The 70,614-nt window shown below is 42.9% G+C and overlaps 4 protein-coding genes and 1 long non-coding RNA gene across 7 annotated transcripts in view; 3 read left to right on the forward strand and 2 right to left on the reverse strand.

Annotated features, from left to right (window-relative positions):
• Positions 1-4,737: 4,737 nt before the first annotated feature.
• On the reverse strand, positions 4,738-32,105 carry HNRNPLL (heterogeneous nuclear ribonucleoprotein L like). Its single transcript, XM_064446596.1, has 13 exons — positions 31,758-32,105; positions 23,261-23,379; positions 21,764-22,001; positions 17,420-17,505; positions 15,061-15,157; positions 14,900-14,972; positions 10,894-10,965; positions 9,044-9,261; positions 8,770-8,891; positions 8,180-8,381; positions 7,398-7,455; positions 7,182-7,280; positions 4,738-5,556 (listed from the first exon to the last, which is right to left on the reverse strand). The coding sequence occupies exons 1-13, from the start codon at positions 31,950-31,952 to the stop codon at positions 5,501-5,503; spliced, it is 1,635 nt and encodes a 544-aa protein (XP_064302666.1). The 5' UTR covers positions 31,953-32,105; the 3' UTR covers positions 4,738-5,500.
• Positions 32,106-32,443: 338 nt separating this feature from the next.
• Positions 32,444-44,421, forward strand: LOC135312520 (uncharacterized). 2 transcript variants are annotated; one of them, XR_010372087.1, is made up of 7 exons: positions 32,444-34,077; positions 36,337-38,147; positions 38,262-38,311; positions 38,716-38,822; positions 40,176-40,250; positions 40,633-40,877; positions 42,376-44,421. It is a non-coding gene; the product is annotated as an uncharacterized LOC135312520 (long non-coding RNA). The 2 variants fall into 2 exon arrangements; XR_010372088.1 differs by lacking the exon at positions 40,633-40,877 and having other exon boundaries at positions 36,337-38,822.
• Positions 44,422-49,006: 4,585 nt separating this feature from the next.
• Positions 49,007-66,535, forward strand: GALM (galactose mutarotase). Of its 2 annotated transcripts, none has more exons than XM_064446599.1 (8): positions 49,007-49,327; positions 49,803-49,957; positions 52,830-53,036; positions 54,475-54,556; positions 57,911-58,052; positions 58,141-58,315; positions 58,800-58,911; positions 65,972-66,535. In XM_064446599.1, exons 1-7 carry the CDS (start codon positions 49,132-49,134, stop codon positions 58,875-58,877), a joined length of 1,035 nt encoding a protein of 344 aa, XP_064302669.1. In that variant the 5' UTR covers positions 49,007-49,131; the 3' UTR covers positions 58,878-58,911; positions 65,972-66,535. The 2 variants fall into 2 exon arrangements, with proteins under 2 accessions (XP_064302669.1, XP_009507900.1); XM_009509605.2 differs by lacking the exon at positions 65,972-66,535 and adding an exon at positions 62,719-63,242 and having other exon boundaries at positions 49,008-49,327.
• Positions 62,443-69,295, reverse strand: LOC104049009 (serine/arginine-rich splicing factor 7). Its single transcript, XM_064446600.1, has 9 exons — positions 69,171-69,295; positions 68,645-68,825; positions 68,324-68,500; positions 67,366-67,440; positions 67,176-67,277; positions 66,746-66,799; positions 64,548-64,592; positions 63,918-63,953; positions 62,443-62,756 (listed from the first exon to the last, which is right to left on the reverse strand). Exons 1-9 carry the CDS (start codon positions 69,196-69,198, stop codon positions 62,702-62,704), a joined length of 753 nt encoding a protein of 250 aa, XP_064302670.1. The 5' UTR covers positions 69,199-69,295; the 3' UTR covers positions 62,443-62,701.
• The window catches only part of GEMIN6 (gem nuclear organelle associated protein 6), a 5,600-nt gene continuing 3,920 nt past the window's right edge, over positions 68,935-70,614 (forward strand). The window contains exon 1 of the mRNA XM_064446601.1: positions 68,935-69,091. Coding sequence (XP_064302671.1) covers positions 69,008-69,091 — 84 coding nt within the window. The 5' untranslated portion in view covers positions 68,935-69,007. The remainder of the gene's footprint in view (positions 69,092-70,614) is intronic.

The following is a 70,614-nucleotide window of genomic DNA, read 5'->3' on the forward strand; positions in this document are numbered from 1 at the left end:
TTTCTTACTAGCTTGAAGAAGGATGAGACCACACTTGGAAAGAAGGTGGCAAGAGAAAATAAACGAACAGGTAATGTCTTATATGAAATTGAATAATTACATCCTGTATTCTGCAGCAACTGCCAACCTCAGCCATCCTGCATCCTCAAGCCCATTTCAGTGTTTTGTTCTGAATACTGCTACACTGCCCCTGCCAGGACTAATTTGTATTCCTGGATCCCGGATGCTTTGGAAAAGAAGGTTAATTATCTTGCCTTTTTAATAGCTCATGGCTCCCTGGCACATTCCTGCAGGAGTACTCATTCCCTTGCATGAAGACCCACTCAGTCTACAGCTCCTCCATGAACACCAGTGAAGGAAAAATTAAACAAATCATGCCAGAAATTAAGACCTCGCATCAGCAGCTGCAACAGCGAAGAGGAAGAGCAGAGAACCTATCTGAATTAATGTGTGGCTCTAGCCCAGGGAGCTGCCTGTCAAAAGCCAGCACAGGAAGGCCTGGCACAGGACAGATACCAAAGCTTTCTGAACACAAGAAAAGGGACTGAGGTTATTTCCTTTAGAGGGACATGGCCAGAGCACAGCACAAGTAATCTGGCTGCATTAGGTTCCTCCACATCCTGTGGGAATTACAATCCTTGGAGAAAGAAATCTTCTATTTTTAACAGTGAAAGAGTATTAAGCATTAGGAGACTTAATGGAACACAAATATTTTGTTCTTTTAACCTGACGATAACAACTGTCTAGAAATGGAAGCTCTTTACCCTTTATCAAATCAGATGCTTTAGCAGTAGAACTTGGGGGCCTCAAAAGCTTTTTGTTTCAGCTTATTTTCATCTCGGACTATGCCCCTGCCAGCTTTTGTAATGAACGTGAATGGCATTCTAGAAACACCACATTACCACATCTAATCACCCCCCTCCACAAGGGTAAATTTTAATGGTGCTAATGAGAAGATACTGTCTTACTACTCACTTAGCATGCATAAGGTTTAAGAGGTGAGGAAAAAAAAAAAAGAAAGGAAATTTGTTGTTTTACAGGTAAAGAATGACACCAAGTATTTCTCAACTCAGAATTCCCCCATGAATACTATTTTTCACATTCCAGCCCACTCCCAGACCATTCCTTATGGAAACAAAGGTAGGCTGGAAAGAGCCTAGATCAATTTAAAACGTGTGGTCCTAACAATTAAGAATAAAAATAGCACAAGCTAGAAGAAATGAAGGAAGTGAAAAAACACCTGACTTATAAGGTAGGCCTTAGGTGAGATCCCACATATCAGACCACTTCATCCAGCTGCAGTTTAATGTCTACCTCTCACTCTTGTCAGCCCCACAGTCCAGGGGAGAAATTGCAGGTCTAGTGAACTGTGCTCACCCTTGTTCTTTAGAGCCTTCCTTCTGGAGGTCTTCCAGCACCACTTGTCCCTTTCTTAGATAGGATTCTCCATTTACTCTTGAATTTCACAATAAATCAGGTCACACAACATACTTCTCTCATGCTGTTATTCAGTGAGGCCTGTCTCACCGGTCTTAGAACAACACAACCTATGATGTAGGACAGCACCACAGGATCAGCAGCTAACCAACACATGGGAAACACTCTGTGGAGCACCAGACTGGTTCTCCCTTTACACTTTTCCCTTTCTTCAGGACTGTTGCTAACAGAGGACCCAAATCAACAAGGTTTGTTTCCTTAAAGCTGACACATTTTTGCCACATATTCAGCTCTTCTATGACAACATGCCAGAGCATTGCTTGGTCACAGCATCAAACATGCAAGCACTACAAGGCAAGTTTTACAGCAGGACTCTTAAGTTACCTTTTATAGATCAGATACAAGAAGGCGGAAGGCTCTCAACCGCAGCACAGCTGCATCTAGTTTAAGGTCAAAATCAGAACAATATTATTTCGTACTTCCAGAATTCTTCACAGGAAGCTTAGCCCATAACTAGTGTTTTATTTTCCATGCCTTCTTGCACACTATTCCTGGCGAAAGCCACGCCAAAGCAAACAAGATTATTTTTGAGACTATTACCACCTCTACAATTGCCAGAAAGGAATAAACCAATAGACTGGGTAGGCATAAAAACCTGGAATGGCTAAAAAACCCACTAGTAACTACAGACGTGAGAATACAAGGTATTTTCAAAAGAGGGCACAAAAAAATCCCAACAATGTTTAAACGTTTAAACATATTCCAGAAGTGGGAAGAAAAAATTGAGGAAGCATGTTCATGTTCCCAGACTTTGATGTATTATTTAACAGAAGAGACTGTCTCCTGCTAAGCCATCATAATATTCAAGCACTGTTCACAAGAAAACACACAGCAGGAAAAGGAGCAAGTTGCATTTAATTACAACAAAGAGAGTTTCAGCCAGTTACAAGCCAGCTTAGCCCAAACATCCCTTACTAGAAGACAGACTTAGTGACACCATATTAAGTTGTATCATTCCTTTCATAAAGCAGGACACCCAAACACTTCCTGAACAGTTTCTTCTAAATCTTTTCTTATATCACCCTAGCGATACACTCTATCTTGCTGTGATGTTCTAGAAAGTCAAAAAGCAACTATTCCCACTTCTTGGATATAAGCAAAAACAAATATAAACAAGGATTAGAGTATCATGAGAGAAGATGAACAGATCTCCACCTCTATATCATTTACCTCCAATGAAAGGTGATCAATTAGGAAAAATAGACTAAAAAAACCAAACCCAAAATATCCCCCAAAAAACAAACCAAACCCAAAACACCAAAACCAGTGGAACAGATATGAAGATATTACAGCGGGAATGTCAGCTGCTTACAAGCAGGGGATGTGCATAGCAATGTTCACTATTTTGCTTGTACGGCTTATGCAAAAGCAACAGAAAAAAACTGCATTGAGACACCTTTAATCTAACAAGCATAGTAATACCACTGCCAAATGATAGACAAACTTCACTCCCCTTGGAGCAACTAACTATTCACCTGCCCCACTGTTTTGGCTTTGTTCTAAAGAGGAAGATTATAGGTGAACACAGACCTCGTTTGTGAAAGGAGGAGACTAACCTCATTCCTCCCTGAGGACAAGCATCCATCCTTGTAGGAACAAGACAAGACATTATTTTCTTTTTACAGCAGAACACCAAGGAATCTTTCCTATTCTCAACTCTGCATGAATAGGTGATTATTTTAAGGAAAGAGAAGCTTGGACAATTTTTCAGTCTCCTCTCTTTTCTTCCCCACGTTGCACAGGCTACTCATTTTGCACTTCAGACTTCCAGGTGGTATCAAGTCCTCTCAAATACACCTGGAAACCAGTCTGTCTTCTGTTTTATCTGGGTAGCCACCAGGAAAGATGCCTTTCACCTGAACCTGAACATCTTAGGCACTGAATGCTGTGATACACTGATGACACTGAACCATTAAAGTGCTTTTTTTTTTTTTTTTTGGTAAAACCTGAATGCTTTAAGGGTCACTCACTTTTAATGCTCAACTACATACAGCTGGACTTTTGAAACTACATGAATACAAACAGCAATGCAAGTTATGACAGAACAAGTTTCCACAGAACATTCAAGTTGATGGAAGAGAATGAATGACTAGGAGAGACCTTTTACAGTTAAACACTAGGCAGCACAGAACGTTTCACTAGTACCCAGCATTTCTGTTGGCAAGCAGCAAGATATGGCACATAGCTTGCTACGCTAGAGCTCTCTGGAAGCAATTTCTGCGGGGAAAAGCACTGGGGCTGAGAAGAATATTAGCAGTGCCCCTAAAATACAAGTGAGTTTGCCACCTGCTAGACAGGAGGCTAGTATTCTTTCAAACCCTATGCAGAAAGAGCTGCCAAAGAGCAGCTGTCCTTCAGTTCCCAGTTAGAAGCCTGGCTTGAATACCTGAAATACTCATTACCTGAAGCATGAACAAAATGGAGGTAGACAGGGCAAAAATGAATCATTGTTGATGAGAAAACCAGAAGGACAGCTGACACACTTTTCCTTGTATGATAGGGTGGATTTGCCTTGAAATTAAGAAAGGGGAAAATCCAGTCTGTATTTAAAGACATGTGCAATGCCCACGGTCTGTAAACATACTGCAGCATAATCTCTCAAGGACAAGCATACCGCACAAGGATGGACATGGATAAAATCCATAAAGACAGCACAAAGAACTTGTATGATAAAACATGAAGTATCTGACAAAATAACTTCTCTCTGATCACTAAGAACAGAACTAGAAGAAGCCCTAAACACTTTGCTGCAAATTCAGAAAGGGAACAAACACAGAGCCTAGGATGACAGCTCCCAGACTTCCCTGCTTGGATTCTCATTTCTGGGGGTTCAGCCCAAGTAAGACACAACTCCAGTTTCAGAAGACAGAACAGAGTTTTCAAATTCCTGGGACAAAACAAATCATCTTCCCCAAAGTGAAAGATTTCCTCACCTCATTAATTTCACATCATGTAATTAGTTACATTATCTGACTCCCACCTAAATTACCTCAGTTTAAGTGAGAGGCTAGCCAAGTCTATTCACCCTATGAATTATTCCATGGTTATAAACAGATGTGTATCAGACAAAAGAAAACATTGAATTAACTGTCCAAGTATGAGAGAGTATGGTGGAGCTTGTTTTTTGTTCTGTTTTTACTGCCTTGGTTTCTATTGCGATCAATCTTCTCACATATCCAACTTTTACCATTTAGTATGCCATAACCATTATTAAAAAAAAAAAAAGAAAGAAGTCGAGGATATGTTAAACACCAAAGATTTTAAGTTTAAATTATGGAAAATGAGGATGAACACATTGATACAGGCTTGCAATTTTAATTTTTAAAAGGCCCCTATGGTGGGACTAGCTATAGATGGCATCATGCTAATGCAAATGGAAAATAGGTTTTTTTAAAAAACAAACCACTTTAAATAAGTATGAATTCACACCATACACATGTACATACTTAAATTTCTACATTAGCTTTGTTTGAACTGTAAATCATGTCTATACTACTAAAAATGCGGTATGTGCAACATTAACCTGATTAAAGCATTTTATAAATACAAGCTTTTTAGTATTGCAACATACTTCACTACTTAACATACTGAAAAACAAATTCTACATTTAAAATTCTGATGTAATAGTTCTATCTGCCAATTAAGACTATAAATGGAAAAATACTAATCTTTAACATTATCGAAAATGCAAATATATTTCATTTTTGGAAGAAAACATTCTTGTTTATACTACTGGTGCTTCTTTAGACATTTGAAGATACTACACTAACAAAATACAAACTTTGTAGTAAGCTTACAACACGTACTTCTCAGAGGCAAAAAGAAAAAATCTGTTTTGCATTTATGAAGGAACATCCATTTATTATAAAACAAGATAAAAGATATTAGAATTAAGTTGAAACAAGGCAACATTAGAACCACCACTTTAGAGGTCTGTGAACGAGGTGTAGTTTTAAACTTGCAAATCAAGGTGAACGTAGCTCTTAACATGCTGTCCTCTTCTCTATAAATGGGATGAAGTAGAGAAACAAAGCTTCAAGGTATAAGGGTTGGAGCCATCTGTCAGGAGACAATATGTAACACACTCAGGGTGTTTTACTGAGCATAGCTCTCCTGCTGATCAATATCACCTTGCCTAATCTGGCAAGTTTACCAATTCTGTAGATTAATGCTCACACCTCCCTGCCTATCCCCACCGCAGACACCAGATGACCAGCATTTTTAGACATAAAAACAAAGTGATGGATCTGGTTACAAGGAAACATAGAATTCCAAATGTACTATACACAAGAAAGGCTTTACCATTATTACTGCTGCCCTTCCTAGCTGGGCTATTTAGTATTTAACAGGCAATTTTAAAGACAAAATGCATAAGTATTTAAGGAAGCCAAGACTTAGAATGTGGCATTTCTATCAGAGGCAGAGTGGCACTGGACAATATTTACATGTGTTTGAGAAAAGAACAGCAGGATGTCCAGCACACTCTTCAGGCCTCTCCAGAAAGCAAAGCACTGAACAACCCCCCTCTGTTTGGAAAGGCTGCGAAGACCCATGGATGGCAGCACACATTTGCCTCTCGGGTAATGGGAGATAAGTCCTGGTTCAGGCAGCCTCAGACAATCTTATTACAGCAAACCTTAACCAGCAGTCCTTGTTTTAAAATACTGTCTTCCTGTGATAGCTGTATTTGATTACACATTAGGGTTTGTCTTTTTCATGTTGAAATAGGAAGTTCTTCTGCTATTATCACCTCTCCAAAATGAGATAAATCTGAAGTTGTGAACAGTAGGTTATCAAAATATCTTTAAAAAATTCTACCCATTAAGTAATCTTAGTCCATTATTGAGGAGGTGGACAAAAGGGGTTGGGGGTGGAGGACAGGAAAGATTTAAACTGTTAACACTTGACAGGGAGAAAAATTCGTAAGTTTGGAGAAGGTAGTTTAAAATAACTGAGGTACTTTAAAGACACTGAGCTGGATTCAAAGTTATGTCTGTGAACACCTGGAAAGATTCCATTTAATCTAGTAAGCCATCTTAATTGTTCAGTGCAGATCTCACCTATTATGTACTTGTTTAGCAGGTAAACTCCCCCTCCATTCTTACTAGTTTGGAGCTTGGCCTCACAATTTCCCATTTGAAAGAGAACCCACTACAGGAGCAGTTAGAGCAGTAAACTGCGTAACTTAAAGAACTTTCTGCCCAAAGATATTGCAGATTTCTCTGCACTTATTGTGAAAGATATAAAAAGCTTCAGTAAGACATTATCCATTAGGTTTTATTCTGATGACAGTGGATATTAATGCTTTTCCTACCTGCCTTCTTTTCATCCCAAACCAATTCCACCCCCTCCCCCATCTTTCCGTAACTTCAATGTTGCAGAGCATATTTTGAATTCTACAGGTTGACTCAAAAACTAAGGAGAAAAAATGTTATTTAGATAGAAACTAATGGAACCTAAACTATATATTACAGTACTTAATCTCTAAAGTATTTGTATACTGTAATATATATAGCACAGTATCTCTGTGTATGTATATACACATATAAAATATAGCATATATACATATAACAAGAATAACAGAGTTTTTAGCTGCAGAAGCCTCACCTTTTACAAAGGCAGTATCAATATGAAAGAAAACAAGAAAAACATTTAGAGCAGTAAGATCAGTAAAATTTACTTACTTGGGACTCTTATCTGGTAGTGATTAAGTACAGTGAGGGCTTCCACTGCATCTGTCTTACATTCCCATTCCAACAGGCCAGACAGTGTTTTGGCAGAAGCTGTCAAAATGAGAAATAAAAAAGGGAAGGAGGGGATCAGTAACGTCTCCTGACAGTGTGTGCTCTTATCAGAACTGGAATTCAAATAACTCCCCAAAAATGTCGAAGTTTACTTACGTTTTGGATCAAACACTTTGTATTTAATAAAGCTGAGAACTTCATGATCCTCACATAACTGTCACAAAAATAAAATAAGAGGTAAAACTCCAGTAAAAATGCACATAAACACACTAGCAAAAATTCCAAGATCCTGGAAGAGACACACAAAAAGGAAAACACCGACTCTTTAAGAAAGCTTCCAAGAATTTATGGCAAATTATTTTAAAACTGTTTAGATTGGTAAATCTTTATAATACCATTCTATACTATGCAAAACAAGGCTCCTATATCTATGCTGTCCCATGATAAATAAACAAATTCTTCCTTTTGACATTCCCACTTCAATACAGTAGGTCAGAAGTTGTACATACAAGCACACCACTCATGAACCAGAGTTAAATTTCAGACAGAGCTGGGAAAAAAAAAAAGTATTTCTGACACATCCTAGCAGTCATTAGAATAACCATCTCAGGGAGTCAGTAAACCTTTTGTGAATTGTATTCCTAATTCTCCTGTTATTTCACCTTATACGAGTCTTTTCCCCTTCCTCCAAAACACATTACGCTCCTCAACTTTATTTTTAAGATCTTGTTTCTCACATTAAAAAAATAAGAGAGTAATGCCAGAATTGTGACAATATAGCAGCTTCTATACAGAGACACTACAAGCCTGTTTTAGAAACCAGTTCTCTTCCAGTCACTATGCTGTAACTACCCCAGTTATTTCTTTTTAGAAGTAGCACAGTGTAAAGCTAGAATAGAACCCCTAAGCACTATATGTCAGTCATTTCAACTGCCTACCTTTACAAATGTTTCTTCAGTTACACACAGGGGAACATTATAATAATGCAGCACACAAGAGGGTGGTTGGATGATGTTCTTAGATGCTTGGCCAGCACTGGTGAAGCGATTATTCTTACTCATTGCAAAATCCTTGTAACTACTCGTGCCATCCTCCAGTTCAAATATCTGGCTTGGAACTACTGAATGCTGCTTGGACACACTGGGATTTAAGGATATACATATACAGATAAATATAGTTAAAGTTTCTTGAATAATTAATATTTGCATACTTTGCACGCAGATTATTGATATTTCTTTACAAAACTTTGAAATAGGAGAACAAAATGGCTTGGATTTGACACCTGCCTTGAAAAACAAACATCGAAAGGATGGATAAGACACATTAGGGAATACAGTTTATTAATAGCCAATCCATGTAATGCCCATATGCTTTATTAATAAAATTATAAATAGTAATAAATAAATAATAGATGCAAATTGGAAATCGTTAACTCCAACAATGATAATAGAACAATGGGATATTGACTGTTTGCAGCCTCATTCCATCTGCCCACTGGTAGACTATTAATCTGATAAAACGTATTTACCAGACATTAAGTCTCTTTCCAAATAATTTGACATTGTTGAGATGTGTGACAGCTCTTTCCACAGCATACTCATCACCCATTTCAACCAGTGCTGTGCCTGGAATAGTCTTCATAAATTTCACCTAAGATAGGCAAGGGAAAAAATTACAATGCAACAAACAGCCCAAGAGTTTTGTAAGTTATTAGGAAATATTTTTAGACCATCTCAGCCAGGCTTTTTCCAAAACAATTAATACTACAGTAGCTTCCAAGTTTCTAATAAATTATGCCTTACCTTCTCAATGTTTCCATACAAGCAGAACAGGTTGAAGACCCTTGAACAGTTCATCTTTAGCTGGTGCAACCCACTAACCATGACGACTGACCCAGAAGGATTTCCACCATGCATGTAAGAGGAGGATGCCTGGGGCAATGGATAAGCAACAAGTTCTGGAGTGTCCCGAGATCCCATTCGGTACCGGCTTGGCAAGGGCAGCAAAGGACCATGTGACCCTAAGGAGATTAAAGACTATTTCATATTGTTTGAAACAAGTTTCATTACTTAATCATGCACTAAAGCTCACAAACATAATGCATATTTAAATGAGGGGGGAAAACAATGTTACAGAAGATTCCATTAGTTCTTTTTCCAATAAAAAACACCACTCCAACAAAAACCCCTATTAATGTTCCAAGTCTCTTCTTACATTACCAGACAAGTAAAAAGCTGTTTCATAGTATTGTATTGTTACTACACAAGTGAAAAAAGTATTTCAGTAATTATAAAAATAGTATCTTTCCTGCACAATACAAAATATTTGAATACAAACCTATCAGAAGAAATATTTAAAATAAACCTTCAGCAATATTGCTATGTCTACTTACAGAGCTACATGACACCAAGAAAGAATATTCCTAAGTAGGGAAAACAAGCCAAAAGCCTCTTTTAGCCAGAGGTCAGGAGAGGACACAGCTCTTTTCCAGAGACAAGAGAAGACTGCCTTAGACTGCCTTTCTACAAACAGCTCATTTGGAAGAAACAGGAATACTTAAACCCCTGCATCAATGCAAAATGAAGCTGTCCTATTTTCCACTACAGGTAAAATGACAAGTTTAATTGAAATAAACATTGTTGTTTTAAATGAAGAGATGATAATAATATGCAGTACTTCTGCTGGTAGAGAACATCAGTATTACAGACCAAGGAAAGGATCCCTGTTCTTCTGAGACAAAAACTAATGTGAAATTCACAAATGCAAAGTATAAAAGAAACTTTTTGTCTTTTTTACCCCAGCAAAAAGCAGTAATGAGAGGGAGACAGTGGTATAGGAGGAGACAGCCACATTACTTAAGGTAGAAGGGTATATCAGAAGAATGAAAAAAGAACATCATTGGATACAGGGTGGAACTTGGAAATTCTGGAGTTTTGAGGAACCTTTGGAAAGAGCAGGTAGAAGGTCAACCTACATTGCAAAATACCATAAATACATTTGCAAAAAAGGAGGTAAGGCAAATCACATTGCATCTTACAGTTAGGCGTGTAAATAACCAGAGAAGTCACATCTAACTGGGGACATTAGTTTCTCAACCCTGAGGTCTTGGTCCAACATATGTAAGTCACAGCAGATCTTCATTTACAGATAGCACTGGTAACAATTTTATCACTTTATAGCACTAATTCCAAAACATCATTCTTATACAGTCACATAGCTATACCATCTCAGAATTAGCTAAATTAGAAGAAATGCAAAGCCCACTATTCACAGCTTTGCATGCAAGAACATCAAAGAGCTCTGTGTTGCATCAAACCATTAAGTTATGTTGCCATTTTCTGGAAGAATACTGCTTTCCCAGTACAGAAGTCATTTTCTATCCATTGCTAGGGTGATGGCAACCAAAAGAAAACCTGCTTCCAAAGAATAAATTTGTAGAGCTCTCCATGAAAGGAAGAGGTACAGCAATAAATGCACTTGGATTTCAGTGAATCACTGGCATTTTCAGAACATGGACCGACAGCACCACACATACAGCACAATAGTGAACTACTCATGCTGTAGGGGTCCACAGTTAAGCATTGATTGAATATTTAGAATTCCACATAACATGTAAAGAAATCATAACCACCTGTCATCCTGTGTTACTTACCGTAACCATCATGTCTAAATGATGATGGGTGCTCTCCCAAAATAGCTTGCCTCTGGCGGCCCTTCCCTCTGTCTAACATGCGGGAAGGGAAAGAAAACAGTTTAGTAAGCACAACTATTCACTTGATTTCTCCAGTTAAGACACAAAGCTTCTAGTTAAGAAGCAAAAAAGTAATTTGAGTCCTTGTTAATTTTATAAACGATTTCTCATTCATTATACATTTAAAACCACAAGCTGTAGCCCTGGGACACCAAAATTAAAAGACTGCCATCTATATAACAAATTGCACTTAAGTTGATTGGGGGCAGTGGCCAATGAGGAGATGAAGACATTTAAAGTTTATGGAAATACCCAACAGTTTTCCTAAACAGACACCACACATTAGTATAGATAACACCATACAGCAGGATTTACCTATGTGTCTCTTAAAACAAATTTGAAATGCAGTACTTTTGAAAGACAGTACCTGAATCATAATATTAGCTTCAACAGCAACACATTTTCAAAGTGGGCTTCTTTCAAGAAGTTTCAGCATAAGCCAACAACAACCTGTATTACATGGTTTCATAATCAGTAAACAGAGAGCATTACATATGTGTACATATATATTTACAGAACACCTACTGATTTATGGGCGTGCTGAAAGGATTGTACATTATTGCATTATCAGCAGCACATAGGACTTCAACTGAAGAAAAACATCACTGAATAATGCACTTAAACAACAGTCAATCCTTTAAGAAAACCCAGTTCTCTAGGATATAAAGTTAAGCAAGGGGTCTACATTACTGGAGGAAAGCAGTGCATCACAGCCAAAGCTGTATTTTCTAATCAGATCCAGGCTGTGTGACAAAGAAAATCTAAACAACTTCCAGATTTCTTTGTGGTAAGCAACAATTGATTTCTCACAATTAAAAAAAAAAACATGTTGAAAAGACAGGGCAAGACATTTATCAGTTTACAACAGTTCCCAGGAAATTTAAGTATGACTGCTGAAAATGGCAACTCTGGCCCAATGCAGCTGGAGGTTATTTCCCCTGAAAAACAGGAACTATTTGCATTAGACAACACAACAGTGGGAGATGAAAACACATGCCCTTTCTGCTCAGGATTCTGAGGACAGGTTCCAAGTCAGATATTTACTTTGGCAATAAAAAAAGAACAGTGCCGAATGCCTTCAAATACATAGAAGAAAGACTACTTTTGTAAAGTTTTTTTTTTCCTATTCCCATTCCAGGGTAACAGCTCTGGTTCTTGGCTCTAGAAAGCAATGGGCAGTCATATCAAATATTTTGAGTGTTTAAACTGTATGCAGTAATCATCTTTTAGAAAAATCAAGTTTATAATTCCAGTATGTGGAGCTAAATCCTTTGAAACTGCACACAGTAGTAAAGGACTATATTCTTTAAATAAAGAATTCTGGCAGAACAGTTTGACAAATACTTCCTCCTCATGATGGTGTAGTCCACTGCTCTCTCCTTGCCCCATACTTGTTCCTTCCTTGAACAAAGTCCCTCAATTGTGCCAGTACAAATACTTGTGCAAACAGGCATTAAAACATGAGAATTGATCTGTGTTAAAAATAATTCTGAAAGGAAAGATTCTTTACAATCTAGTTTAAGCTTGGAGTTTGTTGTTTTTAAATCAGGTCCTTGAGTCACTGTGTATGCTGGTATTGCCACCAAATTAAATCCTAAAAAAAAAACCCGAGCTACAGTTTGAACTTTATGTATAAAAAAAAAAACAAAACACCAAACTTTCTACTAAAAGTCAGGTTGTTTTTTTCACTTTATTCTAATGCAATAAGGGTTTATAGCAGCAGGAAGTTTACTTAAGTGAAGAAATACTATCAGGAGGTCTGTAATTTGTTACCATAAAGAACTAAAAGCAGTTCTTTTAACAAAATAATCATTAGCAAAATGCATTTCCTTCCTAAGATTTGAGGGAGGGTGTGAAATTCTGAAAGGATGTATTAGCATGCCTGGCCTCAGAATTAAATTCCTTTGGGCTAAAATCTTGTTTGTTGCAGCCAGATCCCTACTGCTCAGGTCACATTAAGTTCAAAAGCCAGACAACACTCCTGCAGAGGTAAGTTGAAGAACAAATGAAAATTCTCTCTCCAAAAAAAAAGTTCTGGATTACTTTACCGGCAAAATTGCTCTAGATGCCTGCTTTCTCAAGCACATTCCAGTGTTCATTCAATAATTTATATTCCCGTTTTCTAGATAAATGGATGTGGACCACAGCAAATAAAAAAAATCATGCGATACACAATATAGCATGATATATAGATACATAAAATATAAGTCTAATTCTTTTCCTCTTATGTGTAGTATAGCGATGTACAGAAAACAGAGACAGGCTGTCAAACTAATGAAAACAAAAGAGTAGTGTGAGAGTTCTTGAGAAAGAGCAAGCAGTACCTATCCTAAGTTTTTCATTTTCCACTGTTTTCTCTAGCTTGGGGAATGTGTAGTTCATACAGCCATATCTATCTGCAGACCAATTACATAATGTAATTAGATGCACAATGTTACAAGTCAGCCTCCAAACACTGCAATGATCAAAAGATATGAGGGTCAAATTAATCCTTCAGATTTTTCAAATTCAAATCTTCAGATTTTCTTGCCCTTGAGTTTCTCCAGAAGTCCTTTTTTAACTCAGGAATCTGAGAAAAAAATTTGAATCCTGATACAAATAGTCATGATCTACAAGCTACAACCAATATTGTAGCTCCCCTGTTAACTTTTTACAAGAACTTCATTTTGAAAAATCAAGCCCTAAGTTTTTAGTTGTACAACAGTTTTACAAGCCCAGCGTCTCTGCAGAATTACTTTGAAAGTGCATATCACTTGAGACAGCCAAAGCCCTTGTTCTCATATAGCCTTTGATAAATAGATACTCTAGCTTGGACACATTGTCTTCACTTTTCTAACTTTACATTGCACACATGATTGTACATAAGTTACTGAACACTGCACTCAGTAGTTACAGATTTTTTTAAAAATAAACACTTTACAGGAGTTAGACTACACAGCAGTTTGTCTTTACATATATAGTCATAGTTTCCACTGACATGAGTTAAGCTCTGGTCATTTTTACAGCTGAATACTTAAGAGACAGTATGCCTGTACCAATTATGAATCTCCCTATTTTAATACTTAAATATAACTGAGGGACCTATCTGATATTGCACTGCTCAGTTCCAACTATCTACAGATAAGAATTAAATTTCCCTACTACTAGACAATATTTACACTGTTAAGACTGAATGCAACTCTCATACAGCAAGTAATGAAGAGATTACAATGTCAATGATATCAACAAGAGACGTTCTTAATTTTGGAGGTTCTCAATCTTTCAGTTGTAATTTTAAGGGAAATAAGACCAGCATACATACAAACTTGAACAGAATGGGTACAGTCTATCATGTTATTCATCCCATACAAATCTGAAGTACTGAAAGTGTCCTCCTTTAAAAAACTTGTGGTGGTGGTGCATGCAGTATGCAGACAAGGTGAATTGCAAGTCTGAGTTTTTTCAGAGGGTTTTTTTGTTTGTTTGTTTGGGTTTTTTGCTGATGCCGATGTGGTGCATGATGAAGTGTAGAGTCAGCCTGCTGAAGTCCTCTATCCTTCTTAATGCCTTGTCCAACATAGGGGAAAAAGAGTCCTTTCGAAGGAGAAGCAGTGTGCAAGTTTGTAGTTTGTAAGGAATAGTCTGTACCAGGTTTCCTCTCCTCCAAAGAGAGAGAGCTGCTTGGAGAAATGCAAGTCCTTGAGAACTGCGAACGTGCTTGCAGGTGTGGGCTCCTTGTTGAACTAAGTGGCTCAAGCACACGGCAGTAGGGGGCACTAGGGCTCAGGGTTAATTTCCTGGCTTGTGAACACAGCCTTCAGCAGCACTGGCTTGCTTTGAAATGACTACTGCAATACAGCCTGACCACATATAAAGGATTGTCATTAGTACAGTCAAACATCTACAGCGATAACATATGAAAACCTACCTCGTCTGCCCAGATATGGTTTAGTGTAGTCCCAACTATCGTTGTCGTTTCTAATGACATTAAGTCGAGTTGGCTGTTCAAATAAAGTAAAAGTGAAAAAGGTTAAGTCTTGATTATATATATGTTTCTAGTAAAATTAAAAGAGAAGGTCCAAGCATTACCCTTGCATATTCAATTTTTAGTGTGCAGCATCCTGCATAGATATCTGCTCCATTCAGTGCAGCCTTCGCCTTCTGGGCGCAAAACACTGATTCAAACGTAGAAATCACGTTAAGGATTTTTTTCCCCAGGTATCTCATTCATGTCCTTTTCTTCTGATATGACTTTATTTTTGTAGCCTGCAGATATTTCACTGTTGTATACCTTACAAGAACTCTATACAGACTTTAATATAAAATGACCAACAAGTACATACGGGTTCAACTTGTGTAAAATACCCGGTTTTGAGATGTAAGCAGGACATGAAGAGACTACTCATAAATTAGTAAATTCTTCAGTGCAAGTGCAAGTTTTGTTTATGTTCTGAGCTTACACTGTTTGGAAAGGGATATTCTTGTGGATTTAGTAATTTTCATTAGAGGACACAGAAAGTTACCAGCAAGCCTAGAGAATATTTGAAGGGAAACTTCAAGCTGCATCATTTGGGAAGGGGTCAGAGCTCAGGGGTGAGAAGGCATGACTTAAGACAATGTATCCCTTCTCACAGCTAGTATTAACTAGGGACTTGTGGGTAAGGAAAACATGAACTCATTAGTTACTTTACAGTGAAAAGAACTAAGAAAATTACACCCTTTTCAGCTTGTTAGCCAAATAAAACCACAGAACTAAGAGAGATACTTTGAATACACAAATAATCATCTTGCACCAAAAAATACAAGCAGCAGTTTGCTTTAAATGCACTGCTCAAGGCAGATGGAGGTACCAGGCTCCAACACGTAGGGTTTTTTTTTTTTATATCCTCTACAGACGCCAAGATTAGTTCTATGACTAGCAGGAAAACATACCTGAGCCTTGGCACATAGCAATCAACGATCTCAAACATACTCAATAACATATGGTGTCAGAAAGCCTGAACCTTGCAGCAGGCCAGACATTTTGCACCATCCTTTGATATAATTTAGTGAAATTTTGGAAGTAGTCTGTATCAGTAGCATATCCCTTCTGTTCTACCACATTCCTGAAGCCAAATTTCTTCTAAGGTAATGTGCAATTTAAGAGTGAGAAAAGTTAAGCTTCCCAGACCTCTAAGAAATTGTTTGACACTGGCTAGAGCTGTGGGACCACATCTGCAAAAGTAACAGGTACTGCAGTTAGCATTGAAATTTGAGTAAAATTTTGAACTTTTCAGACAAGGCTTGTTTTGAAGCTCACTTTTTTCCCCTCCCCCCCAAACTGTTTACCTATGCTGCTGCATTACTTTGCTCACATTTGTGAGTTTTCTTTCAACGGCTGGTTGTTTTTCTGTTTAATAAAAGGAATGTTGCAGAATTTATTTCAAACAACAGAAGTACGGTAGTTTCAGAGTATGTGCAGGATCCTCCCCACAACTTCCCTAATCTTTCACAAGATGTGTAATAACCCCCAACTGTATAAGTCATCTGATCCAGACAACACTGCTTACCACAAACTTGACACACTATCATAGTAAGTCAGACTACTGTCTGTTAGGACACACAGTTGAAGCCTTCTACACAGATAAACAGCAATTAGTTTGCTTTTATGGAAGCTAGAATAACTCTTTTTGCCTGGCAAATCATCAGTGCAGCCATATGTTTAAGTGACCCACTAATGAAACCTGCCACATTGTAGCATCTGAAATCACAACACCATTTCTGAGATTTTGGTACAATTTTGTCCAAATAACAGCTCAGAAATGCAGGGTAATCACTCTCTAGTAAGAGGGCTATCAGTGTGTTATAAACTAAGGAATAATCATATCAGGCTTCAGACTTTGCAAACCACAGTAACACATTAACAACTCTAAACATTCATCCCATGAACAACTTAATGCTACAAGGACAGTAAACAGTAGGATAACAGAGCAGGGAAATCTCAACACATGATTAACAGGTCAAGAAGGCCTAAGTTTGTCTCGTGCTTTATTAAAGTCACAATAGTAAGACAAGCAGTATATATTAGAACTATTTTAGAAGAGTCTGAAGAAGTCGAACTGCACCTCTGCAATCCCTTACCCATTTCTTGAGTATCAACATGGGCAGAAGCTAAGAAACTTTTGTGTATAATGTGTTCTAAAAACTATGACATATTTAATGTCTGCAATTATTAGCCTTAGGGCCACCTATAAACATGGTTATCAAGACCATCATTGACAACGTCATTTTCCTATAAAGATGAAATGTGTTAGTGCTATTTTCTCTTACAGACATAAAAATTACATCTTAGAGAAATTAAAATATAACTTGGTCTCAAAATGACACAGTATTTTTCTGACATTCTCACGTTAAATCCCATCTGCAGTCAAGAGCCTACAGCAAAAAAAATTGCACTCAAAAAGGATATTCAACCATAGCTTGTATTCCATTTCTTTTGAATATAACAATGCGCTGAACTTTTCCAACAGGGTTGCATACAGTATACAAGACATCCTAAGGAAGAAGAAAAAAAAAATATTTTAGTCAGATATGAAATTTCAAACACTTTAGGTCCACAGAGCATTTTCTTGCATTGGCACTTAAATGCCAAAGAGCAAAGAAAAGGCTTGTTAGCTTTTCATTTTAATTTTACAATTTCTACATTCATGATTAGCACTTTTATTCATTATTATAGTACCAGGCAGTGAAATCTGAAAAACAGGGAAAAAATTCTATAAGAAGTACTCATGCAAACATTAGTTCAACAAGTATCTTCAACTGTGTTAAAACCCAGTAATTGCATCTGTGTCTCAAGCTGTGCTCCCTTTCAAGCATGCACTGCAGTTTACCAGTTTTGGTTTTACCAAATCAAAGAGAGACAAAGTGACACTGTAGTTGCAGCACATTTCATAAGAATCTAGCAGCTGAGGATTTTTTTAATTGTTCATGTTCATTTTCAGAAGAGTAACTGATGGTAGTCCATTATGTAAGCTTAGGTTGCTTATTAAAAGGAGAATTTTAATCGTATTCACCTCAATCAGACACTGCAAGTGGTTCTTGTGCTTCTCCGCTTAAGGCAGAGAAAACTGACAGGAAACACTGGATCCATGCAAACTCATTGTTAACACTCAGCTTTCACCAGAATTTGTCTATATTACAGGGAACCAATTAAATTCAAGACTGTCTTCAGTGCTGCAGGGGGACCAAACAGTAAGCACAAAAGCTCGCCTTACTGCATGTCAGGCTTATGGCATGGTGCTAGAGTATCTCAAACAACAGTCAATTACACATAACAATTCAGACACGGTACCAGAAACTAGTCTCCAGCATGAATTTGGCCAAGAAAAATAAGTTTATTTTAGAATTATTATATACCCATACTCAGAATCCCCAAGACTCAGGCTTGAGAACCTGAACAAACAGGAACTGTGATTTCTTGAAACAATTCACCTGTTAGATCATACTCAAACAGCTGAAAGCACATAAGCTTTACTAGACAGCCAGTTTCAAAGCTAAACCTAGCAGGCAAAGGCACTGACATCTCGGTGAAACACACTACCACAATCTATTTTTCCCTTCCTTTCTTTATATCTAAACCCAATACTTCCAAAGTGTTCGTTCCAAGATTTCAGTGTACATCCTCATGTTTATTTGGGGGACAAGAGGGAGAAGGAAAGAAGTATTTATTATGTTCTGCAGAATAGAAGAGCAACTGGGAGGCAAAGGGGTGAGGAGCATGCTGGATTTCTTAAAAGCAGAACAGGCCCACTCCCACATCCTCCCCCCTACAACAAGAAACTAGGAAAAGACAATATTTATTGCTGGCTGCAGTGATATAACTCCAGTATTAATATATGGGCATATTACACTGAAACTCAAACTACCCACCCCCCAAAAAAAAAAACCAAACAAACCCCACCCAAAAACATTGTCCATTGTCAGGATGCCTTGCTCCAGACACTCCAGAGTGTTCTGCGTAGCTAAATGAAGCAAGCAGAGGAGACCTAATGATTTTCAGAAGATGGACAGACATTTTTAGAAAGGATTCAGGCAGCCTGAACCCCTAAAAAATAAGATTTATGAGATTAGTTATAGGTATGTTTTCTATGCACACTCAACAGCAGAAACAGCTGCCTTCAATCTCCTCTTGTTCAGGAGAAGAGTCCTGAAAACTTTCCAGCTCTAGGTGGCATTAATTTTCAGGCATATGACTTTCATTCACAATTTGTCTCTCAGAAGATCTCTTCACAGACACTTAATTAAAAAATAAAGTTGTCTTTCAAAATGTAAGCTCTACTCAAAATGCTATCAGTGTCATTAGCCAGCAGGCACACACACAGAGGTTTTTTTTGTTTGTTTGTTTGTTTAAATTCAGCTACTTTAGATTACCAAATCAATCAAATGATTCACCAGATACAGTAATATGGGATTTTTAAATAAAAAATTTAACACTAGCATTATATACATACTAGAATATCACAAAAAAGGAGGTGCAGCAACCTAATTTCAGAATTTGCTGATAGTTAAGTTTAACACATTTCAATTGCCAAGGCATACCACATCTTCCTCATGCATGTACAGAAGGTTTAGAAGGTAAGCGAGAACTAAGAGGCAACAGCAGATGTATAGCTGGACAGACAGTAACAACTGTTATTACAGACAAATCCCTGACAAAGTTCTGCTCACAAATAAGAAAACTGGGAAACAGAACTTCAAAGACCCAGATACGACACCTTAGGCAAAACCTTTTCAGGACACCAAACTCCCATTACAAAGGGGAGGAAAGCAATTAGGAACTAAATACAGTTGGCTTACCCTTCTTGTCCTTCACTGCCACACCCCTCAAAAAATTCTGCTAGTGAAGAAGCAGGTCACAATTGTAATGGAGGAAATAAGCTGCAGCAAAATTTCATAACAATTTAGCTTCCTCCACAAGATGCCCTTGACCAGACCAATTTCTGTGCAAAAACTTTATCTTGTTTTGAAAGAAAAGCTCTTAAGAACTATGGAACAGTTTATTGCAGTTATTCAGACTTGCTATTTAAAACTAGTTGTAATTTTTCATTTATTTCATCTAAATGTAAGTCAAACTTAAGGAGAAAAAAAGCGTTGAAGAGGAAGAGGTGGTGTTGGGCTTTGTGGGTTTTTGTTGGGTTTTTTGTTTTGGTTTGGTTTTATTTTTTAGATAATGCAGACTTTGCCTGAGGCAGTCTTAAGTTAACGGCTTCTTTAACCCGTTGGCCAAGTGCAAAACTTATTTTCCTCATCACATTCCCAGCTGTTATTGGTACAACTGCTCTTCCCAGTTGCCATGACTCTACTAGTCTACACTATCTTCAACAAGCTCTGATGCTTGCAAGCAGTTTTGGAAATGTTTCTAGTGCTCATTGGCATACTCTAGACAAACAGTTGGGGGCAGGGGTAAGGAAAAGGTTGGGGGGTGTGTGGGGTGTGTGTGTGTTTTCAAAAAGGCGCTACTACGCTAGAGTCTTCATCCTCAGAATTTCCATGAAACTCTCCTAGCCCAGAACGATGCTTCTGCTACCAGTTTCCTCAAGCATCTACATTCAATAGCCAAATTTAAAATGCATGAATGAAACATAGTTTCCAAAATTTGTATTACAGTCACATGCAAAGAATACTTCAACTTAGTGGATTTGTTCACACAGCTCAAAGCAGCTATATTTTTAAACATTGATGAAAAAGCAACTCATACCTTGCCATGCTTTTCTATAAAGAAAACTGACAGGAGAAAGAAAATTCATCATCCACGAAATTAATTAGCAGGCAAAAGCCTATCAATATGCACAATATTGTGAAGTAAAAAGCATGATATGGAACTAACTGCTTGAAGTAATTTCAGGAATACTAAGTTTCAATCAATTTGCTAACATAGTATATGGCATATTAAACAAACCTTAATATTTGCATTAAGTTATATGGTTCCACACAACCCAAACACCTTGATTGAGTCATACTATCCCCTATATTTCCCTAAGAACAAATAATTTATGCTCATATCACAGTATTACAAGTCTATTTAAAGCAGACTTTTTGAATTTTTCCTGAAGTATTTCTGTGCAATTCAATGTGCACTATAAAATCTCTGGGAAAAATATAAGCATTCAATGCATGAGAAAACATGCATTCTTAAATACTGGCAAAAAATATCTGTATCATTTAAAAAAAACCACGCACGTGTGCCATAAGTAGGTTGGAATAAATTAGGATGCAACTGTATATATGGTATGACTCGAAATACTGATGAGTAAAACGTATCAGCCCAAATGAAAGTGAGGAAGATTCCATCAAACTGGAGTTATCATCAACAGATGAAGGTTTCAACTTTCCACAAAGGAAATACTTAAGAATGAAGGACTGCAATAAAATAAACCCTCCTACTGGAAAAATTACTTTCTATTTAAGCATACACCATCAGAACCTAAAACCTAAATAACATTCCTGATATTGTGGCAACACATTTGGAAATATTTCAGAAGCATGTAGCAACTTAAGCATTTCAAAATCCTGACCACAGAAGTCTTCAAATGTATTGCAAAGTATCTGTACAAGACGACTGAATCATCTCAAAAAACCTTTTACTAGAACAAGTATATTACTTATGTGAAGATGGTGGAAAGCTTTGGTAGGTGAATTTAATTCCTGATTCAAATTAAGTGTAAAATTTAACATATAGTACACAATGGAAATAATGTAACAGAGATTGCTGCTTTTATTATTTTACTAAAAAAAAAAAAAAGAAGAAACATACCACCGTAATTGGGTAGAGAGGATTCTGAATTGACAACAGGAGAACTTTATTTCCACCCGATGGGTCATCAGTGTTCCCTGGCCGAGTAATCCTCTTACTTGTTGAGTAGTTGAAGAAGGCTTGCTGTCCAGCAATGTATACAGGTTCGTCTGCTGCAAACGTTACGCATTTCTTCGCACTTTCTACGTTTTCAAACTCCACCAGAGCCTGGCGCTTAAATGGCATCATCATGACATAGCTGATGAGAGAAACATTACAGTAAGTTTTCCTACATGCTTACTCAAAACAACTCCCAAGTCCCATAACTGTCATATATGATATGTTTTTTTTCTAAACAATTTCTAAGGAGGACATAAAAGGAAAGTAGGTCTCCCTGCTCACAATTCCCAAACCTGGTGAACACATTTCTAAAGCATTGGCACAAAACAAAGAAATGCAGCGATAAGATAAATAAGCAGTTGTTTTCCTGAAAAAGTTTAATGCGTAAAAACATTCAACCAATACATAAAACAGTTAATAATTTACTAGCTTACCAAAACTACAATTAATATTAAGAAAAAGCCCAACTTGCTAAAGCAACTTAGGAGATGAAGGATCAAAGTAAATGCAAATTATAAAACACATTAAACATCTCTGCTGTTGCTAGGAATTTTAAAATACTATTTTTGGCACAAAACTACCTTAGAGGAAAAAAAAAGAAGTATTCTAGTTAACCAAATTCAGACACAAACTCAAGAAGCTTTGTCAGCTAATTAAGTTTTTGAAAAATAAACCTTCCAGGCTAAAAAGTACCTATTTGTATTCCTGAACAAGTTTGTGCTCTCTTCATTTCATTTATTTATTTTAAGATACTGGTACAAGTGTTATTCAATTATTTGAATATTAAGGCAGTGAAAAAACCTATTACACCATTTACAAAACCCTATTTGACTTCAGTAGATGCATTTACTTTAAAAGAAATGCATGTTTCCAAAAAGAAGCACTGAAAACTTAGAATAAGCTGACTCTACCCATTCACCTTTATTATTTTGTTGACAGGTGAGGAATCTTTAGGCTATATGACCTTTGAAGGGCCTTTCTCTGAATAAACATCTCATTCTGAAGGCCCTACCATATAACAAGCACTCCTCCCATACGAAACCATAGGAAGAAGCATCATCTGCCCTGTGGCCCATCCTTATTTTTGGTATATTCATTTATATCAAAGGCAACCACCCTTGTGCTGTTCTGCAATTCAGTTTAACTACAGCTCAGGACTAGCTGTGCTACTGAAGTCTGAGAGCAGACACTGGGGCATGCAGGCAGTGTAACTCTGCTTGACCAGACTTGCCATGTACAGAAACACAGAACCTTCACACAGCGAGAAAATCTTTATGCTTTACTATTAACTAATTTCTGGATTTCAAATAGCTATCGTAACGTATTTAAAGAGGTCCAAGAGACTTAAGTAACTCTCCCAACTTGTCCAGAGACATGACTTTATACTGCTTGACTTACCATATGGTTCCAAACTTTTCAAGAGCTTCCACAAGATCTGCTTCCACAACTGATTCACACAGTCCTCTGACATGGACGACAGGAGAAACAGAGACTTTGTGATGACTTCCCCCGGCATCCTAGCAACAAAACAACATTTTAAATTCAACACAGAACACAGAATCCTGCTATCATTAACTAAAGTTAAATATTTGGCAGGCACTACACTGGGTCCAGAAGCAGCCATCTAAATGTACAATCCAAGCATATTTTAAATAATTTAACTTTTCTTTCTAAATAGATTGCCAAGTTCAGTTGCTAAAGTCTACTTAAAATAAAATGCTTTGCAGTTTTAATTAATGTGTTTGCACATGCAAGATTTTTCTAGTGTTAAAAAAAGCCTATTTAACACTTCTTTGAATTGCAGGAGGTCTTCCACCCTACTCATTAAAAGCATACGAAAAAGTACTTGGACATGCACAATAGCTAAAATATTTCTGACACTCTTCCTGATTGTTTATACCAATATTTGTTTGAGACAGGCTGGGGGGATAAAAAAGCAAGGACAAACAAGGGCCATCAGTAAACTAAATGAAAATTGATTGTTTTTCTAATGTATGCAGAGCTGTGCCCCACCACGCAAGAAAATGCCAGCTTTTTACAATAATAAACAACCCAACCTCCCTTCTAATTCTGAACACTCTTCATACATGATTTAAAAACTCACAATTTCTATACATATGGGCATGTTCTCTCTTTTCACCCCAAGGTTGACTACCATTAACAGATTCAGCCATCATACATTAGCACACAGAATTCCCACTATGAATTTTTTTCAGAGCTACTGCTATGACTTCAGACAGTCTCGGTTCTGTGTGACTGAAGAATTTGGACTGGAATCAGCTCATCTTTCCATGCAGAGCCTGAAATAGGGCTGAAATTTACCTTGTATATTCGAAGAAATGGGGGTAAGAAAATAAAGAATTAAATTAGGTAAGCCAATAATGAGATAATCAAAGAAAGATTAGAGATAATAAAGGGTCCACAAAAATATACTGTAATTAACAGCACCCAAGTTTCATACAGGTAGCAGCAGTGTAAAGTTGATGTATTCAAATTTAGCAACTCTGTCAATGTGTTAGATCAAACAGATCAAGTCTTGTTGATTTTTCACCTTTTTGTAAGCAGTAGGATAGCATATTCTGGAACTAGAGATTCTCATTTGTAGCACAAAGGAGCTTTCAGCTCCTGTAATTAAGTAACCGCAATGATGGCTACTACAGCTACAGACATTCCTCTCTTCCCTCTTTGAACTACAGTTTCAAGGGAAAAACACATTCTAGGTAACTACAAATTTGGTCTAGTGTGTTTAATTACTGTGTTCCATACACCACTCTCCCAAAACAATTACGTATTTTTTCTTTAAAGCAAGGATTTGACCATTCTGTTTGAACCAAAAGCCAGCACTACAGACTTTGTCAGACATCAGAACAATCTGCTTAGCTTACATTTTATTCATCTGCAGTATGAAAGTATTTTAAGTGGCAACACATTTCTTTGAATAAGAGCTGTGACAATTGTGGGAAAACACCACTAGTGATATTTGCATAAGATAACATATATCCTGAATTAATCAGCCAAGGTCTACAGTGATCAAAGTAGCCATAAAAGGTTAATACTTTGAACTGCAAATATTTGGGCAACTACAGAAGGAACAGAGCTACAGATTTTTTTTCAGCTTGTACGTTCCTTACCCACATACGTACACACTCTTCAAAGCTGAAAGAAGCGCCTAAGGAGACCTTCAAAAGAAAACTAACAATTACCAGTTTTTCCTGCAAAGTCTAGTACTCTAAGGTGTTAAGATAGCAGGCACCTCTACTTTACAGTCTACAGAACAATCAAAAGCTAAATCAATTATTCATTGCCCTGCGTACTTGCTACTATATTAAGATCCCAGTTAATGCCAGGGATATGCATTGCATTCTCTTTTGTTTTCTTTTCTTTAATGCATTCAAGAAATCTCACCTAAAAATATTTCTGTCTAATCAGATGGCAAACATATAAGCAATGATTTTCTCACTGAAGCAAATACTCACTACAAGTACACCTTACTTAATTAGCACCCCCATACATCAAGTCAAGCTTTTCAGAGAGTGGATCATAACTGAATGGTATTTCTCCCCCTCCCCTTCCCAGCTGAATCTTCTGTTATAGTTTCAGTTCATGTTTCTTTGACATGCACATATCCCTTTGTATTTTTATTTATTAGCAGTCCATTTAAGCTTACCTACTGAAGACACAAATCTTTCTAATAGTACAAACTCTCAAGAACTAAGACTTTTATACTTGCATCTTCAAATCCATTATGCATAAGTTACACACCTATAGAGGTGTCCGCACTTCTGCAGCTGGAATTATTCTCAGAACCATCAGCAAATACAAATTCCACTTTCTTTGGTAGTTAAAGCAACACTTGGCTTTCCAAGCCAAATTTCCTTCTCCCATAACACCATATAGAAAGCATCCTTTAGTAGGATGTCATATAGTAGATTTTAGCAAGAACTGAAAGTCATTACACTGCTGCTATTGTAGTAACTTATACTGAAGCTCAAGAAGCATGATTAAAAAAAAAAAACACCAAAAATCCTCCACAAAACAGTGAAATCTCAGTCACTTCCCATGAAATTAAGGCCCAATCTACATAACATTGCAGGAACTAATTTATATAGATAAAACCACTGAGGTTATAAATGGCCAAATCAGAGGGCCTCTGCTTTACTCAAAATAGTTTCCAACCAGCAGTGGTAAACAGCAGCACAAAAACCAAGCACAAGTCAGTCCTGAGCCAGGAAGCCGCAAAGTAACATTCACAGAGTGTATTGGTGAAAGACGTGGAAATGTGACACAGGCATATGTTTGAGTGCAAAAAAGTCTTCACGAAGTGCAGACATGCATATTATCAAACAACTGTTGCAGCTACTGAGCTGCAGTATCAAGCAAATCTAGAATGATTCTTGATTTCCTCTAAACGAGGGAGAAATAAAACCACTAGATTTGAAAAAATCAAACGTGTCTTTAAGCATAAAGCATCTTCACAGCAAAGGTCAGAATGTGTACAACTCATTCAACTGCTGCCATAATTTCTTCCCAGAGATGAAAAACATCAGATTTTGACCAAAATTTCACGGTCACTGCATCTTGAACACTACACGTGCTACAGTTGGCACACAGACAAAGGCTACATCAAAGCATCTGTTCATGTACAGATTAACCATCACCAGTATTCCTCCACTTACAAAGGAGTCTTTCAGCAACTCCAACTCCCAGCATGGCACAAAAGCTCTGTGCAAAACTCCAACACAACACTTGCACTCCACCAAAGCGAAGAGAACAGATCAGATAATGTTACTGCTGTACCTATATATATGGCTTAAGGGTTTTTGAAGCTCAATAACCATTTCTTGAAGAATCATTAGCTGGACAGAAAATGCAATTATTAAATAAATAATGGAAACAGACTTCCTTTCTAAGTGCTCAAGACAGTAACAAGGACAGAAAAAGTTTCCCACTAGAAAGAAGCTAGGAACATAAAAATGCTTAACATTGAAATATAGCTTCTGTAAAGAGCTGAGGCACAAAGGGAAGTGCTGGCATAATCAAGCAGATGAAGCACAAACAAGTTACTTCACATACGTAAGACTGCAACAGAAGCAGCTTTAAAGAACGGCTGTAGCATTTTAACATCCGTTCTTTGGTGACCTACATAGTTGTAGACAACATTTTAAATATATCGCTGGTTTCTTGCTAACAAATTGTGATCTGCCATTCCAAAAAGGAAGAAAGTCATCATGGGCTCTAGGATGATGTCTCTCTTGCTCACCAATTCCAGTTTAGAGATTTTTTCACCAACTGTTTGCACACAAATGTGTGCTTTATCCCTTCTCCAGACACTTTCTAGTAGTATATTCACCCTAGTTCTATTAGTTTGTTCTAACTTTTTTGGACCATGGGCTCCTTTACCACTTCTCTGCTTACCTTCTCCATCTCTGTTGTCCTCCTCACTGCAAAAGGATGGTACTCCTCCCTCACATTCTCTCCCCAGGTACCTAAATATACTGTTATTTTATTCCCTCACCATTCAGATTCTTATTCACTCTCAACTCTTTCCTCTCACTGCATCGCTCTTAAATGCTCTGAAATTGCTTTTATAAATATGACAGAACTGGGGGGGAAAGCCCCAGAAGGTTGCTTATTAAGTAGGTAATTGCCCAAAACTTCATTAATGCCCAAGTATAGACTGATGTGCATCCCACTGCCTTGTAGGATGTCAAGGGTAGCTAAAACTACTACACTTTAAAGGCCAGGTGAAGGTATACAACACACTCCCCATTGATCTCGGCTCTGCCTACTGGGGATGGTCTGATGAGGAAAGGCTTTCGTAAGCAGATAAACAGCATTTCATGCACACTCTTCAGCTGCTACTTGTACTACATGACGATGGCACTACTTAACGCTGTTTGCCCTGCCATACTTCATCCCTGCTGATCACACCTGCCTGACTTGAGGAGTTCTGTCTCTTCCCTACAGAGGTAGAGAAGACACCTCTCTCCATGAGACCTACAATTCCTGTAGCTTTGCAGTGACAACAGTATTTCTAGTACACAGTGAAGTAAGACAGTATCTTAGAAGAACCAAGCAAACAAGACAAAGTCAAGGTTCCATGGCTTTATTTTTTGGTGGTGGTGGTTGCTTGGTTCGGGGGCAGGGGAGACAGGACAACTAGGCAGGAGAAGGGGGTTAAGGTTAATCACACCCCATGTTCTGGAAGGCTACCTGCCAATTTAGTTTTGTTTTGGATGTGGAGTTTGGAGTATAATGTTTAATGTATACCTCTTCCTAGCACACTCTATCACTGTGTGCTTTCAATGATTACAACTGCTACAGAACAGAATCCAATTTGGCCTGTCCCTTCTGCTAATTCTGAATCTGCCCTGAAGAGGTCAGGCAGTTGGACTAGATGATCATTTTAACTCCCTTCCAACTGAAATACTCCATTCTACTTTCCTCTCTGCTCACTGCAATCCGAATATCCCTTAAAAAGCAAACAAACACACACCAAAGAAACAAACAACACTGAAAAACAAAATCCCATACAATATACAGCATCATCAGGAGGTTCAGCCTGAGGTACTAGAAGAACCATCCTGAAGGTAACAGTTACTTTTTTTTCCATGGAGGACGATTTACACTTACTCCAAAACCAATTTCTAGGATGTACTTCATTTAAGAAATTGATATATGAACAAGTTGCTGCAAAATAGGTGAAGATCTGAACTCACCGCCATCTAGCAACTGCGACCACAGCTACCTGTGACAGACATGATGCAAGTGAGTTGCAAAGTGAGCTGTTTTCCATTTACCACACAGCAAGAACATTTCACATAGGAAGTTACAGCAGAGTAGCTGAGAAGCTGAAAGTTCACATCCCTATCTTACCTTGTGGTAGCTTGTAGTTAGGTTTGTGTACTTTGACACCACATCTCACTTCCCCAGCTGTAAGAACGGGTATAATAGATCTTCCTCATTTCATAGAAATATGTAAGAATAGGCATGTCAGAAACAGCAAGGCAGGCGAATGCTACAGAAAATACAGGTTGTATAAATACAACATTTATCAATGAAACTGAAATTTAAGGAAGGGAGAGGCGATGGAGCTTAAAGGCCCTCCAAACACCAACTTGCAACCCACATTCTCCCAGTGTGCTGACCTCCGCTACACCACAATTCTGAGTGCTCTGCCTACTCTTCACCACCACTCAACATTGCCTCTGTAAATGTCGTTCTTCCAAATCATACTCTCCCCCACAGGATACTTCTGCAAGATCACTTTCTACTCCTCCCCCAGTCAAGATTCTAGTCTGTTCCTGGCTCTCCATGCTCCTCAGCCTTGAGACGAGCCATGAGGGAGAGGGTACACCTCTGGCCTACGAGTGTTCACATAAGTGGGAAACAGAGGAGAAGGAAGAGCAAAATACATATTGGTTTTCCCCATCTGGATCTCATATGCAGACTTCTAAGCACCCATTTAAAAAAAACAATGAAACTTAGAGGTATGAAGGGCTTATTCAACCCAATGAAACCATCCCAGAGGAACAGCAAAATGCCACAATAATAAATATACCCCAGCAGGGAGACTCCACCAACCTGCTAGCAGGTATATAAAACAGCTTTTATTCAAAGAGCATATAATCCATATGAGTGTACAGTTCACTGATATTCTAGGACACAATTGGGGGAAAAAACCCCACACCAAAAAAAACCCTAAAAAACAGTGATGCTACCAGACTCCTACCACTATTTTTACCCTGCTTATCCATCTTCCCATTTCTCCTTGTAATTCCCCATTCCTTATAGTTCCTCCTACTTCATCTTCACTTATTCTTTTCCTGCCCTCTTCTGAGCAACCCAAGATACTTACACTTCTTCCCTTCTCTCAGCCTACCTTCATCTTATATGTCTTTGCCCTGAACCGCATACAACTTTTATAAGCTAAGAACATTTCCCTGGAGCAAAACTGGTAAGATATGTCACAGAACAAATAAGTTTTTCAATCTATTAGAGGAAAAAAAACTAAAATTCACATTAACTACATCCAATTAATAGATGTGGGCATTTTGCTATTAAAAGCCCCACACAACGTTACTAACAAAAGCACTCAGTCATTCATTTTTCACATGTCCACTTGATGTTATAGCTTATTCTGAAGAAACTATTTCTATCTCAGTTATCAAGACAACTTCTGCCTCTCCATTATTGGACCTGCGAATACAGCTTTGCCAATAAATGATCAGTCAGTGACTACACACCTCCTTGAGGCACGCTACAACTGACACAAGTGGCTGCCTAAAAGATCCTCATGTTCTTGACTTGCTACACATTTGTTTCAGTTTCTTTACTCACCAGACTCAGCACATGCCATTTTTGAAATCCAAAATGTAAAGTTACAGACATACTCCATGCTCTCACTACCTAAAGGGCAGGGCAGTGTGTCCTGCACATTAACTGGGATAAATCGAGATACTGAGGTCAACATGAAGACAGTCAGAGCCCAAACCCAGAATGAAGGGAAAAAAAGAAAAAAGTAAAAACTAGCTGATTTCATAAAATACTGCAGAAAAGAGGAAAGGCAAGAGCAGTACCTTGTTCCTACTTGAAAGGCCACACAATATCTAGCTCTCTTACATGACAAAATTTTTATATCATTTAAGCAAGCATATGGATTTCCTTCAGAACCAGCCTTTAAGACAGAGCACATTGCTAAGCCTTGACTGCAACAGAGAAAATGCTCTGTCACAAGCAATTACAGAATTAAAATAGTTCTCTCCAGAGACATGTATTTGTTGCAGTTTATCAGGGAACTTTTGAACTAATTTAGCCAGTACCCTCTCCATCAAGAGGTTTAACTGACAGAGAGTTGGTAACAGCAAATACTTTCTCATTAACTTATCCCAGTGTTAAACAAGCTCGTTTTAGCAAATTATGAAACAGCGGTTTTCTGAATTTCAAGGTCTGCCGTTAAACCACTGTTTTCTTGATCTTGCTTTCTCAAGTAAGGAACAGCAAGAGCCGTCAATAAGAAAAATGGTTACAATCAGCCTGACTTAGCTAGCTAAGAAATCAAACGGTAGACACAAAAGTATTGCTAGCCCAAATTTATGGGTCAAGGACTATCATGATATTTAGATACAAATTCATGAAGAATAAAAGGTACGTAGCAAAAAATTTAGTGAACCTGCATGATTATTACCATTGCTCGTGGGGGATGGAGAAAGTAGAAATACAAGAGAATTTAAAAAGGAGGCAGTCATTTATGATCAGCCTTATCGTCATATGCTGCCAGACACAAAGGTAAAACAGAAGGATGAGCGAAATCTCGCTTTCCTCCCCCGCTTTACGTTTCTATAGTTACACTCAGCAACAGGGCAAGCATAAAACTTGCAACGGCAATATCCCAAAAGGCAACGAGCTGCCCACGGCGCGGAGACAATCTCAGAACTGCAAAATCCAAATCACGTGTATCGAGCAGACTGCAAGTTCAGTCCCTTTCCCCAGGCAACTACGGTGAGAAACAATCAGCCGCGCACCCCGCGCCCGCCCGCCGCGGGAAGAGGGGCGAGGAGAGGACCCAGCCCTGTTCCCTCCCGCCTTTCCCGGCCCCCGACCACGCGGGAGGGGGGGGGGGGAGGGAAGGGGAAGGGGGAAGCGCACCCACACCGGAAGCACCTCCATGCCCGGGGGAGAGGGCCAGCGGGCTCCCGCCGCGGGAAGGCCGCGGGGCCGGGATGCGACCCCCCCTCCGCGGGAAGCGCACACACACCGCCCCCCGCCGGGCACACCGAGGAGGGGGAGCGTCGCGAGCCTCGCCCCGCGCGAGGGGAGGTGGGATGGGGCGGCTGGCGGGTCTCCTCTCCCCGCCGGCAGGCGCCCCCGCCCCGGCGGCCGCCGCCTCCCTCACCCCGCCGGAGAATCCCCCTCCGCGCGGCGCGGGGGGCTTGTCCCGCCGGCTCTCGCTCTCCTCCGCGCCGCTGTACTCGATCTCGCCTTCCTCGGCAGCGGCGCTGGGCTTCAGCCGCTTGGCCTGGCTCTCGTAGGCGCCGTCCTCCTCCTCCTCCTCCTCCTCGTACCGCTCTCCAGACGACGGCGACGACATGGCCACAAGAAGGAAAGGAAGGGAAGGAACAGAACGGCTCGACTACCGGCGGGGGAGGTGTGTGTGTGACGAGGGAGCAGGGACGGAGCCTGGCGAAGGCGAGCCCCAAAGATGCTCTGCGCTTCGTCCCCCCGCACACACCCCTCCCCGCGCCGGGATCGGGTCACGCCTCCCCGCCGGTCACCTGCGCCTCGATTGGCTCCGATTCGAGGAGGGGGCGAAGTCGCCGAGACGATGGGCCAGCAGGCATGCCCATCGGGCGCCGCCGGCGCAGCGACTGGCCGGCGACCGCGTCCATCACCGCGCCGCTAGGCTGCCTCGGCACCGCCCCCTCCGTCCTCTCCCTGCCTCTTTGATGTCTGTGGTCTCGGGAAGGGGGAGGTGGCGGGTGCGCGGCGCGGGGCTCCCTGGACGGCATAACAGCGGGCAGGGGCGCGCGCCTGTGGGAGGCCGCGCTGAGAGTGCGGGGGGCCCGGCCCGGCCCGGCCCGGCCCGGCCCAGCCCAGCTCCCCGGCCGGCAGCCCTTTCCTCGCCGACCGCCTCCCCTCGCACCCCCACCGCCTTTGTCTCCTTCTCGGCGCTGCCGGCTGGTGAAGGCGGCGGGGAGCGGCCGGGCCGGCGGTGAAGGCGGCGGTGTGTCCCGTCTCCCGTGAGCGCCCCGGCGCGCCACGGTGCAGCCATGAGCGGCCAAGGTCACACAGCCCTCGGGGAGCCCCGAGGCGGCCCCCGAGGCACCACCTCACCCACAGCCGTTAGCTCCACATCTAGCCCTCAGCCCCCGGCCCGCAAGGAGGAAGCTCGTGTGCTGGTTCAAGTGGGCCGGCGGGGTCTGGTTTTCCTCGGGTGAGAAACAGCTTCCCACAAGCTCGGTGAGCATGGAGAGCTGCCTGGACAGCTGACCGTGTCCCATCAGGGCACTACCGTTTGTAACAGTGCCAATGTGCGCCCGTTGGACTGTGCTGCATTGCATACAGGTCTCTTTGCTGGCAATGCAAGCAGTACGCAGGCCTGCTCAGGCTTCCTTTTTTAGGGAGATGTTGCTGAAAGTGGCTCTTGGAGCCCGTGCCTGTCTGCATAGAATCATGGAACCATCAGACAGCCCAGGCTGGAAGGGAGCTGGAAAGATCATCTGGTCCAGCCTTTTGTGGGACAGAGCCTAGATGAGATTATCTATCACCCTGTCCAGACACATCTTGAAAACCACGCTTTTTGTAGCCACTCTTTCGGTACTGGAATATTGTGATGAGGAGCCGACTCTCCCCCTGCCTCCCCACTCCCCTGCCATCTCTCCTCAAGGGAGATAAGACCTAAGTCAGTCCTTCCTCACAGGGCAGGTTGTGCTGACCTTTGATCATATTTGTGGCCCTCCTGTCTGTCCATGTTTTTATTGAAACATGGGGACCAGAACTGGGGACAGTACTCCAGGTACAGTCTGACAATCGTGGGATGATTGTGCCTCTCTTCCTGTAATAGTAATACCACTGTGGATGCAGCCCAGGATCTGATTTGCCTTTGTTGCTGCAGCAGCGCACTGCTGATTCATGTTCAGCTTGTCTACCAGGACCCCCAGGTCCCTTTGAGCAAGGCTGCTCCCCAGCCACACAGGTCCCAGCCTGTACTGGGCTCTGTTTATGTTGTCCCACGTGCTGGACTTTGTACTTGCCTTTGTTAAACTTTATGCTGTTCTTCCTTCTCCAATCTTCCAGCCTGTCCAGGTCTCCCTTTAGGACAGCTCTCCCTTCTCATGTGTCCACCTCACCACCCCATTCAGTGTCATCGGCAAACTTGGTGAAGGTGCTTTCAATCCCATCATTCAGGTCATTTGTGAAGATGAACAGCATGTCAATCCCTGGGGACCCCACTTGTGACAGGCTGCCAGCCCGAGTACGAAACATTGATCACCACCATCTGAGTGCAGCCTTTTAGCAAATTTTCCATCCATCTTGCAGACCACCTATCCAAACTGTATCATGCTACTTTGTCCAGGCGAAGACTTCCTCATGGATGGAGGCACAGAAAGACGACTTTCAATGTTATAAGTGACTTACAGGACTTTCTAGCTGAATTAGTTTCTGCTGCTGTGGCTGCCAAACCAAGGTGGATGTGGAGTGGAACCCTGCTGAAAGTAGGTCAATGGAGAATGGATATATGATTGTGCGAGTAATTGCTTTTTCAGTTGAGCAGCCAAATAAGAGGGAGGGAAGTAATTCAGAAGACAGCCAAAATAAATGTTGTTATTCTTGTTTTGGTGAGGGGAAAAAAAAAACTCAAAACCCCACTCTTGTGTCAAACAAAACATGTTGTTCAACCTGAAATGGTACTTGTAAGCTAGAAAAGAAAGCAAATGATTTGCTGTTTAAACATTTTCTGTTATCCTGAAACCCACTGGTAAAGGCACTCCTCCAAGAAGTGGGAGGAGGTTCAGTTGATCATGTTGCCATACTGCCTGACATGATTTGATTCTGCATCTCTCAGGTAGCTCGTCTAATCATCTTGTCTACAAACACAGACATTTGATTTAACTCAACTTGCTGTGTTTCTCACTTTCTTGTTTTCCCTTTGTTTCTTAATTTATGTTTTTCTGTCCGTATTTCTTATACTTGTACCTATTTTTGATTTTTAACAAAAATTCATAACTTTGAGAACATACAGTCCACAGGGCTGGAGCTATACATACATCTGTTGTAGGTTCCAATAGTCAATGAGGAACATGCCATCTGTGAACATTAAACTTACTTTTCTTGGCACTTCACTTATTTCTAAACACACTACCAATATTTCTGCTACGGACATAAATGCTTACATGCCAGACAAAATCTCTAGCAAATTAGTTTTATGTGCTAGAGCTCTGGGGTTTTAGCAGACATTTACACCATACCGTTGCAAAAAATAACAGCCTGAGAAATCACAGAACATACCAGAGTTATAGTCAGAAAATGGTATTGAAACGCTGCAATAATTAGTTTTTTCTTTCCCCTGTGTATTTAAAATTGCTTCTCTGAAAATGAGGAAATTACTTACTGTTTGACCAAATTCTTATTTACTGAGTGTTCCAAGAAACAGAAAAGTTTCAGCATGCTTCTGTGCAGCATATGGACTCCAATGTAACTTGGTAGCAGACCCTGCTTTGCAGACTTAATGCGGTATTTAATTATTCCACAGTGGAGATGTTAAGATATTTTTCATACTTAAGTTGTGACATTGAGGCTTCTGCACTAAGCTACTGTGAGGAGCCTTGGAGCAGTCATTCTTTCCGTCTGTGCTTCGTGCAAGAGGAGGGAGGGAATATGGAAATACATGCCAGTTATGTAAGTTTGAAACTGACTCAGCAAAAGGATTTCACTGTTATGTTGCTTGTCAGACCTGTTTCTTTTGTCTAAAATAGAAAGATGAAAGGTGCTAATACTGCCTGAAATAGTTCTTTTCATACAATTTTTATTACCTGGAGCTGATAAACAGAAGTCATGCTTTCAGTACACTGCCCTCCAATAAGAAAAGCAATTAGTGTTATTTACTTACTGCTGTGCAGTAAAGTACAACCACATAATTACATAAAGAGCAGAACAATGACGTGAAGAAAAATCCCCAAACCTGGTAGAAATTTAAACCGCCTAATTATGCACATAGTTTGGAAGTACATGTTGTTACCAGTACAATTTTCTCTCCTGTTCCTTTCCTGCCTGGTGTTTCTTACATCCTTTACTGTAATTCATATTACATTAAGCTATTAGCTCACTGTAACAAGGAATGTTTCTTACCATGCTAACACATTACACTTCCAGTGCTAAGATCAGTGTATTTGGATACCATGGGAATTCAAGTAACAGCTGGAATAAAAATGGGAAACAGTTTTAGTTCGCTTGGCCGTAAGGGAAAACTAATTAGCATGAGTTGATCCAGTAATGACATTCATAATGGGGTATTAACAAGAAGGTAATGCCTAAAAATGGTCTGGATACGACTGTCAAATATGAGGTGAAACTAGTCCTTTAGGCATTACACATTACTGTGCTGAGCATGTTAGGGGTGATATTACGCTAAGACCTGATCTACCCTTTTTGGCTGAGTCAGCAAGAGGTGACATAAAAATGGGTCAGATCAAAGGTACCAAAGCATCCTATACTGGAGAGCTGCCAGCAGTGGGTGCATATAGCGACACGTGAAAAAATGGAATGCACGGAGTGAGAATTCCCAGGTATACTTTCCACTTTCCAGCCATCAGCGGTTTAAAGATCTTCTGAGTCAGAAGCTGCTTCCATACCTTTCTGTTTAATAGCCTTAAGCTGGCTTTTGCCTAGATTTTTTTTCTCATTTATACTTTTTGCTTCCATAAAGGTTCTCCTATAGTGTTCAGTTCTCTGATGTCATCATGTCTCACCCCCAGGTAGCATGTTTTCACATGCACAATTGATAGAAACCAGTGCCAGGGACCTTCCTGGAGCTTGAGGAGAATCGTAAGTAGACATGCAGCTTGCAGGGAAAATGTCAGCACATTTCTCAACACATTGACATGAGGGCTGCTAGCCACAGTTCTCCCTCTCTGGCATGTTGTGTCTGCTGCTGACACAAGCTGTTGCAGCTGAGGGCACGCAACTGCAGAAGCCTCAGTCAAGGACTAAAACCAAGAAAACGACATTTTAAAGGAAAAGTAGTTTCAACACAGGGCTAGTCATTATAAATGGCAAGTTCTGCACAGCTGCTCTGCCACAGTACAATGCAGAAGGCATGCCACAGGGGGATGCCAGCAGGATAGGATAGGAGCAGCACAACCTCCTGAGCCCTACCAGTAAAGGTGCCTCTGTGGCTCATGTAAGCATACATTGGTGGCAAGGGAGGCTCTGCTGCTGCAGGGTTTCATTCTGCAGTTCTTGCTCAGCCAAAACTCAGCTGTTCTGACCAAGGATGGATGCTGACTTGGATGGGAGGCCGACAGCTCTTGGGAAGTTTTGCGTTGCTGGAGTTTGCATGTTCAAGGCTTAAGGCCTTCCTTCCAACAGCACTGATTAGTGTGGTTTTCCCACGTTAATCATTTTGACTCATCCCCTTTTACCAAAAACTCAGGAGCCTACCGCCAGTGGAATCACAGTTACATGTAGGACATAGCATGCAGGTTCAATGTGAAGTCTGGCATGTAGCAATATGAAGGAAGGTTCCACTGGTGTTCGCTACCTAAAGCTGAGGCATGAATGTGTATGGGTTTTGTTCTTTTTTGTATTTAGTCTCAACAGCTTAAGAAATTAGTGCTCTGACCTCCTGCTGGAAGTTACCGCTACCTCAGCATCAGAGGGCTGGTGAAAACACAAGCATACCTGGACAAACTGAACTGGAAAATTTTTCTCATAAAATTTTTTATTATTTTGATTTGGATTTATCCATGTTCTCCTCTAGGCTGGAGAGCACTTACAGCTCCTTGCTACTTGCTACTCTCTTCAGTCACCAGTAGTTTGTAGACACCTACATTTCGGTACTCATTACAAGCCTTTTGAGGCCAAAAATCAGAAGTACTAAGCATGCAATACACTAGTTATTGTCAAGAGAAACTAGGACTGCTCAGCACGTTTGACACTGGTTTGAATACCTAAATCGGTGTGCACGTGGGTCAATAAACAGTTGTAGTACAGGTCAGATCCACTGACCAGTAAGGACTTAAAATCATTGCCTTACATAGCCTTGCACTACTACCAGCACTTTCAAAAGGATCACAAATAATGTGAGATTTAATGTTTCTTAAAGCGTCAGACTCCAAGTAACTCCAAGTTTAATTCTCTAAATAAACTTAGAGAAGTTTACCGCTGTCTAGTCAGTACTTCTGAAAAAAGATTTTCATTCCTTTGATTGCAACTGAAAAACATGATTTGTAAATGCTCCCATGCTGGGACAATCCAGCCGTAGCCAGTTCAAGTGCATGATCCATAAAATCTCACAGGCAAATCTCAGGTTTTCTTCTGGGTGTCCTGACACAAAGTTTTCAAGTGTTTTAGTTTATTACCACTGCTCTTCTGTATATACAGAGTCAGTGCACACATACACGCACACAGAGTTTAAAAGCGATGATGCTGCTTTCTTTCTCCTCAGATCAGTGTAATACTAGGCAATTCACTTAAACCAGTTGCTTACAATCACTCACTGTTTCTTCCTCATTTCCTTACAGCAGAGCTGGCAACCTCAAAATTCTTTTTCAGAACGGAGTGTGAGGTAAAATTGCATCATCTGTGTAATCAAGCCTTAAGCATTTCAAATGGTCCTTGAAAAATATTAAGAATACATTTGTCCAAAAGCTGTCTATATATAAGTCCTCTACCTCTGCAGCAGACTACAGCACCTGCTCACCTCACATGGCAGTGACGCACTTCCCTAAGGTAGTGAAAAATACTCAGAAGAAAACAAGTCATTCTTTTACCAGCGGAAGAGCTGAGGAGCGTGCTCTGGGCACGGCCTGGGCTCCCTGCGTGAGTGGGAGGAAAGCAAAGACTGAGCCCTTGCTTGCTACCTGGGCACTGCCTGTCCTGTGCACCAAGTAAGGCTGAGGCCCCGTGAGCAGATGAATCAATGGCTTTAAAATTAAAGTCCTTATCACAACAAGTTAGGCATGAGGGGACAAAATCAGCCTGCATTTGCAACTTTCATCTTGGCATTTTCCATTATGTATGCTTTTGACTTTGCATATTTAATTCTTTTTCTTTGTAATCTACAGCATGCGTGCTTTCCCTCTGTTAAAAGAATTAAAAGGCAGCCTGACAGGTCATTCTCTGATATTTTTCAGACCTGAGTACAGCAGAGGTGCACCAGCAGACCAGAGCCACTACACTTGTTTTGCTCTAGTGCAGCCGCATCAGAAATAAATGTCCTAGTGTCACAGCTCTTACCCAGGTATGGGGACCCAGGGGGGTGGGGGTTGTTGATATTTTACCTTTTTCATTTGTTTGGCTACCAGCATTCTTTCTTGGATGGACAGTGTAACACATCTGTCTAGTCAGTACTTCCTCTCTCTGGTTCGATTTGCCTTTCTCTGCATAAATACTAGACACCATTTTTTCTTCAAGACATTGTAATGGCACTTTCACATCCCCATCCAGTGCTGGTTTTGATTCTTCTAGACTGTAGCATAAAATAATGGCAGTTCTGAAATTTCTTCTTTTTGCTGGTGGCTTGCTGATCTGTTGGCAAGTCCAGAAGAGGTGGACAGCTCTGGTGCTATACAGATGTGTCACACAGAAGTGCTTTGTTGGCATCTCAAAGCAGCCATTCCACACCCTCTCTTGGCAGCAGGGCTAACTTGTCTCTCCAGGGCTCTGGTATAGGTGAAATGAGCAGCAGAGCCATGGATGCCTTGCTGTCCTAGAAAACTACATTTGGCCATGCCTGAAGTCAGTTCTGCAGCTGCTACACTCATCCCTAGTGCCATTAAATCAAGGACTTTGCAGTGTACCTGGAGTTCATTTACATGCACGTTGCCTGTGCCCTGTGCATAGCAAGGTGCTGTGAAAGAAATACAGGCAACTTCCTTGTCCTGCCTGGCTCAGGAAAAATGAACACAGGATTGTGAGGTGCGAGCAGGACATCGGGGTGTCCTAGTGTGTGGACAGAAAAGAGGACTGACCAACATGGTCTGCCACGGTAAGAGGCTCCGGCTACCTGTCAATATAATACTCTCAGGGCTGCTCATGTAAAATAATCCTGGGGCAGATTCTCCTGCTGAGGAAGGAGACAGCTTTCCCATCCCATGGACATAAATCATGCCCTTAGCCAGCTCTGGCTGTTGCTTACAACCTGAGCTGCCATCTGTGGGCATAGCTATCCAGACACCAGGACTGTCCTCCCTCTCTTAAAATAGCCACTCCATTTCAAAGCAGAGATTTTGGAAGTGTTTTTTTTTTTTTGTTCCTAAGCATTACATCCCCCAAGGAGGGGGTGTGTGTCACAATTCTGGATTTATATGAGGCAACAGTTCCTAAAAGTGAGCAGTGATCAATTTGTGAAGCAGGGGTTGTTTCCCAGAATCACCATTTGGTAAGCACCTGTGAAGAAGAGCTGCCAGAAAGGATATGCATTTCTAAATTGAAATTTAATTGATGTTCCGTCGTTTGCATCTTGCTCTTTGATGGTGAAAACTTAACTGGAGCATAAGGCTCAGTGTCTAAGAGGATGTCTGAACCAGGCGCTTTTTTACAAGTTATTGTATTTGATTTCTAATCTTGATCTCCTTTGTCTCTTTCCATCGAGAATGGAGCAGCACCACTGGACTGCTTTGCTTGCTGTGTCAGGAATGCAAATTGGTGATGGATTATGAACTGACTGGTAAGCAAGAATGCCTACAAGGTGAGACTGGGTGCAGTGCAGAACCCTTATGCTGGCTGGAGATGCTACCTCCCCAGAGCACAAACCAACACCTTATAGATATATTTGCTTAGTCTCCCAGAGTGGTTGTACAGCACAAACACTTTGTAAGCTCAAAGCAGTTCTGCTTACTCATGTCCTTGTGCCGTATGTGGTACATGAGGATTAGTTTTATTGATTAACATTAAAATGTTGTCTCTGCTTATTTTTGCCCATTACAAAGAATGTTCTGCTGGCTAAAGCTAAATAAAACATTTTGTACCATTTCACCTAATTAGCTGCAATAGCCTTGACATAAATCCTTTGTAATTTCCCTATAGCATAACGTTTGCCACCTTTCCAGGCTCCCCAGGCAAGGCACTAGCACAAGGATTTTGACTGGAACAAAGGGGGAGAGTTCCCAAGTATTGCTTCTATTGCTTTCACAAGCAGGAAAAAAGAAAAAAAAAAAAGACGACATCCCACTTTCACTTTGCCCTAACTGACAGCATCTAAACCTGTGTCAACTAAATGGCGGCTGCTGCTGCTGGCAGCCAAAGATGACAACATTGTGGTGGGGGTGGAGGAATCAGGCTCAGTGAATGCATGGTAGGTATCTATATGCAGTCAGCTTTCTCTTACACAAATGCAATACAATTCACCAGCTGAGCTACTCCACGACTATTCCTTTGGCTGGCACAATCTCCCTGCCTGAGGAAATACTGTGTATACAAATAAGGTCTGTGGAGCATCATTGCTGACTCTTTAAGAGCTCCAGTGACTTGGCTAGGAAGTTGCACTTGATGAAGCACATCCTTAGGGTGTCCTTGATACACTTTCTTCGGTGACACACTTCATCTTTTCACACTCCACTTCACAGGAGCATTCATGCATTGTCCAGCTGAGCCACACATGTAGACATGCCACCTACCATACATTGATGTAAGATAAGTCATTTTAATGATATGTGTGAGCAAACTTTCAAGATTTTTTTCCTCATCTTATGATGTCTGTGCTGAAAAGAGTTGCTGCTGAGAAGAAATCATAATATATGCCAGCAAGAATACTTATCTAGCACAAACTAGTTCTCCAGTAGAGGAAGTTTTTTGCAGCCTCTCCCAAGTTCTTAATGTAGCTGCAGCTTTTGCTTTTAATATAACAAACCTACCTAAAGTGCATGTTCTGAATCATTAGCAGCTCATTACAAATGTCAAATATCAAATAATTAATAAAAAAAATTACTCCCAAATTAACCCAAAGAAAAATCTAGTGGTCCAGGAATACCAGTACAGCCCATCCCAGAAATCAAAACTCATTAATTAGCCCTGTCCTGCTCCCTCCAAACCATGGCTTAAAAATCAGAAGTAATTTTTTTGTGGTTAAAATAGTCTGAATTATTTTGGTTTGCTTTGTGGTAACTTGAGACTATCTCATACTTGGATCATATTTTTAATTATGATTTTAAGTCCCCGTGACAACTGCAGATTTCCTGTTTAAGGAAAGCCAAGATTATCCCACATTTGACTCTGTTTTTGGTAAAGAAACAAAGTTTGTTACTCTGCTAAAACTGCAGGTATTGGCCACAGTGGATACACGTAGTATGTTTCAAAACAGCCAATAATCTGTAGAATCAGGTTATACATTGGATTGCTTGTGAAATTTTATCTTCATATGCCTTTTGATTTACTTTTTTGTTTCTTAAAGCTTCTTGCCAGAGAAATACTTTTTTTCCCCCTTGTATTTAGGATTTTACATATTAAATATTGTTTTTTACTGGAGTGCTCTGTAACAATTTTAAGATTTTGGTACATCACAATTCACCAGGCTAAAAATGCAGCCAAATTTTTTTATACAATAGCAGAAAACTTAGCCCAAGAGCTTTATAAAATGGCCATAGGAAATTCTCAGATAATAAAATTGAAACATCACAACACGTTTAATACAGAACAGACACTTTAATGATTCTCATAGCTGAAGCCTGCACAATTGGACTGTTGTGAATTAGAAGTTTGGCTCTCTAATTAAAAAAAAAATCGAAAAAAAAATATAAAGAGCCATGAGTCCTTGCAATGAAGCATTTCTGGATTTCCTGTGTATTTTTTTTCAGGGTCCTCCTTGATGAAGTCTATCATCCTGTCTTACCCTGGGATTTCTGTGATCTTTAGGCATTATCCTTAGAGGCGCTACACAAGTAATCTTGGCTACATCCACACTGTGAGGGGATGAGGGCCTGGGAACACCAAACCATGTCCTCTTGACCACCAACCAGGCAGGTATCAGCTGTGGGCTGGGTGTCAACGTGTCTGCCCAGGTCTGGAGGGACAGGCAGGCTGAGCACCCCACACCCAGCATGCAGAGGCTCTCCCTGCCTCCACGGGGCTCCAGGGTATAAGTGCAAGTGCAGGGGCTGTGGCTTGGTCATAAGAGCAGTCCTGGACAGCCGTTTACTGCAAGGTCAGCATCACCCTTGGCTTTCCAGGGCTGTTACTCCATAGAAAAATCACCTGGCTTTAGCTGCACCAGTGACGTTAGATACAAGCCTCATGTAGAAACATGTGGGCATGCCAAAGGGTGCTTTATCCAGCATTGCCTGGGGAGAAGGGGGCTGCTCATATAACTCCCCGCTAGGCTGCTTTTAAGTCTGTTGGTAAAGCATTACACTTCATCAGCAGAGTTGTGTAGGCACAAAACCTGTGTGTATGCTATGCTTAAATTTGGAGGGGGAGAGGTGGATCTGCACATCTACATGTGTGAAATAAGTTCTTTATCACCTGCTGACTGCAAGCCAAGCACACGCCCCTCACATCTGAAGGCCCAGTTTTGTCCTGCTTGGTTTCCCCAAACACCTTCCCTTCCTGTATGTTGCTGTTATTCAAACAGGAACTGTTTGTGTTCACAGCCTTTAGCAGATGATGTAGTTCTTTTATCTCTGTTTGGCATCTCCCTGCCTGTTGCCGATGCAGCTGGGTACACATCTGAGAGCGAATTTTCTAGGACAGCACTGTGAGGCAAAACACTTTCCCTATTTGTTTTCTCTCTCCTTTCATTCTAGCTCCTCATGCCCTCTTCTCTGAGCCCTTTTTTATATCCTACTCCCCTTTTGCTGGTCTCTGTCTGCAAAACCGAAGTGGTACTTGTTGCTGGTGCTGGGACCCTATGTAGGTCAACCCCTGTGAGTCATGAATCTGAGCTACAGTCACCCTGCAGCTGCATCTTAATGCAGGAGGATAATCTGTCCAATCATTTCGTGTGCCCCTGCCTCTCTTCTGCTTCCTTGGCAGATACCAGAAGTGCCGTGCCATGTCATCCCACCTGGCTGCAAGCTGCACAAAAATCCCTGGCTCATCAGGCCAGGAGCCCAAAACAACTTACAGATCTTCCTGTTTGGTGCCTCCTTCATGACCATGCAGAGCCATGAGCACGGGGCTGTCCTACTGCTGGGAAATGCTTCTGCACAGTGCCCTTTCAAGCAAAAGCCCCACAGCCCACAGGACTGCAATTTAAAATGTCACACAGAAATGTTCTGTGCCTGGAGATGGAGGGGGGAGCTGGTGTCTGCCAGCTGCAGGATTGCTCTGAAAGGCTCTTTTGTCTGCAGTGAGACCCCTTACTTTCTCCAGAGCTGCAGGTCCATACAGCAGTTACTTCATTAAAAAAAAAGTTGAATGACACAGAGCTGTCCTCCTTGTCACGTTCCTGCTTGACTTGCTTAGGTGCTTTTAAAACCCCTGTAAGCCCCCAACCTATTGCTCTGAGGGCCCACAGCACTGAAAAACAGTCTCAGCACAACCTTCAGTCCATTTTCTACCAGTTTTCAGTAACAGAAATGGAAACTAAATCCAGATCTTCACACCCATCAAAAACCTCAGCCACAAGGCTGTCCTACCATTTCATGTGCTGCTTTTATTTTTGAAACTTTAGACCTGTGACACATCCTCTAAAAAGGTTAAATTCAAAATTAGCTGCACGAGCATAGAAAGGAAAGTCTGTCTCTCAGTGTATATTACAGTAGAGTATCCAGCCCCCTCCAAAACAAAATGGAAGTGTCTCTGGTTCAAGGCAGCCTACACAACAGTGAGCTGCAGGAGCTGTAAGCTATTATTTAGCTCCCAAGGAAAGTAATTACTATAGCAACCAACACATCCGAATGGCTCTTTGGCTGCTACTAAGACACAAACAACTTGTGCACAAAGACACATCTGAAACGTGCTGTGCAAAGTGTTCTTGGGTAGCTGTGTTTTTTTAAGAGCTTTATAAAATGTGCATAACTGGCTCCTGATAAATGACTGCCAGAATAACAGCAAGCAATCGTACCGCACCATGATCCTAAAATAACCTAATCAATGGCTCAGTATATTTGCTTCTGAAGAGATGAAGCAAAAAAAGCACAGGCTCCATTTTAAGCCTGTGTGCTGGGAAGTACCCAGCAGAGCTGAAGGTACATTCAATAAACAGACAATAAAATGGTGGGGAGAATGTCTCTCCTTTTGTTCGGTGTACCCGTGCAAACTCCGTGCAGGCTTTAGTGCCAGCTTGTCCCCTTGCGCTTATACTAAGTTTGTTGGAAAAGGGGATTACAGCCTTCTAATGCTGGAGGATATAACAAGTGATGTCTGTGTTCTTTTCTGTGTCTGTGCAGCAGCCAGCCCCAACAGACCCCATTTCCAGTTGCACTGCTGGATACACTACTGTTGCTATCAGTGAATAAGTAAGCTTCTTGGGTAACAGCAAACTGTAATCATTGGCCATTGCTTAAGTATTACAGCATTTGGAGTGTCTCTCAAATGAGCTTGATTGTTTCTGGGCTCTTCATGGTGGTGAGACAAACAGTTCACATCCCCAAAACAGAAGATCTGGTCCAAGCAACCTGGCCCAGGAGTACTGTCCAAAGATTCCCCACAGGGCAGATACGGACATGTCACCTCTCTCAAGGATGGTGAGTGGCATTAACGTCACGCTCTGCTATGTTACACAAGGCAGCTCTGCTGAAAATGGGGGTTATGGATCTGGGTAACTCAGAACAGAGTTGGATGCTGCAAGTGAGCACAAACCTGAATTGCCTTTTAAGATTTTTTTTCGTCAGTTGAGTCCTAAAGTCTTGCTCTGGTCCAGAATAAACTGAAAATCACATCTGGGTTTAAAATAAAGACAAAATTACAGAAGAAAGTGTAGTGACGTAATTTATTACAAAAGTGCCTTAGGACCAAGCAAAAAGGGTATTGTGACAGCAGGTACTGCATGACAGAGTTTTGGTTGACTGTAGCCTTTCAAGCAAAGTAACTTTATTTTGGATTAATTAAAAACATCCGAAAAAAAAGCACAAAAATGAAGCATCCATAAGAAAACAGCACAAGCATGTGTAAAATCTGATGCCTCACTTCTGCCTTGCAAAATGGTAGCTGCCCCACAGGTACCTGGAATTTCCAAGCTGCTGATGTCAGGGTTATAAATTCTCTTCTGTAATTTTTCTCATAACAAGTTCATTTTCTGACAGTACTTGCCAGTGCATTAAATGGCTCCCATACAAAAAAAACCCAAGTAAACCTCAAACTGTTATTTTTCAGAGTGTGCCTTTTTATTAGCTATTGGTGGGGGAAAGACAGGACCAATCACTCACAGGCTGACTTCCCAGTTTGCCTTTGCTACTAAACAGAAATCTCGTGCCTGGTTTAGAGGAGCTGGGGCCAGGCATGTAGCCTGCCTTCATGCCATGCCTCTGCTATACCTGCAGGGTCACTGGCTGTGATAGAGCGGATAAATACTTGTTCCTCACAAACATTTTGGGTTTTGGGTTGCAAAAGGCTTCTGCAGTACCTTTTTGGTGAGAGTGAGGGGAGGTACAGAGAAGAGAGCTAGTGCACTGCCCAGCTGCTTCTGAAAAGCTGCAATGCAGAGAAGTGAAACCAAAGTCTTGGAGATGTGCAGCAAAGCTTTTCTGAACACTCACCAACTGTGGAAGTGCCCTGCTGCCGACATCAGGCATGTACACAGTTTTCTTCTGGGAAGAAAGAAGAGAAGAATGCAGGGAGCTTGCATTTGACCCTCACTGTAAGAAAAACTCAGTGCCACAGTGAATAAGTCCTGAAACAAACTCTCTCTCAAAAATAGGAATGACCAAGAAGAAAATCCAGTGTAGTGAGATGCTGAACACGACTCGCTTGTATCGTGCCTCTTCCCTTTGTCTGCCTACCCCATTTGCCACAGGTAAACAGGTAGGATACACACAAAGGTGAACGATGAGAAATCCTGTAGGTAATGAAGCAAGACTCTTGAAATACCTTGCTCAAATCTTGAAGCTGACATTGCTCCACTGCCCTTACTGTTTTGTGCAAGATTCAATCCTGTGCAAGCTGGTTTCTTTTCTGGTTTATCTGTCAGCTTGAAAATTGGGTGGATGGTTCATTAACAGATTTGTCTTGTGGTATTGCTTTTGCACCTGCACACTCTTAGATGTCGCTGGGGCTTGAGTGATCTTGCATCTGTGAAGATATGTGAGAAAATGAAAGAGTGTGTATGACTATTATATCAGACAAAGGGTTGCATCTGGACCTTCTCTGGTGTGAATCAGAGAAGTAAATAAAAATGGCAGCTCCTGTCATGTCAAAAAAACACACCTTAATGAAAACCTGTCTTTGTGAAGCAGAAATTCTTCCTATGTCTGGAGAAGCACATTAAGAGAGGTATTGAGGAAGCCAAGGTGCTAAGGAGTGAGCTTCTAGGAATGCTTTGCACATGAAAATACTCATGAATTGTTTATAAATGCAGCTGCCCTCTCTTCCACCTGCCAGGAGCCTTCCTCACTCCAAAGTCTGTGCTGCTCCCCAGCCTGTTTCAAACAGGAGATGGTATTGATGAGCAGTAAAAAGCATGTTTACTTGCAGTGTCATTTTTAGATCGAGAGCACTGGTTGTGAAGGTGCAGAAGGAAACACAGGAACAGCTGTTTGTGTTACAGTACAAACACAATGCCATCATTAACAAAGAAGTGCAGGTTTCAAAACCACTTCTGCTCAGCCCCAGGTGGGAGGTTTTGTTTCTGTGTTGGCTTGGAATCTGTAGTTTGCCTTGTTGATGTGTTGGAAATTAGTATTTATCAACTATTCATTGGTTGATTTAGTTTTTTTGGTGGCAGTTCTTGGAATTATTGGTTCTTTGAACAAATTCTGAAAATGGGCCCTCATAAAGATATAACAATACCAAATTGTAGTGAAGTTCTTTCACCTTGCACTTGAGCCTTGCGGAGTGATATCAAAAATGTGCACAAGTTTTACTTAAATGTTGCTAGAGTTCTCCCACAGACTGAAATTGCCTGCAAAGACCTGAGACAGACAGGAGAAGTCAGTATTTCAAAAGATGATGAGTTTTAATGGAGTCAGGGGTCAGGGTCAGGGCCACATGAATGTGACTTTGAGAATATCACCTGGCCAGCAAATGCCCTGAGCCTGATTTATACCTCTGTCAGCAGGTGCTAGACCTACCTTGTATCTCTTGTGGACAGGCTAAGTAGGGGCATGAAGGGAGAAAACAGGATTTTGTCATGTCATACTTTGCAAGGGCTGTGGCAGTGTAATGAAAGCGGAGGAGAAGAGTACCATACACCGTTCCCGGATTATTATCTGCAGCCTGACAGATTCTGTTTATTAATGCACTTCACTGACGAGACACCAGGCAGTTAACATATATCACTATTTTATTAAATTTTCCACTGTCCTTAAGCAAGTTGCTTTAACCCATGTTGTAAGCTCAATACATAATAAGACAAAAATTGGTAGAGCAAGATACATGAAAGGGGGGAAGGGAGATACGACCTGTTTGGTGGTCCAGCAGTCCATGGCAAGGTCAAAGGTGGTGGGGGTCTCAGGTCAGCTGAGAGGGAGCTCCACCGAGTTACTCCCATTCTCCAATTTTGTAGCTGGGGTGAAGTCCCTAGTCCTTACGTACCTTATACCCAGAGTCTTAATTGCCACAGTACATCCTGCTACGACTTTTGGAGCTGAACAAGGGCATTTGGGTAGATAAATGAGGGGCGAGGAGCAAGGAAGGCCTCATGGCTCAGTGAAAATGTTCATGCTTCTATAATTTAAAAGAGCAACACAACTAAACCCTCAACTATGAGTTGTACTTATGATTAGTGTTTAGCTGCGAGTGGATGACAGCTTTTTGATTTGGTTTAAATACCTCCCTCAGGGTGTTTTGTTAGAAACTGTCCAGGCTCTTGACATAAGTTTAGGCCTAATTTTCTGGCAGCTGATAAGCAGTGTAGGGAGAGACAGAGCCATATTATGGGAGTCTGCACAGCTGGGGCTGTGGGCTAAGCAAAGGGTGACTACCAAGTCTTCACCTAGTTCTGCCCTTCACTTCAGCCTCATCGTGGCATTCCCTTCTTCAGAAGACCCTTGGCATTAGTCCGGTCCCAGGGTTGGGACCCCACAAAGAGCTGGTGGCAGTGATGCTCTGTCCTCCGAAAGCCCAAATGTGCAGGCTGGCCCCAGCAGCACAAGCCTGAGCTTGTGCAGCCTTGTTCCCTCTTTTTGGCATCCTTCCCTCCCTCCTCCACCACCTCCAGCTGACCAGAGGGCTCTTGCCCTAAGGTGAAAGCCCTTGGCACCTCTCTGCGTTCCACTGCACCACTCTACAGCTGTGCTGCTGCTTGCCAGCGTGTCATCTGCCAAGCTGGGGTGGTGGGGAGTAGCCGATGCACAGCCTAACTCCTCCCAGCGCTGGAAGGCAATCATGTGATTTTTATGTCTGCTCTCTAGATCCGTGTTTACTCTGCTCCCAGCCGCCATTACTTCCCTGAGCGTCCTTCCCTGGCAGGGCCACAGCTCCTGCCGACAGTGCCAGGAGCGAGGTTTTGAGGAGCAATGACAGAAGTGAAGAGAGAGGTGTTTGGGCAGATGCCCCAGGAAGAAGGAGGAGGAGTGGTGGAAAAGTTCATCTTAAAGTCAGACAGCATGAAAGTGGAGATCCTGTCCTTAGGGTGCATAATCGCCGCTCTGGAGACAAAAGACAGGGATGGGGAGTTTTCAGATGTTGTCCTAGGCTTTGACACTTTAGAAGGTGGGTCGAAATCTGTTTCTTTAAAAAAAAAACAAACCAATCAGGCAATTTAACCAGCATTTTCTGGTTTATTGCCACACTGCATGATCTGCTTCTAAGGGTCCTCTCCAAATCATGAGCTGAATAAACACAACTCCTGATGTCTGTCCTGGGCTCACTGGTGGATGGGGAATGGGGACACTGGTGGCTCCACGTTGCAGTGTGCCCCTCTAACAGGGTGGCTGTGTCATGTTTTGACTGGCAGTGACAGAGGCCTTTTTTGTAAATCTGCAATGATTACAAGATCCCATCAGGCTGTTAATTAAAGAGGTGCATGACTAGTGAACTGTGTGTCCTGTGAAACACTGGGACTGCAGTCACCTATTTAGTACTGGGGGGAAGCAGAAAGATATACCTCTGAGTCAGTAAGCACACCTGGAGACCACCCATGCTGTCCCAACACTTCTGTTTAACCGTGCACTGTTTTTCTGGCCAGGTTACATGAAGAAGCACCCGTTCTTCGGTGCTGTTGTGGGGCGTGTTGCCAACAGGATTGCAAAGGGGAGGTTCACTGTCGACGGGAAGGAGTATCAGCTGACCCTCAACGATGGGCCCAACAGCCTGCATGGAGGAGCCAGAGGATTTGACAAGGTGAAAATCAGCCTGCGGGGTTGTGGCAAGAGGATATGATGTCTTCACTCCTGACCCTGTAGGATTTTCTTGTGGTTATTGAATTGAATCAGCTCCCAAAAAGTGCTGTGAGTGAAGGAACAGGGGGAAGTGAAACCCTGTGAGCCATGAGGTTGGCTTGTCTTTTCCCGGGTGGCTTAGTAGGGCTCACATGTCATCCTTGGATGCCATGCAGAAGGTTGCTGTGCTGCTTCTGCGTTACTGCAGCCCTGAGGCCTTGTGAGCCCAATTCTGAGAGGGCTGTCCTGGGTGAGGTGCTGCTCCCGCAAAGCCGGGGTTGGGACACAGCAGTGATGCCCCAGCTTCATGCACGATGGAGGCTCCCGAGGTGCCAGTTGCACTGCCCCAGAGTGGGTGCTGTAGGTGTTCCAGTGCCCAAAGAAAGTTTCCTGGGGAAGAGCGATGCATGCAGACTCATTTGCATCTGCAGTTTCAAGGCTGTTACCTGCCCATAGCTCCTGCCAGAGTCAGAAGGTCTGCAGAAACTGAATATCATTGCTGCTTGCTTTTGACAGCACTCCCAAGTATGAGCAGAGCAGGGTGGTGCTGTGGGTTCAGTGCGGTTATTGCATTACCCCTTTTGGTGCTGCTTTCATCCCAGGGACAGCATACCCTGGGCTCTTGCTCTGACTCACCACAGCAGGTGACTAGATCAGGCCTGAAAAATGCCCCAGCATGTGTCCCCTCTCCAGCCCTTCCCTGTGACCTCCCGAGATGAAGTAACCTTTCCCTGCCCCCAGGGCACTCAACCCTTCCTATCTTTTCCCAAGAGCTGCTGCTGAAGTCCAGATAACATCTGTACACTGCAAGTGGTAAGAGGGGCAGAGCATCTCCTCTCTTGAAATCCTTGCTGATAACCCTGCTGATTGCATAGCAGGCTCAGAAGTCTGTGCTTTCCTGAAGCCTTGGGCTTTGTCGGATCAAATGCATTTGTAACCAGCAAGTACTTGATCCACCATTTTTCCAGAGGAATGCATGTGAATGGGGTGGTGCAGCTGCTTTTCTTGGTTAATGTTTTGTTTTGTGAAAGGACATGCAGGCTGATGGGGCAAAAGTCAGAGTGCATGATAAAAAGATCACTTCTGGGCAGTGCAGTGTGAACTGGCATCAGTTCAGGATCAAACGCTCCTCAGCAGCCTTAGGAAAAAGGGAGTACTGGGGTATCTTGGCAGTTGTACCCCCAAAGAGGAGAATTTGGTTTAAAGTTTCTTTATATGCCCTGACCCCCTGTGAGCTGGAGCTGAAAGCATTCTCTTCTTTGCATCTGAGACTTCCAGGGCTGTCTTCTGCAGACAGGGGATATGGTCTCTTCTCCTGCCTCTTCCCCTTGCTTGCTGAAGGCATGCCAGCTTGTTGGAAACAAGGCAGGAACACTTCCCAGCCAGGATGTTGTGTCCTCTGGCCCACAGGGCACACTCGGGTACATGCTCAAGACCCCTTCCAGCCAGGTAACGGTCACTGTGCAGAGACCTGTGGACAGCTCTAACGTAAACAAGACACACTGTCTTTTGGCTGTGATTATCTTGGCCATCTTGTCAGTTTTTCCTGATCTTACAGACCTCGGTGCTGTGGTCAGCATGTAGTCTGATGACAAGGAAGCTTGCAGCCATGGTTACAAAGCAGCAATATCTGACCTGGGGATGCTGCTTGGGGGCTGGGGGATTTCAGAAAATAACCCTCTTAGCTTTAAAAATAGTGATATCTGTATGTCTACTGGCCTTTAATAGCTTTTTCTTTGAAGAGCTTAAATAGAAACTCATATATAAAACCACAGTGTCCCACAACAGTGAGAGATGCAGTCAAACTGAACTCAGTGGAGGAGCACCTGCTCTGCAGCCTGGTTATCATATTTGGCACCCTCAGTTCCCATGTTTGGTGAAATGTTGGCTTTTGACAAGTGCCCTGAGTTTGTGATCTCTGCATAGAACTTGAAAGGGGTCATCTCAAAGTGTTACCTCGCCCCTGGCCCTAGATCTGTCCTCTTTGATTAGACAGTAACTATTCCTTAGGTAGATGCAAAGCTCCAGAGACTGGGCGCCTCACCTCTTGTCACACATCCATCCTGCAAGGGGCTGAGACATCTGTTTAGCATCAGGTCCATGGTGAGGGTCAAACAGGCTGTGAGAGCAGCTAAATTTACGGTGTGCTGGCTTGCTTTGCTTGCTAGCAGGTTCTTCTCCAAGCAGAGCCCTGGTCTCTGGCAGGGACAAGAAACAGAGAGGTCCCAGTTGTCTGGATCAGCACTGACATATGGATATACCTGGCAATACATCTGGTACTATTTAACCCAAGCCCAGCCCCTAAGCAGGAGCTCCCAATGTGTATTTTCATTGTCCCAGAAGCCAGCCCTGCGTTAGCTGAGGGAAGGGCAGCAGCTTGTTGAGGTGATATTGCACACCACGAGATCCATGGGAGGGGGAGTAAGTCAGCTGCAGGGCAAAAATCAAACTCATGGACCCTCATACGCTGGGACAGACCCCCATTAGAGCAAACTGCTTTGTTGGTTTGGCTGTGCATTGGAAAACTTGCTTCCTGCTGCTGGCCCTGGCTGACCAAGAGCAGGCTGGTGCTTGTGTTTTCTCCCACTTCCCTTTTTCTTTTTCAACAGCAGGATATTGTTTTTCAGTCCTTCATAGGTAGAAAAAGATTGTTTCGGGGTTTTTTTTTTTTCTTCTTCTAGGAAAAAACGAGCAGGAAAGATGGTTGAAAAAGCCTTTGTTTCAGTGCATCATTCATTGAGTACCTTTTGTCCCTGGGATCAGCCCAGCCTGGGGCAGGAGAGAAGGGCACCTTGTTTGCCATGACTGTCCCATCAATGGCATGCTCTTTGCAGGTACTCTGGAGCCCCCAGGTCCTCCCAAACGGCGTCTGCTTCTTCCGTCTCAGCCCTGATGGTGAAGAAGGCTACCCTGGTGACCTGAAAGTCTGGGTGACCTATACACTCAGTGGTGGGGAGCTGACCATCAACTACCGAGCCCAGACCAGCAAAACAACACCCATCAGCCTGACAAACCATGCATACTTCAACCTCGCAGGGCAGGTAAGCTTGGGGAGATGAACCCTGTGGAGGGACACTGTGCAGGGGAAGAAAGCCTAGGGAACCATAGGATAACCCATGGGCTTCCCATGGGATTATTGGGACCAACATGCTGGTCTGGGGGGACAGCATGCTTCTGGAGACATAGCGATGGGGATGGTCCATCTGCATCATGGGCTGCATGCAGCCTACGAGCTGGGACAGGACTGAATCATATAGACCTCAACTGAGGATGCGTATCGCAGTATGTCGTGAACAGAGACATCCCATCATAAATATTAACTCTCCTTTTGTGTGTAACTGGGGTGTTTCAGTCTCTCCTGGTACCTCGGGAAGATTACAGAGGAGGTGCAGAAGTGGCATGCCCTAGTGATGGACTGGCATTTCTTAGCTGTCTTCTGTTGGTGCTCTGAGACAACATATTGAACTCTTGCATCGATGGTGCAGCTGAGAGGAAGGCCTGTAGTGCCAGCCAGTACCAGTGCAGCACAGAAATACCCAGGTCAAAATGGGGAGGAGAAACATAATGGAAAGGAGATGTGAGTCAGTCAAGGTTGCAGAACAGGGTGGTAGCAGGCTCCCACACACCAATCCAGGGTGGTGCCAACTAGGCAGACACTGTATTGCAGCTACATTTCACTCTCACCCTGTTTATAACTGGGCTTGGAGGAAAAGTATCTGGGAAATAAAACTTTGCTGGGCAGAGAAATAGGATGGGACAGTGCAGTCACACTTGAGCATGAGACAAATGTCCTTAAAAGTTAGTGAGAGACATCCTAGCCCCTCCATGCAGGAGGCCTACTCAGGCTACTGACCTAATAATGGCTGTGCCGTTATTTACCTCTGTTTGTCCTCCCAGTGGTACGGTAATATCAACACCTAGAGCATTCAACTCAGGTGTGTTTCCAGATGAACGGGAGACATTTGGGCATTAAATTACTGCTCAGGTTAGACAGTGACATACAAGCTCAGCTTTGATGGTGCTCCCCTTCCAGCGCAGCAGGTTCCCTGCCTGCATCCCCGAGGCTGTAGGAGAGGAAGAGCAGCACAACCCCCCATGCTGGAGAAGATTAGCCAGGAAGATGGGCTGCACTTCCCCATGCTTGCTTCTTTCCCCTTTTGCTCACTGCTGCATGCTCAGCAACCAGTGTGTTTTGGCTAGTTGATCTGCAGGGTGGTAGTACTTGGTGAGATACAAGTTCAGACCAATAGTCTCAGCCCTGCAGAATTTACAGCTCCTTGGTCCCATGCAGGTTTTTGCCCGTGCTGGTACCTTCTTCCAGTGCCCATGTCAAGGTGGGATGATGGCTAGGAGGTCCCCCAGGCACTACCCAATCAGCTGCAGCACCACCATGGGCAATCACTTCCCAGGTGTGCTTAAGGTTTTTTGAATAGTGGAAGGGCTGCAGGAGGAATCCCAGTATTTCCCATCCTCCTACAGGGTTCACAGGATATCTACAACCACGAGATTTCTATTGAAGCAGATTCCTACCTGCCTGTGGATGACACCAAGATCCCTACTGGTGCGTGGTACGACATGCGCGGCACATGGTAGAGGTGGTTTTACGAATGAGTGTTTGTGGGTTATGGGGGAACAGCACTACTCAGCAAGGGGGGACACAGCAGGACCCAGGGGACCCCAGGCACAGCGGGACCCTCACCTATGGGCATAGTCCCACAGCACCTGAGAGGGCAGAGCCAGGTCCTGGTAACAGGATCCATCACCAGCCCCAGACCTGGAGAGGGAGTAGATGAGGGCCCGTCCAGGAGGTGCAGGCAGGAGCAGCAGAAAATGAGGCCAGAGGTAAGTGGCATGTGAGGCTGCAACATGGGTCCAAGGGGCCCATTCAGGAGACAAGCTACCTATGACACAAACCTGTTTGGCCAGCATCTCCCTGCAGGCTAACCCATTGGTCCCAGGGCCAGTGGGGCCACCGGAGAGGGTCACTCAGCACTTGGAGAGCTGGGACTGGCCTGGGGTTTGCCTGCTTTGCTTCCTCCAGCAGTGTTCGGCATTATCATGCTTCTCTGCTGGGATTTTCCACATGATGTCAAAGTCTTACTTCCACAGATCTTATTTCCATAAGATCAGCCCATGCTCAAAGTCCACAGAAAGCAGGAGAATTAATTTCTTAAGCCTCAGTAAAATGTGGGAGATGCAAGCATCATGCTCCAGGCACAGGGCTGCTGTCAATAAATAAAATGGCACACCAGAACATGGTTAGACTCCATGATTTGGAGGGCAGTTCCCAGGCCCAGTGATGAGCCCTAGAGCTGCTGGGATCTCTGGTGTGTGGGAGCCCAGCACCGTCCTTCCCTGCAAGAGCTGAGCCATCAGTCCCCTCATCAGGATGGGAGAGCTGGTGCTACTGACTGGGAGGCTGAAGACACAAAACCCAATACTTTGCTTTCCTGTCTTTAATGTCCTACATGGCTAAAAGAGGAAAGCCAGTTAAGGAAAACAGCATGTTTTGCATGCTAAGCAGGTTAATTAAACAAAGGTGGTATTGCTGCTGTCTCCAGCCTCAGCGTGGAGAAGCGACCTGCACTGGTCTTGATTCAGGGGGTAAAGAGGAAAACAGGGATTTCTAGTTTTCTTTTTTTTTTCCTCCACCACTTGCACTCTGTTCCTCCCTATAAACAATTGAGCTGCTAAATTAAATAATCTGAACAAGGTGGGACAGGGAACACATTCCCCATACCCACAGGACAGCCTCAGCAATCATCCCACTGCCAACAAGGGGGCACCATGCTTTGGGAGGCTTGACTCCAACCCTCCCACCATGCTGCTCCAACACCCACTTCTCATGTAGCATAAGTGACAGTACTGAGTTCCAGTAAGGGTTGCTCTAATTGCACAACAAATCTGATACCAAGAGTTTTAAGAATTAAAAGCATCACTTTAAAAAAACCCCAGTGTTTGGTTTAATTTTTGAAAAATGTAAAATAGATTAAAATAGTCAAAAAAGCAGACTGCTAGATTTGCTCCTACATGGTGGCTTTTCATTCAGCCTAACTGACTTAGGGGAGCGGAGGCTGTTGGAGTGCAGATGCTGAGCCATGGCAGGTGAAGCTGCTCTGCCGGAGGTCTCCAGAGGACAAAGTAGTGACAGGAGCACCAAGCAGCTGGTCTGGGGCATAAATGCCAGGAAGGCTGTACTCCTGTGTGCAGCTAGCATCAACGGAAGAGAAACTGGGTGTGGGGTGGGATGTGTGCCTGAGGGCTGCATTAGCCCATGGGGCAGTTTCTGGTAAGCATAAGCTCTTCTGAAAATGCCAGGGCTTGTTTCCCTGATGCTCTTGCAGGGCTTCTTTGCTAAGTGCACCTTCTGACTTCAGGAGGGAGAGGAAGAGAGTCTTTAAAAACCAAAGAAAGGAAAGCAAGAAAGCTTTTTAGTGCCAGTGTCTGCTAAAACCAGGGTTACATCTGTGTTCACGTACTAAAACCACTGTGTGTGCATGCATCGGCTTGCACCTGGACGAGTGGGTATCCCAGCCCAGGCTGCTTTTGCTCAGCTTGGTGTGTCATGGCTGGGCTCAAGGCAGGGAAGAGCTTAAGGCCGTACCAAACCCACTGCCCTGCTTCTCCCCACTGCTTTCACAGTGGAGCTGTTTCACATCTTAACTGCGGCCAGCTTGCTGCCCCTGCTTTTTGCAGTTCCCTCTTGTTTTGGGTAAATGTAGCCTTTGAAGATGATAATACTGTGTATAGTCTTAGCCCTGGAGTGAAGGTGAGATTTGTGCAACTATTAAAGACAGAGCCCTTGTGTGCAATGGCTGCTGTATTTTACATAAGTGCCTAAATCAAAATGGTTTTTTTTCAAGGTGTTTTTCCACCCAACAGCTGAATTCAGTAAATGCACTCCTTTTAGATAGGATCAGAAGCCACAGAAATGTTCTGTTTTGTCAGGTGGAGACTGATGTTTCTCAAGGTTTGCAGAGCAGAACCGGTGCAGAGCTGCAGCTGAGCTGGGTGCGTGACTGCAGCAAGCAGAGCACAGCACATGGGGCCGGCAGGAGGGTTGGGGGATGCCGGCATGCCACCATCCCCAACACTGACAGCTGCCTGCTGACCCTTGGAAACCTCTCTCTTTAGAGAGGAGTAGAAAAATGTGACTTCAGAGAAAAATTGCCTCCCCTGCCCTTACTCTCTCACCTCACCCATGCAAAAACCCTTGCCTTTGGATTGGGATGGCAGCGTTTTGCACTGTGCTTTGCACTGTGTTTAGTATGTCATAGGGTTGTTCTCACCGCAAGAGCTTTATCACAGGATGCTGCATCCCCACTTCAGGCCTTAAAAAAAGACTTGAGAGAAAATGCTGGTTTTACGGTCTTAAACCTTTTTTTCCTGAAACAATGCCCTGAGGCAGGAGGGGACTGGTCCCAGTGAACAACCCATATTCACCACCCCAGCAGGTGGGACACCTTCGTGGCCATGTCACAGCTGTTTGTTCAGAGATCTGGGAGGCTTCATTTAGAGAGAGAGAATGTCTATAAATCTTATTAATATATAAAAATTAATAGCTAATAAGTTTTGGGTTTATATTAATTAGCTTGTATAGTTACATACACAAGTCATCCATCCCCCCTGCCCCCCTCCCCCCATTGTTTTCTGGTTCCTTGGCTTTGCTTTGTCCCAGCAGTGTCCCTGGGGGCTGCCAGCTCTGCTACAGGAGAAGGTGGTGATGTCCCAGCACAAGTCACAGTGGCCACAAGGCAAGCTTGCTCAAAGCAGGGCACTGCAACAAGACAAGGATCACAAATGGCTTAAAACCCTCAGCTCACCAAAGCAAGGGTTCTCAACCCTGTGCAGAGGCCAGTGCCACAGCTGTTTGCTGGTGTGTGGATGAGCAGCTGGTGCTGTTCTTCTTGCCCAGGGGAGGTGGCAGCCGTGCAGGGCACCAGCTTTGATCTCCGGTGGCCCGTGGATCTGGGGAAGCACTTGCAGAAGTTTCACCTGGATGGCTTTGACCACAACTTCTGCCTGCAGCAGGCGCAAGCTCGACGCCTCGTGGCCAGGTAGGCTGTGACCCCGGCAGGGCTCCCCCACCCCTGGAGCCATGGGGTGCCCATTCAGCCTTGGCATCCTCCACCGGCATCTCCCCAGGGCTCGCCACCCACCCACCGGCAGGGCCATGGAGGTTCACACCACCCAGCCTGGCATCCAGTTTTACACCGGGAACAACCTGGATGGCTCCCTGAAGGGCAAAGGTGCCATTGTGTACCCCAAGCACTCGGCTTTCTGCCTGGAAACCCAGAACTGGCCCGACGCTGTCAACAAGGTGAACCAGTCCCCCCACCCCTGGGAGCTGATCGGGTCCTGTGGCAGGGGACCATACCACCACCTCCCATGTTTCTGGGGTATTAAATATATGAATAGAGTCTGTTTGGTATGGGGACGCTTTGTAGAAACCAGAACTGAGGTAGGCACAGGTCACAGCATCCTGCAGTGTTAGGCAGGGGTCGGCCAGCACAGCAGGGACCGGCCCCATACAGCCCGGCTTCCCAAGGGCACAGGGTCTAGAGCAGACCTCACCAGGGCCTTGCCACGTCCTTCCCATGGCGCCTGAGATAACCAGGGGGAGGACTTGGCTACTCAGCCAACCAGCAAGTAATGGGCAGTTAAACACTGCCATTGGAAATGCCTGGGGGAAGCCATGGGACGCCGCCCCAGGAAGGCTGAGGGGACGCGGCCATGCCCTCATGACCCTTTCTGGTCCCACGGTTTGTGCTCACAATCACTGACGTGCTGCTGCCTCTCCCCAGCCCCACTTCCCCAATGCCCTACTCCAGCCGGGTGAGGAATACAACCATACCACATGGCTTGTGTTCAACACTGCTTAAGGAAAGGGGATGCTGACTCCTACCACCGAGAGGGGTAAGTGCCTCTAGCAGGTTAGCCAGAAATCCTGCCAGGTGCCGAATGGTGCTTTCAAAAGACCATGGGTGATGCATCCCATTTGGGAGCTTTTTTCCTCCTCTGTGGTTTTCACCCATGGTTTCACCTGGCATTACTTCCTGTCACATCATCTGCTACTATTTGGTCTGTGCAAAGCTCTCACCCTCTGTCTAGCCTCACACTGGGCATTAGGTTTTGTTTTACAGTAAAAATGCACTGAAAACACCTGGTTTAGGGACATGGCATGTTGCAGCTCAAACTACATCAGGGGAATATTTGGTAATATTCATGTGGAACATGTGGGAACACTGATAAAGTTGTGGTTGTTCATTACAACATCAGCTATTCCCAGCAAAATGCTCTGAGCTGCCTGGCTGCTGCTCCCTCACCGCCACTGGCCTGCCCCACAGCTTGGTGTCAGCCCAGCAAAAGGCTGAGCTTCCCAGGCCAGGCCACAGGGCAGCCCTGATGGTCGGAGCTGCCAGGTCTGACAGCAGCATTGCGATGGCACATGTACACAGAGATGACGCAGAATAGCTCTGTGAATGACAGCGTGCTGGGATTTTCCCAGCTCACCACCCTGGCTCCTCTGGCTTAACTCCTGTTTCAAAGCCAGCAGCGATAGCTGCACAAAAGCATCTTCCACGCTCTGCCTTGGCTGCTGAAGTGAAGCATGTGCATCCATCAATAGCCCTGAATGTACAACTGCAGGAGCAAGACCATTATCTTAATGTTGTGTTTCCAAGTGAAATATGTATCATCCCCAAAACCTTTTAACGGGCCTGTCTGATTAAAACCTCCACATTTCTGAGGTTTCATAAAGAACTGGCACAAGCCAGGGGGATGGCAGGGCCACTATGTACGGAGCTGGCACCTGTCTCACCAGGGACACTGTGGTAGCCAGCCCATCGGTCAGATACCCTATATGAGGCGCTGCAGCCGGACTCTCACCTTTTGCCATGCTGCTGCCCAAGCCCCAGCTCCTGCTGGCAGGTGTGCCCAGGGCCTGCAGCACTCCAGCACGCTTCCTTGGCTGCAGAGCTGTGGGAACAACCTTGCCCCCAGTATAAGTGCCTGGCCCTTGGGCTTGCAAATGTGCCAGACCTGTCAGTCAGGTCTACCACCCTGACCCCCAAATCAAGGACCCCGCTGCTCTCCTGTGGTGCCCCGAGTGCACACAGTGGTCATGTTTTGGGGCTGTGGTTCATACTGGTTGGTATCGTTTGGAGAATAAAGCCCAGCTGATCCAAGCTCAGTAAATGCTGGGTTGCGAACAATGGTGGGAACCATCACCCCTATGAGAGCGGGGTTTTCTCACCACACTAGAGACCTCGGCTACATGTCCCTGTGCCTCCCGCTCCCAGACAGGCTCCCAGGGTGCACACATCCCACCCAGCGGAGCAGGGCTCAGCGTCACAGCGGCAGCAGTCACACAAACACACCCTGCTCTGCACATCTTTTCCAATAGCTCACAAACACTGTACAGAATTTTTGGTGAAATGCTGCCACTCAGGTGAGAGCCAGAGCTGCGTGGCTTGCGCCAAGGAGGATGGCAGGAGCTGAGGGAGACAGCACAGCCACCGTTTTGGTCTCCACAGCTGCACAGAAGTGAAGACAGCAGATTTGCCACCACTCCCTCTCTGCACCTCAGAAGTGGTGGCTGTCCTTTGTAGTGGCCGCAACTGCAGGCAGGGCCGCCACCGCCAGCACACCCCTACCTCCTTGCTCAGGTTCTCACTGCTAAGCCTGGGTTTAGAGGAATCCCAGTCCCCTACAGAAACCCAGGCTCCTCTGCTCCATCTTCCAGTGTCCCTCGGTACTGAAAAACAGGTACCAGTACAGCTGTTATGTTAGTCTGGAGGTTTATTGTGGAGTAGGTTTGCCTTAAGAGTACAGAAGAGAAAAAAAGCTGATCAAATTCCAGAGGAGCAGCATACGCGTGCCCCTCACCAGGTATGCTATAAACTTGGCAGGCAATGCACAACCGATAAATATCCCAAACACAAGTCACAGGCTTTGGGCATTTCTGCTAAATCACTGCAGGGCAATATTTGTGTCACCCTCCACTCTTCTGTTGTGGTGACGGTGGAATTTAATGTATATTGCCAGAATATTGATCACTGCGCCTGGCAGACAAAACACTGATCTCCATTGTGGAGCACCACAACAGTGAGGACCAGGCATAAAGGCCAGACAATGCTGCAGCATGACAGTACGTTCAGAATCTGGACTATTTACTCATACACTGAAAAAACTCCATTAAGTCATTGTTAACAAGAAACCTGTTTTTTGAAAATCATGGGTTACCCAAGGTGTGACTGAAGTTAATCTCGTAACTGTTTTTCATTTAAGATGCTCTGTATTGGAAACAAACTGCCATGATGGATTTCATGAGGAGCCCAAACAGGCCTCACCCTCCATTTCAGTGCTTCTTTACTGCCAAAACTCGCCTTTATTTCTGCTAAATATCCTATCGCAGTTTAAAAAAGTTTTCTTTTTGCCCCTCTGCCTACCAGTTTGTTTTTTCAGTCTACCATTGTTTCCAGTCTTTCACTGTGATCTGTGTCAACAAAGTGCCTTACTACACAGTTCTTGACTACAGAATGAGGACAAACGCAGAGTTTGACATACCTATACACAAATAATCCTGCAGGTGTGTATTTGTTGTAAGAAATTAGCTTAATTCAACAAAATTGTCTCCAGGATCTGGGCTGCTTTAAAGCCATACCAGTTTTTGTGAAGCAGGTTAGAATTCCTAAGGTCAGCTGTGAGAATGTCACTTTAAGTTTGAGTGAGCTGCAGAAAGACTAGTAACAGCTTTCTTTGGCCTCTCAAATGCACATTCCTAAGGTCCTTCAGAAAGGCCAGAAGACCTTGTGTCTTCCCTCAAAAAAAGAAAAACATGCCTTGAGACATTTTAAGAAGTTTTCTTTATATTAATAGCCTAAAGAACTAAAAAATGCAACAGGCAAAAATAGCAATCGCCAAGTTATTAATGACTCCTATTACACTTTGAGGTTTCTGCAGATGTTATTAGTTTAAAAGGTGTCAGTGTTTTGAATAGAAGCTTATCCCTGAATTTTTGGGCATCTGGTATCACAACTAGTCAAGCACCAGAGAGTAAGCTTTGCAGAATAATTCGATCAGGGAGAAAAAAGAATGCCTGCTAAATATCACAAAGGAATAAAAAGGGCATATGCAAATTTTTAGCCATCTGCAGACAGAGCAGGATTTTAAATTCCGCTTCAAAGATAGCAGAAACTGATCCTTTCACCAAAGACCATTCAACAATAAATGTGAAAAGTGACTAGTTTGAGAAGACACCAAAGATAGCAGAAACTGATCCTTTCACCAAAGACCATTCAACAATAAATGTGAAAAGTGACTAGTTTGAGAAGACACCGCTATTAGTCATTCCCATTTTAGACATTTTTCATCCACTTTACATGGCACACAGCTAAAACTACCCAACCAAATGTTAACAGAAGCAGCAGGGTTACTACAAAGAAGTTTTAGTTAAAAATACACATTTTATTTCAATGTGCCAATAAAAAAGTCCCACATTTTCATAACACAGGAAGGTAATTCATACAATAAAAAGAGACCTGTGCGAGTCTATTGGTGTGACTAACTCAGAAGACCCAAATCATGCCAAATTTTAGTTGATATACTCTTCTATCTACATTCTTACATTTACAAAGACACCACAAAATCCCTTATAATAATGTAAGCAAAATAACTTTCTTCCTAAAAGATTAACTTCATAACTTTAATCCATTCTTTCAGGACTTGCACTTCTTTGAGGACTTCCTGACGGTGAACGACTGAAAGGGAAAGAATCCACAGTTAACATTTCAGGAGTCATCTGGGATTCACAAATAGAGAAAAAGGCAACAGGAGGGTACCTAGACTACTCTGGCACCCTTTAAACATTGGCTTTTAATAAAATAAACATTATTGACAAAAGTTGATGGGTTGATCATTTAATGTTAGAGCTAATATATTTATTGTAGTTTTTTTTTCCTTCACATTTTTCCATTTCTTTACTGTTATTTTTATAATGCAATTTAAATGTGATCATTGTAAAGCCATCTAAAGGGTACTACTAATAGCACCTTTCTCGGAGGCAGGGTACTACTTCACTGTTCTGATACAGCAGCTTGTCAAAACCTATTATGGTGATCATTCAGCATTTATGAGCAGTTATTCAAGTCCCTTGTGATTGTTTGTGAGGTTAGACTACATACAGCCACGTTCCTAAATGAAGCAAACCTAAGCATAGAGTTCTGTAAGTATCTAAAAACCAAAAAGGAAGAACTTGCAGGGCAGAAAGATCACCAAGGCAAGGGACACATTGTGCCAGGTCTACAGCTATTCTTACTCAGAGATATCTATCTATATCCCCTCCCTGCAAATCCTGAAGTTGTAAAAATGAACTATTAAAGAATTAAAACTAGGGAAAAAAATATGCTGCTGATTGTGTCACTACACGTATATGTGTACCCATACACAGATAATTATTTACCAACTATTGGGGGGGGGGGAATAGTCTGAATAACAGCAGTAAAAATAGCAGGGTTGATCTTCCATTCCTGACTGGTACACCAGGTTACTCCACTCTATCTTCCCCAATCTCACTGTAGCTTTTAACAAGACTCAAAGCTGATTCCTACATTTATTCTGTGCTTTAAGCTCACCAGTAGAAAGTCTTTGTGCAATAAACTGTTAGTGAACTAAAATGAACACAGGAGCAGACAAAGGCATGACACAACACCGCTACTTAACCAGTATCCCAAGGAATTATTACTACATATATATCACCATATATAAAACCACAATCACGACATTATTTCTGTCAAAGAGATCTCGGCAAAATATCTTTCCAGTATTTTCTTACAAGCAGCAGACCCCTCGGCAGAGATCACTGCAGATACTAAAATGCCAGCTCTACGGAGCCTACATTATTAGTAGGGAGACCAACATACCTTCTCTTTGGAGATGGTGATCGGGACTTTGACCGACTGTCAAAACAGAATATCATCAATGCAGCTTAAAGGTCAAATGGAACTTTGATATTCAAAGAAATAAGCATCTTAGACAGCAATTGAATTATTATGGGAATCTAGCCAGAAGCTCTTTAAAACAGCAGTTTTCAAATCAACTTTTACTCTGTCAGGGATTCTTAATTCATTTAGCATGGAGACTAATTTTAAGCAACTGTCTTCAGTAGAGAAAGCATGAAAACAAAGGGTAGTACTGAGGTGAGGCTTTGAGAAAAGAACCATCACAGGCTCCTGCTGCTTTATCAACAGCGTTAATAAAGCCGAAGTCCTTTATCTGATGCATAGAAAAATTGAACAGAACTGAGCACAAAGACACAAAAAAATCAGTACTACACTGGAAACTACAAAGAGTTAATGAAAACAAAGAGATGGGTAAGGAACATATTCCAGATCGCTGCAGAGGAAATTTTATAATCTCAGTCATACTGCAAACAGATCAGCTGGGCACCCATCTTTGGGGGATTTTTTTTCTAATGGACCAGACTCTGTTAATCATGCAAACCTAATACTGAGTTCTAGATACTACTGCAAGCTTTATCTCTGTATGCTCACCTCTTAGCCGGCGAGCCAGATTTTGATCTGCCATGAGACCTAGACCTACAAGAAGAAGAAACAACACAGCTCAGCAGGGCAGCTGGAAGCATGCATGTTCCCACATTTGAGACAGCAGGATTCACACTACATGTGTAAGAACTGGCATGTTGAACAGACAGAATTCTGCAAGCTTCTGTGGCTTTTCCTGCTAACTTTCATAAGAAAGCTTTTTAAATGGATGCTGCACATGTTTTGTACTTTGGTCCGGGGCAGATGACTGGTGTTTGCTGTTGCAGGTGGCAGTATTTCATGAACAACCCAAATCCTGACCAGTATTTTCATAAAGCTAATAAAAAGCCATGCTCTAAACTTCCAAGTTTTATTAGGTTTGAGTGACAACTACCACTATAGTTGAAACTGGCTGCAGGCAGCATGCTCCTACAAGTATCTTCTCCTCAGTGCACTTCATCCTACACATGCACTTGCTCAAAATAGTTTTTTAAATCTGTCTGAACTTAATCCTTGTGAAAAGACTCAAAATTGTCAGACTTCGAGATAAGACTGCTCCACCACAAGAACACTTATGCCACCTAAAAGAATTAACTGAAATTCTTAGGTTCCCAAAGGAAGTGTTCTACTTCCCACATGCAAGGCTTTCCACAATTTCCAGATGTACGCTTTGATGCTGTCAAACCAGCAATCATCATGTAATAGTTATTCAGTCTGTCTTCCTTACGAATCAAGAGACTGTCTCTGGGTGCTAGGCATTTCTTTGAGTCTTCTGTAAAGAAACTATCTTTCAATTGCCTCAGGTGGAAGTTTAACAGTGACTTCATTAGAGTTAAGTGCCAATATTTTGCTACTTCCCTGTACTTGTATGTAAGCAATTTCCTCTGCTTCAGTCACTTAATTTCTACATACAATGAAAGGTGTTACACAACAGAGACCAGAAATTTCACTAAAAGCATCCTTTACACTGCACAAAACCATCCTGGTACTGAAAAAAACCCCTCAATGGTGGTAAAATCAAGATGTTTTTCTCTCTGAGACTGAACAGTGATGAGCCATGATTTAAATCATGTTGGAACAACTGGTATTAAGATTTAACATATTTTAGCAACAGGTAGAGAAAGTGTACCTGATCAGTGAAAGGCACTGCACTACTGCCTCAGGGAATTTCCCGTCTCTTTTTACTAGCTTCTGCACTGTTTCTGTGAGTTTCTGCTCTTAACTAAGCCACCTCTTGATCTTCATCTCTCCATTCCCTAAAAACTCCTCTCATTGCTTCCTGTTCCACTCTCACAAAATTCCACCACCACCTTCCAGCACTGAATCTCCCACCTTCAGCTGTAGGCTTTTCCACTTACTCCCTTCAGCTAAAGCTTCCCTTTATTTTTTTGTGTTTCTTCATGGTTGACTATTGTGTTATTTATTTCAAACAGCAGCCATCAAACCAATAGAGTAGGCCCAGGAACAGGCTGGGCCAAGAGCAGAACCATCTCCTTCAGAGCAGAGCTTCAGTTTACTCTTGTTCTCCTATGACAACTCACCAAGGACATCCAATCAACCTATGTCAGCCATGCTACCTGGGCAAGGTGGCACAAAGCACAAGCTGCATTCACTTACTATGGAAGGATTAAACTGCAACTTAAGAGAACAAATGACATCCTGTGTTCCTTTAAAATTTGATCGTCACCCTTATGGCACGTTTCTTGGTACAAAATAATTCTGACAGGTGTGTATCTCAAATTTAATTCAGCTTCTGCAGACTGACACTTTGCTATTCAACAAAGCTGGAAACAGCTGTAATGCTCACAGCCCTAGCAAGCCCTTCAAGACTTGCCTGGCTATATGCATTAATGCTTTAAACACACTACCGGAAGGGCATCCTGATTTCTCTAAAAATTAATAAGAAGAATCCACAGTCTCGTGTGCGCCACACAAAGAAACTTTTCCGATTAATTATAAATTTGTTTGCTATGTTAGCTGTTAATGCAACCTGATCAAAACAGTACTTGTGATGACTATCGGGACCTGGATATCAGTGATATGTAAAACAGTATTAAGAGAAAGAACAATATTCTGCACTGTATTTTAAAACTACAGACCCCTAAGTCAGTGAAAACACAGCTTCTTCTGAAAATGTTAACAGCTGTTAGAAAGCCTAAACAGACTTTTAAGCAACTAAGTATCTGCAGTCACTAAAGGGATTTTACCTGCTTCGAGGCCATGTAACAGACCTGGATCTAGATCTGGATCTTGATCTAGACCTGAAATAAAATATTAAGACAAATTAAAACAAAATTAAAGAAGACAACCAGAAGTGAAGACAATTACAGCACTACTTAGATTAATGACTACATGTTGAACTTAAAACCTACACAATCATTAGACATTTTAGACCTCAGAATTACTCATGGGATATGCTGCTGTGTAAGGTCTCGAAATTAACCGTATTACCATGACTGTAAATTCAATCAGCATTATCAGAAACTTTTTAAAGCATGCTGAAGTCTGATTTCCAGAGGTCAACACCTTTGAAGTTTGCTATCTAATACAATTTCGAATCCCTTAACTAAAACAAAAAAACAAACACACAAACAAACAAAAAGAGCACACAACCTATTAAAAATTACTACTAATTACCTTGATCTCTTCAAGGAACCCGATCGGGACCGGCGGGGAGACACAGACCTAGACCTACGAGGAGAAACAGACCGGGACCTACGATAGGAAGCTGATCTGGACCTGCAACAAAGCCAATTAAAGAGTGTATAAGTGTAGGTTTTTCTAAGCAAAGGAAGCAAATAGGCACAGAAGACAAACTCAAGCACACCTCCTACCACGACTCCGACTGCGTGACCGAGAATACCTTCTTCCTCGGGACCTGGACCGGGATCTAGACCGGGACCTGGTTTTAGGTTAGAGAAAACAGGTATCAGGAAACAGCTGCAGCCATCAGTGCACATGAGGCCCTGCTGAAGTCAAAACTGATTTCAGACAACTAAAGAACTAGCATCTGTCAGTTGGAAAAATCTCTGGGCCTACTTGTCTTGAGCATTTTACTACCTAGAAAAATGTTAAAAGCTGAATTACATTGCAGAATTACATTAGAATAGAAAACACTGTAATGTGTATTTAAAATAAACCTTGCAAGTTTGCAGGTCGACCCTCTTTGGCCCAAGGTCTAGCAGATCTAGACGATCTAGAAGTATCTATAGCCGATCGCTGCATCTAGGTGTTCTCTTCAATCTAACGACGATCAAACTGACAGCCCAATGAGCCAGGGTGAGGCTTGATTGACGCAAGAAGATTTTTCTAGGTGGGAATGTGGTCAATCTGGTGTTCCTCTTTCTAAACCGGAGGGGGGCCCCAATTGAAAGCCAAATTTACTGTTACGGCGATCACCGTCTCAAATTTTCTGCCCTTAAAGAATAAGGTGAAGCTACGTGTAGATGGCTCGAGGGGATCTGGCCTCTTATGCTGATCACCTCAAGGTCTAGGAGGATCTTAAGTGTCGGATTTGCAAGGCGCCTCAGCATGAAATCTTAAGGCTCGTGACATTCTGAATCAAGGCGACTGACTCAAACGAAGAAACCTGAAAGGTTTTGACCAGGTTGATTATTAAGATATTAACAGTTGATAGAAATAGCAACAAATTGTAATATACACCTATACATTTATTCTAGCGTTAAAGTTTAAAGAAAACTGGCGTAACATTCTGTTCTTTGCTAACAAGAGCTACACAAAAGTGAACTGGCGAAGCAACTCCGACGCTCTGGCCCCACACATACCTGCTCCTCCTTCGGCGACTATAGCGGTGACAATCATAAGCATAGTGGCCTTTCTCACCACACTCATAGCATCTGTCGTTAGGGTCAAAGGGGCGCCGTGCAGGAGGCCTGTCATAACGGGAGCGACGAGGCATCCCTGTTGACACTTCCACTCTAACTCTGGAGCCACATATCACCCTGCAACAAGTCCACCATGCCTCCAAGTTAATCATTACTGTTTATGGCAGAACTACAAAAAGCAGAACCAGAGAGAAGACACGATTCTTTCTCTGGTTTTAAAACCGTCTGTAGCTCCTGCAAACGTTTGAAATGCACACGTACTTCCCATCAAGTCCACGGACAGCATCTTCAGCATCCCTCGGGTCTTCAAACTCCACGAAGGCAAACCCCGGCGGGTTCCTCGCGATCCACACGGTTCTCAGGGGCCCGTAGTAGCTGAAGGCTCTCTCCAGCTCGCCTTTGCCCGCGCCCGTGCCCAGGTTCCCCACGTACACCTTGGTCTCTGTTGGGAGCGAAGCGGGTATCAGCGCTGGAGTAAACGCGGGCTCAGGCAGCGCGCGGAAGCGGCACCGCCGCCCCGCCCCCCGCGGACGCCGCCATCTTGTTCGCGCGGCCCTCTCCCGCCTTCACCATGAGCGGCCGCACGCGCGGGCGCGCCCCCTCCCCCACGGCCGCTGACGCAAAATGGCGGCGGCGACGACAACGGCAGCAGTGGCCACCTCGCCTGCCTCCCCCCCTCAACGACCGCCAGCCGCTCCGCTCCCCGCGGTAATCACCCCTTCCGCAAGCCTCCCTCACCCTCCCCTCCGCGCAGCCGCCCGCCGCTCGCGACGCCATGGGCGCTCACCGCCTCCATAGCGGCCGTAACGCGACATCCTAACGGCTCCGCCAACCGCCTCTCCGCGCGCACGCGCCACCGCCCGCGCCTGCCCCCTGCCCTCCTCTCCCTCCTCCCCCAGGCGGCGCGGGGCTGCGGCGTGAGGCGGCGCGCATGCGCGCGGTGAGGGTGGGGGTGGCGGGTGCCTGTTGCCGCGGCGACGGCGGGGTGCGGGCCCGGGGGGGGTGGGCGACTGCGGGGGCTGCCCGGTGACTGCTGCGCCACTTGGCGGAGCGTACGGCAGCGCCGGGAAGCTGCCCGCGGGACGGAGGCCTGCAGCGCCGAGGAGCGCCGCAGCCTTGTGCCGGTCCTCCTGAACCCGGGTGTTGTAGGGGTGGGAAAGCGGTGCCCCGCGATGCAGGATAAATAGGATGGCATTTTCCATGAGTATCCGTGATGCAGGGTAAATGCAAGGTGACAGGCTGGGTGGTTCAGAACGATTACATGAATGAGTTGGCAACACTGGAGCGAAAAAAACCCAAAACAGTAGGGACTGAGACTAGCAAGAATTAAAACTGAAGATGTTGGCAGTATTTTGCTCAAAACAAATGGCACTCCAGTCTGAGATCCAGAAGGGGACCAGTTCGGAAGTTATTTAGACCGTAAACAACTAAAATGTGTTACACATCTAAATATGTAAAACCAAACCCCATTCCTTCTTTCCATCACCTTTCTTTCTAACAGAAGCTAAGATTTCCCATTGTGTTGCTTGCTCTTACAGTGAAAACAACTAGATTTGCTAATCCCTGCTTTCTAATAAAGTATAACTCTGGAAGAAAACTAGCTGAATACAGCAGCATAAGCCATTCATAAACAATCCCCGTAGCACTGTGGAAGTTGAAATGTCATTTTAAAAAAAGGAAATTACCTCCTTAAACCTGCAAAATAAGACTATCTCATTTTATACCCTTGATGTTTTTTCTCTTACGCCCACAAAATTATTGCATGCTTGCTTTCACTTAAATTACTGAAACGATGGTAGCTTGCTTGCTTCATCCATAGGAAGCTTTTCATTAGCAGTGTTAAAATAGAGCAGCTTTCTGGGGGGAGGTAATCAAGTTTCTCACCTTCACAGCTGCACAGGAAAAGCTTGTAAAGGCAAGTCAAAAACAGGGAGCAACGATATTTTAGGGGTTATCTGTACCTGTTTATGCACACGGATTGCTTGAAGAGGCTTGAGCCGTGATTTTGTATACGCAAGCTAGCAATCTCGCGGCCCTAGCAGGACCATCGGCAAACCCAATTGAGTTTAAGCGAGGCAGAAGGCACAACACCAGCTGGTTTGAAGTGCTACACGCCCTGCACCCTTGTTCTGCAATCTGGCCTTATATATATAAACCTATATATATAATTTACATGCACAGTCGTATTTAGAAAACACTCCCGATCTGAGTACTTCCCTGCCTCGGAAGCC

Source organism: Phalacrocorax carbo, chromosome 3 (genome assembly GCF_963921805.1).
Source record: "Phalacrocorax carbo chromosome 3, bPhaCar2.1, whole genome shotgun sequence".
NCBI lineage: Eukaryota > Metazoa > Chordata > Aves > Suliformes > Phalacrocoracidae > Phalacrocorax > Phalacrocorax carbo.

Excerpts from the sequence above, each read along its gene's own strand:
- HNRNPLL (XM_064446596.1), bottom strand. The coding sequence starts at position 31,952 with ATGTCGTCGCCGTCGTCTGGAGAGCGGTACGAGGAGGAGGAGGAGGAG. Across the intron at positions 8,892-9,043 it reads TGTATGGAAACATTGAGAAG|GTGAAATTTATGAAGACTAT; the intron begins GTAAGGCATAAT and ends TGCCTATCTTAG. Across the intron at positions 5,557-7,181 it reads CTACCAGATAAGAGTCCCAA|ATGGCTCCAACCCTTATACC; the intron begins GTAAGTAAATTT and ends GTCTCCTGACAG.
- GALM (XM_064446599.1), top strand. The coding sequence starts at position 49,132 with ATGACAGAAGTGAAGAGAGAGGTGTTTGGGCAGATGCCCCAGGAAGAA. Across the intron at positions 49,328-49,802 it reads AGGCTTTGACACTTTAGAAG|GTTACATGAAGAAGCACCCG; the intron begins GTGGGTCGAAAT and ends TTTTCTGGCCAG. Across the intron at positions 58,316-58,799 it reads GGCCCGACGCTGTCAACAAG|CCCCACTTCCCCAATGCCCT; the intron begins GTGAACCAGTCC and ends GCCTCTCCCCAG.
- LOC104049009 (XM_064446600.1), bottom strand. The coding sequence starts at position 69,198 with ATGTCGCGTTACGGCCGCTATGGAGGCG. Across the intron at positions 68,501-68,644 it reads GTCCGTGGACTTGATGGGAA|GGTGATATGTGGCTCCAGAG; the intron begins GTACGTGTGCAT and ends GACTTGTTGCAG. Across the intron at positions 67,278-67,365 it reads AGTCGGAGTCGTGGTAGGAG|GTCCAGATCAGCTTCCTATC; the intron begins GTGTGCTTGAGT and ends GCTTTGTTGCAG.